Genomic DNA, 60948 nt, shown 5'->3' with positions numbered 1-60948 from the left:
TATTATTGTTTTGATTTTTCAAAATGGGTTGAAAGATGTCAACAACAATGTTTCTAATGAAGGATCTTGAGTTCAATTTGCTAATAAGAATAAACATAAAACATGGTATTTCTGCCTTGTGATACTATAGTAGACCCCAATAAATCTTTTAGCAATCACCAATCATTTAATATTTGCCATGATTTCTGCTATTATAAACAGGGTCACATGCTTGTTATAAACCAGTAAACAATATTTTAGTAAATGCAATATTTAGTAAGTGGTTATTGTTTTATCAGTCAATTTCATGTGTGTTATAAATACAATTATATACAGGGCTTCCATTAAAGGAAGTTTGGAAGTATATTGCTCCTCAGAAATGGGTTAAAACTTTCAAAATTGATTTCTATGAAGTACAAAAACTTCCATAATTTTGAAGAAAACCACCAGAGTATAAAGCATGAAAGTTCAAAATATTCAAACCTTGTGTCAATATTACTTTTATGGTCACAAATTCAATAAGTCTTAAGATAAAATGATTTATTATAATATAAGTCTTTGAATTTGGCAAGTTAAAGTTACAAATTACTTGATTTTTAACATTCTAATTGAAAAATAGTGGAAAAAGATATTGTATTCGGGAGATTTTAACGTCCACATTTCAGTGTAAGCCCTGTTATATGTATTGATTTCAAATAAGAGTTTCACTTTAAAGATGCTCATTTAAAGATAATGAAAGACACAAAAACTAGACACATTTGATACTAATTGTATGAATTATTATTGTTTAGGTGACCTCTGATTTGTTTTGGAGATATTCATAAATGGTTGTTATTCTTTGTTGTCTTCAGTTTCTCATACATTTAAGGATTTTAATAGTTGCTTTTCTGGTATATATTAATTTAATGCAAATGAAAACACACTTTAACGGATCAGACATATTTGATACTAATTATAAATATAAATGATTATTGTTTACATGTACTTTGATTTTTTATGAAGATATTCATAAAGGGGTGTTCTTCATGTTATTATACATTTTGGACTTGATTTGGTATATATTCATTTAATGCACAAAGAAATTATTTTAAGTGTTCAGTATCACTTTCACACATTGTTTACTATTATTTTGTGCATATTTGTCCTATTTATGTTGTATTTCAAAACCATTGCGAAAAATAGAAACAGTATTATTTCTTTCATGCATAGTCTGATACATATTCAGTTTGTATGCATTATTTTTTATCATATTTGAAAAAATTGCCATTGTACTATAAGACACATGTATTTTTGTGTTAATATCACTATTAACTAATTTCAACTCTTCTTTACCATGTAAATGGAGGAGTTAACATTATAACTCCATTGACTAGTTTTTTATGCAATTTGTCCAAGTTCATACATTTTAGTATTATTAAACAGCTAAAAACAAGGCATGTTATGTTATATACATTTCATCTAGTAAACAATGTTCTCTTTTTATATAACAGTTCAATAATTATGTTCTATTTATGTTTGAAACTTATAAACTATACGAAATGATAATGTTTATTAAAGTACTACAAATTTTTTTTATTTCATGTCACTTCTTCATGATGAATTCCCCTTATAATCAGGAAACTTATTCTTCCCTTCATGTTGTCATTGCAGCATGGTGACTTTGCCCCCTCCCCCTAAATGATTAGAACTGCAGTGTACAAGAACAATAACTCTATTTCAGCGAAATGCAAGAGTTCTTCCCTTTGTTCCTTTTCCTGTCCGTAGCATAACAAGAAAATTACTTTTTGGAATTTCATTAAACATCATTCAATGGTAAAGCACAACAAGAGGAAGTGCAGTGCACATTGACTATATCTGTATTTTAGCTAATTACAGAATTATTGCCCTTTGCCTCTTTTTCTTGACCAGAGCATTACTTTCAAAATACTCACGGTATTGAAATAAAACTTGGTATATGGATAGGTGGCAATGACAAAATGTAAAGTGCACAAGCACCCTAATTCTGTCGTGTTCATTAATGTACCACACCCCTAATGAAATGTTCAACTTGAAACTCTTCAATTTCAATGCTTCAGCCTATGTTGTTAAGCAGAAATACAAATATTTTGAGAATTTCATGGATGCGGTTCGATGCATTGTAATATGCTTGTTGGCCTTGACATTCCTTGTTTTTCAACATATAACAAATGCATAAACTATTAAACGGCGCCCTTTGATGCTTTGCATCAATGGTCTTTCTTGCTTCTTTTGACACGCACATTTTTAGCTGACTATTCGAATTATAAGGAGGGCTATACTACTCGTCCCAGCTTCGGCGTCTGCGTCCGGTTAAAGTTTATGGCAAGTTTGGATTTTCACTTAGAAGTCCAATACCCTTCATTCAATTGACTTAACACTTCACGTAGTTGTTCAGGGCCATCACATAATGAGGTTAGATAACTACATATCCTTTATGCAAATTATGGCCCCTGATTGACTATAGAACTTAGGTTAAAGTTTTAAAGCAGGTTTGATATTTATTAATAATTTCTATACCATTCATGCAATTAAATTAATATTTCACACAGTTGTTCAGGACCGTCACACAATGAGGTTACATAACTCTATATTATCCTTAATGCAAGTTATGGCCCCTGATTGACTAAGATTAAAGTTTTAGGGCATGTTAAAGTTTCAGGGCAAGTAGGGATTTTAATAAAAAAAACTTATATACCCTTCATTCAATGCACTTTATACTTCGCAGAATTATTAACGACCATCTTAATTCAAGGAATTTAACTCAATTTTAGCCCTAAATACAAATTGCCCTTGATTTCTTTTTTAATATTTCTTTTAATTTCTTTCGAAAGGCACAATTTAAAAGTCCTAACCACATTTTCATAAGGGAAAGCAAGTTATTTGAATGACTTGCGTCATTGTTCGGTCAGGCTGGTGTTAGGGCAGCGTCAAAGTTGCCTTATGTTTCGAATAATTTATGCTAGGTTAGACATAAAGAGACCAAACTTGGTATATGCAAAGAGTTTATGGAGACTTTTTATGGGAATGCGTTTGAGGATCAAGGTCAAGGTTACTAATAATAGTAAAGGTTTGGTATTGAATAACTTAAGTAAGGGTCTTCATATCGGTACCAACTTTGTTATGTAGGAAGAGTTTATACTTTATAGAGACCTTTCCTCAGATCGTGTTTTGGGCCCCGAGAGTTTTGGTCTAGGTCAAGGTTAAAATAGAAATATGTTTTTACTGAATAACTCAAGGGTTGACATCGTGTGACCAAACTTGGTATATAGGACAAGTTTATGCAGAGCTTTTATCGATTGTTTTTGGGCCTCTAGGGTCAAGGTCACTGTTACTAAAAATTCTGTTTCAGTTATGGTTGACATACTGTGAGCAAACTTGTTATGTAGGAAGAGTTTATGGAGGTCTTCCATGGGATTTTGTTTGGGGCCCTTAGGATCAAGGTCACTGTTACAAAAATTAAAAGAAACAGTTACAACTGAATCTCTTCTGCCATCATTAAAAGCCTGGTTTTGTCACATTGCGATTCTTGTTACTTTTCAATTTGATTGTTTTATTGCTTTTGACAGACACATATAACATCGTTATTGTATTGACTTCAAATCAAATCGGCGTAGTGTCAAAAGTGTTCGGACGGGGTGGTGGGAAGCAGCATCAAAACCGTATATATCAAATTACTTTCCTAGTTTTGACATAAAGGTCGACATACTACGTGCAGACTTATAATATACAAATAATTTATAGAGATCTTTCATGAGATTTTGTTTTTGGCCTGAGCGTTATGGTAACTGTTTGCTATTACTTTAAATTATTTTTATTGTTTACAAGCATTTACATCATTATTGTATTCACTTCTAAGTCAAAGCGGCGTAGTTGAGCGCGCTGTCTTTTTTGCAATTAATAACGTTATTACTATTTCAAAATAATTGTCATTATTTCATATACAATAATAAAACATATTTTCAGAAAATCGTAAAGTTTGTTATATTCCCTAATAACACAGGCTGTTACTGTACCACAACATATATACATAAATGTTTTAATTCAATGTTTCATTATATGTGTGCGCTGCATAATATTCGTTTTATTTTATCATCATGACTTTCAATTGACGCATTATATAGAGGTGTAGACGTAATTACGTGAGGGGTTATCCACACAACCGTAACAAAATCGTATGTTATACACAGTGATTTAACATCGCATTTTATCAAATGTATGTAAGATATTTGTAAACAATAAAAATGTGTATTCTTTTTGAAAGGACTGAATGTCAATTGCAAAGAATAGTCAATTTCCTACCCAGTCGCCCCCCTTTGTTAACCAGGTTTTCACATAGTGAATCCTGGTTATTTGAATGACGAACGTCGTTGTTCGTCGGGGCGGGCGGGCGGACGGCGTCAAACTCGCCTATGAAAATTAATAATTTCAGTAAGGGTTGACATATCTTGACCAAAATTGGTCGATAGGAATAGTTTATGTATATCTTATGGGGTTGCGTTTGCGGTCCCTAGAGTGCAGGTCAAGGTCTCTGTTACTAAAAATAGAAAAAAACGGTTGAAACTGAATAATATTAGTAAGGGTTAACATATCTTGACCAAACTTTGTAGAGTTGCGTTTTGGGTCCTTAGAGGCAAGTTCAAGGTCACTGTTACTAAAAGAAGAAAAACGGTTGAAACTAAATAATTTTAGTTAGGGTTGACATATCTTGACCCAACTTGGTATATAGAAAGAGTTTATGGATGCCTTTCATTGGATTGCGTTTGGGGTCCCTAGGGTCAAGGTCACTGTTACTAAAAATGGAGAAAAAAACAGTTGAAACTGAAGAACTATAGGCTAAAGTCCTTTGTCGGTCATTGAGCACCTGGTTTTGGTCCATTGCGGCGTTTCTTGTTTAAATTAACAAAATGAATAATTGTATCGTTAGTAACTTTAGACGTGAACAAGTTGATTATTTGCTCACGTTTGTATTCTTAAACATGCGCAAGAAAAACGGTTTTCTGATTACATTGTTAAAAATACAGCATATCACAAGCGTTTTCATTACCCTTCTAGAAAAATACTGATTTTAACGTTACCAATGATAAAGTTTACAATGAGTTTACATTTACAGACACTTCAACAATCTATCCAATGTGTTATATAGAGAATATTCTTAGTCACGTTGAACCAACATGGTCACAATTACATGTCCCCACAAAGGAAACGGTCTTTTAGGATCTGATGTTGTCTTACAAAGACTGAGTTCGGTGGTTAACATTACTATACTTTATTCCAGCCATTTTTTAGACATGTTCCCTTAATACAATTTTATAACCTCATAGAATAGGAGAAAACATCAATACTTTTAATGGTAGCTTTTGGATGTCTCAGTCAAGCGATTTGGGAAACCGATTAACACATACATTATAAACTTGCAATATGAGCAAAGTATGTATATGATGTTCGTCCATCGCTGAGCGAAGATGACCATGACTTGTCTATGTAGTTGAGTTGTTTCTATGAGTCCGCAGATGACTTGTCAGGCCAATCCGGGCACGGAAGTACCTTCCGCAGGTTGGACATCTGTGGTCGGTACAATCCGGCTCGGTGGTGGAGGTGCTAGCTGCTTTCGCTTTACGGAATGCACGTTTCCTTTCCATCTCTTTGGTACGTGAGTGTTCTGACAGTTTTGCTCCATTGGTGATGTGACAACGCCACTCAGATCGGTTGTCAGCTAATTCTTCCCACTTATCTGTTGGTATGTGGAATGCTTTCAGTGAGACTTTCAAGTTGTCTTTGAATCTCTTCTTTTGGCCCCCAGTTGACATTGAGCCGTCCTGCAGTTCGCCATACAGAAGTTGCTTTGGAATGCGGTTGTCTGACATTCGATGAACATGGCCAGTCCATCGCAATTGTGTCTTCTGTAAGATGACATGTATAGAGGTCAGCTTTGAACGGGCCAAGACTTCAGTGTCCGGTATTCTGTCTTGCCACCTAATGTGGAGAAGTCTGCGGAGACAGGTCATGTGGAAGTGGTTAAGTTTCCTTGCGTGTCTTGCATAGACCGTCCATGTTTCACAGGCGTACAAGAGGGTGGTCAGGACAACAGCTCTGTAGACGCTGATCTTTGTGTCCAGTTTTATGCCTCTGCGTTCCCAGACGTTTGTGCGTAGACTGCCGAAAGCTGCACTGGCCTTTGCAATTCTGCAGTTGATCTCATCATCAATGTGGACAGCTCTGGATAAAGTGCTTCCCAGGTAGGTGAATCTATCTACAACATTTAGTTTTGTGTCTTTCACAAGTAGTGATGGTTCTACATAGGGCTTCTCTGGGGCAGGTTGGTAGAGCACCTCTGTTTTCTTGATGCTGATTGTAAGACCAAAGTTGTCAAAGTTCTCTCTGTGTTCTCGCACCAACACTATTCAGTATGATGTTCTCTGCAATGCTGTCTGATGCCTTCCAAGTGGACGATCCGGGAGTGCACATCAAATACCGGACAGATGGAAAGCTCTTCAATCTTCGTAGACTGAAAGCTATCACAAAAGTCAAGAACACCATCATCCGTGATCTGCTCTTTGCTGATGACTGTGCACTTCATGCCATTACAGAGTCCGAGATGCAACAAAGCCTAAAACAATTCTCAAGTGCTATAGATAACAACATGTCTGACAAATGTGTTCGACTGGCCGAGGAAAAACTCTTCTTTTGGTGAGAACTCAGAAACCTCTGTCCGTTTGGCATCCAGATTCACAGTATTGTAAAGAAGCTATATAATTCATAGGCGCTTTTCTAAAGAGGTAATACGAAACTTGTTTTTATATTCTGTATTGTTAGAACTAGGCCAAATTCAGAAATCGTACATAGTAAATGGCGTATTTCCGATTTCTGAATTTGGCCTAAAGTACAACTATTTATTACTAAACTAAAATGGGAGTATTTATTCGCATTTGGTGCTCCTCCTTATTGTAATTATTACCTATTCACATTGTAAACTGCAAAACCATTCACCACTATCTTAATAGAAAATGTTGATAGACATTAAATAGATAGCCTACCAGAATAACAAGTTACTTTTGATGGTATACGCAATGTTTGTCTAAATTCTATAACAGATTGTCTGAACTACGGTCATCAATGTCAACAGTGTATCATATCACTCCATGAACACATGTCTTTCTCATAAATAAGGATCATTTAATCATTTTCCATTCCAATATGCCAGAATTCAAATGGATTCAATTCGTGAATTCAGTGAAATTTGTTAAAGACGTAGTACGTTAGATGTAGTTAAAGCGAGTCCATTTGCAACACCTCGGTCATTTTCCATCAAAAACAACCTCGGATGTATGCCGACATATCTGAAGAAAAAGTTCTGAAACAATAAAATAATAGTGTTAATCAACTGAAGGTTTTTAACGTATATGCTGTTTAACTAATTTTAAATTCATTACCAGTGAAGAGTGTCATTGCATAAGTAATTAAGATTCCCAAGAGAAGAGTCATTACTTTTAGTTAAAATGATTTGTGTTCAAAGGTATTATAATATGCAAGGTATCTTTATGACAATCTATTGTGAAGCTTGTTAGTAATGTTTTTTAGTGGGCAGCACATCGGATGGCGATGCTAAGTACAATATAACTCATATAGCAAAATATTTGTAACTATGCATTCAGAACCTTATTTAGTTAAAACGTGCAAGTGGATGTTTGTAAAATGTTTTTTACCAAGTTTGAGCATTATAAATACGTTTCATAGCGAAGTTGTTTCTGAATTTCGTTTTGGTAACATTTATAAGAGGTATTTGTTGGTAACAAAAAAACGTCTTTTTCATTTCCTGTAATTTGGTGCGCCTTGATAATGTTGCCAGGATTAAAATAGAGACATTTGGATATGATATTCAAGATATTCCCCCATATGCATAGTGACAGACACACCATATATTTGAAAAGTAACACTAAATTATTGCTCATTTGGAACACATTATTCTAACAAAAATCACGGCTTGTAAATAATTATCGGCAAATATAATAGTTTATTCATTTCACCCTGACGTTCACCACTTTGATAGCTATAATTGTTTTTTTTTTCAACTGCTTTTAAAATCTGACATTTTTTTTCAATTGGGAAAATATAAGTTAATGTTTATTCTTTGAAGCGTTGAATATCACTGTGATATCATGTGGGTACTAATGTACAACATATGAAAGAGAAATAATCATCAACCTCTGATTGATAACATGGTTATGTAGGTATAATCCTAATATCGTATGCCTTGGGCCTCCCTAGCGTTACATAGCTTTCTGGAATGTCTATCTTGCACCAACTCAGTGTGAAATTAGCAGTTGGCTTATTATCAGTCATAAAGTACATGTCGGTGTCAAATATGTATATAAAAATAAAGAAGCCATTTACATATGTGTGGTTGTTGTTTGGGACATATGTTGATATTAGGAAATACCTAATAATTCTGAGAATTGGGGGGGGGATATTAAAAAGTTAAAATTAAGCTTATTTTTGTTTTTGTTTTTTAAATCCGGAAATCATACACATTTTTTTTCAAGCTGCTCATGGTTTGAAATGATGGCCATCAGGGTATTACAACCTTAATTAACTGTCACTTTCAAGTCACTTTAACCTAAATTAAAGGTGTTATGAGGCACCTTAATCCTGAGGAATTTATGGCCTTGTGACACATCTTGCACATTAAAGGATGTGTGATCTTTATTCCATTCTGTAATTGCATAAAACAATAACGCTTATAGCATTTTACATACATATAGATATATATTGAAACTGTTTGCTACTGAAATTGTTTGTGGAGTTTTGTGCTGTTGTTCCATGTTTCTGGTTTGTGATTGTTTGTTTCTCTAATGTATGTCTTTGGCGTTCACCCTGTACCATTTAGGGGGGGGGGTTATGTTTTAAAATTTCGACTACTGAGCTCGTTTCTGTAGTTTTACATATAAATATACGGTTTAAGTATCACCAGGACATGTATCTGAATGTAATCATAATAATTTATATTCATATAAATTATCTTAGTGAAGTACATGTAAAACATGAGATTATCTCGACCTCGCTAAGCAGCTCTTACTCATTTTTATTGTTGTTCCTGTAATGTGTGAGGACGACAGTCTATACCGAGGGTTGCGTTTCCAAATATGACGACGGCATATCTGGGGACATATGCACATGCGTGACTGAGTTATGTAACACAACTTCACGTGTATCCATGACAACAGTGATGTTAATCCTACTTTCGTCGACTGCTTCGTTTTTTCTGAACAAATTTGAGGTGTAGACTGGTGTTTTGATTATAACAAGAGCGTTTGAAAGTAATATGAACATTGAGCTTTCAACGGTCTGACGACATAGTACCGTGCAAGAATTGAAGAAAAAAGTGCGTTATGTTGTACCTTGACTTTAAAAATTAAATCTGAATTGAGCTAGCAAACAAAGCTGAAAGTCTTTGAACATATATCATACAAACTTAGACATGTTGATATGAAAAAGCATTTTGACGATACGGGTTAATAAGGTGGTCATTGTATGTAAGATTGTATACATTTTATCGTGTATGAGTTTAGAAGAGATTTGTCATTGTTAGCTAGATCTTTAAATCCCAACTCATTATATTGATGAAAAATCATATCACTATGAATACATGTTTAAAACTGAAGACATGTTATATCTCTCAAGAGCCGTTAGTGTTGAGCAATTGTGTAGTCGTAGTGACTTTGTCATTCCCGATCTGAGTTATCTCATGTACAAAAGTATACATATAATGCCACAACAAACTGATCATTTGTTCGTCGGATTTGCCGCACCTAAAATTCGGGAAAAAAACTATTTGGCCTCGCATATTTTTGTTTTTGTTTACTTCTGGATAAATTTGGTAAGAAATAAACTTTTTTAATTTAATTTTTTTTGCTTTGCGCTGGCCTCTGATTTGCCTTAAAGCTGCACTCGATTTTTTTTTAACGTTTTGACAACTTTTTATTTTTTGTCATGGAACGAGCCAATCATTGCAAAAATGCATGGAAATCATTTTGTTTTGCTCGCTCGCTCTTACTTTTTTGGCAAAGTCCGTAAAACAAATGATCAAGTTGTTGTGGCCTAATCGTGTTGTCTGTGATACTTTTCGATCCTGTAGCTTGATGATCCAAAATAAATTATTTAAACGAATATTGTTAATCATTAAATGTTACATCAACTAGGAATATATCACAGACAATCGTCTAGTAATGTGCATGCTTCCACTTTGTTTTTTAATTACTTAAAGAAGTTAAACACCAAAACACATATATGGCAACGTTATAATGTCAGAAATGCTTGCTTATCATACATTTTTTTTTTCCTCTCATCAAATATTTTCCACGGAAATTCAGAATGACATTGTATTACAGACATCCGACATTCACAACCGTATTTATCATATCTCTATGTGGAAAGGGCATGTATTCCCCACACGAGTGATTTCACTGACAATGGGGATTTATAAGACAATGAATTTAGGTTGAAAGCTAATTTTGTCATTGACCAGTAGGTTACCGCAATCGTTTTGCAGGGGTCGTTAGGTCAAGAGTCACAAGACCAATACAAATCAACGCAATAGCTTAATAACGGTTTTGAGTAGGAAAATAACAGTTTATTGTAGGTGAACCTTGAACCTTGGTTGTCCGGTTAGCACAGTGGTTAGTGCACTCGCTTCTCACCAATGCGGCATTGGTTCGATTCCCGGCCTGGGCGCATGTGAGTTTGGTTAGTGATCACCAAGCAGGACAAGTGGGTTTTCTCCGGTAACTCTGGTTTCCACAACACATGACCACACTCTCGCGCAACGAAGTGCGAACGAGAGCGACTAAGTATAAATTATCATAAATTCCTTCACAATCGCTGTAAAATGTATAATTTTTAAACTAAACCTTGAACAAAAGTGACACCATATAATACTTTTTTAGGTTATGTCAATGCCCAGATTTACCATCAACAAGTATAGGTAACTTTCTATACAAAAACTAAATAATGGTTTGACCGTTAATCACAAAACGTCAAAGCCATAGTTATTTTTTTTACTTAAAATGTCTAAAACTGTTCGATCTAGGCTGAAACTACACTGGTACCAGTAGATAACCAATCAGTTTAGTCAAAATATCAAATGATTTGTTGGGATAGTTATGTTTGCACTAAAACAAAGTTTTACCTAGGAACATGCTACACAACAAGTCGATTGTCCTTAGGTGATGCTGATGAACCCTATTGTTTTGATCGTGATGGAAATACATAGGGAAGTTATTTCTTTTATTATTTCAACGATTCTGATCGTACATACTCAAACTTAGTAGGCTATTGATCAAACAATTCCAAACATTCAGAACTTTTAAACATACACTTCTTATAGGAATATTTACCATTGCCATTTGGCGTGTTAAAATCGGTATTCATGGGCATTTTAAGGACCCCGGACTCAAAAGGATTGATTCCCGCTGTGCACATTTATAAAACAACAACTGGCCGTATTCGGTACATGGTCGTTTATTCTAGGTTACAGAGACAAGCATTCATACATGTATGCCATCATGCCTTTGTTAAAGGAAACCACAATTATGACAGTGTCTTTGTAAAGAAGCCTTTTAAATGGCATGATTTTTTAAATAAAAATCTAAACAAGTTACAGCATACAACAAAACACTGACGTAGTTACAATCAATTAAGCTTGAAAAGACACCCACAGTTTATCGCACACACACACGCACGCACGCACGCACGCACGTACGCACGCACGCACGCACACACACTCACGCAAACACGCACACGCACACGCACACGCACACACACACACACACACACACACACATATATATATATATATATATATATATATATATATATATATATATATATATATATATATATATATGACATTTAGGTTGTCTTTAAATGAAATTCATTAATCGCAATATATATCATAAATTAGCAAATGTGGTTTTTGCTTGGTTTTCTCCCATAACCCCCCCCCCCCCTTAATTTATGTCGAAATCCATAACCATGTGATAATAAATATCATAACAATAATATAATGACTCAGAAGTAGGCGTATTTATGGACTGTGCATGATCGGTAAAAGCTGGTTATTTTATCCCGCAGGAGAAAAACTCGGTACTGAACAACTGTTGTTTTTTGTTTCGCGTTATTTCACATCCGGTGTCGAATCGAAATGCTCTTTTTGATATAAACTATTGGGCTATGTTAATCAAACTTTCATCTTTAATTAGCTCGTATGATTGAAACTCAGCGGGATTTTCCCCAAACCTTTCAAATGCTGGGGGAAAAGTACGTGAAAGAGTGAAAAACCCAGGGGTTTTCTGCAAAAAAACACCTTTGGTCCGAAATGCTCGTTTCAATATGACAAACTTCTAAAAACATTTTGCAAACAGAATACACCAAATTTCTACCTAAATGAAGCCTTCTTATTAAATTGTAGGTCAGTATTCGATTGCATCGTAACTAAAGGGTAATTGAGTTCGCAAAATCCGAAATTTGCAAACACTAAGTGGGGATCGTTTCAGGAGGTTATGATGGAAATCGAGATGAACGTGTATTAACAAATCTAATGAATATAGATCAATCAAGTTTGCAATACTTGAAATCTAGTGAAACTATTGTGTTGTAAGTGTATGTAACATTTTCAGATGGACATATCCGTCGGTATTGACAACAAAATCTGTTTTTGTTTTGAACCAAAACATTTGAGAAAAATGTTGAAAAACAAGTTATTATGGTAATACCCATAGCCAGCGAATTGTGGGACAATGGTTTTAGCTGGTTCACATAGCAAAGGCCTTGTGATGATTTTGGCTATATCTGCATACATTACAGTAGATGCAAAGGTTACAAGTAATTATAAAGTGACTGTACAAATGTATTTGGGAAATAAATCATTATGTTATTTGTTATAATTTCCGTCAGATTATAACTTAAACTTGATCATTGTTAAACATCATATTGTTTAGACAAGGCTACGCATATGAATTGTGTGTTAGGTAGATATATGTATTGCCCTTTATTAATTTAGTTAGAAATTCTTGGTGTGGTATTGCTTGTGACCACATTAAAGTCAATATCTCAGTAAAGGTTTTATTATGATTTACATTTAATATTTAGACATGTTCTTTCAACTAAAACACTGGTTATGTTTTTTACATGAAGGCTGACATAAGTTAATATATGCGACATTGCTTGGTGTATTGCATTGAAACTTTATACAAGACATCCCAACAATCCAACGTAGTAAACTAATGAAGTCAGATAGCATTCATCCAATACAAATGATGGCGCTTTATTATATCCACTGAGGAATTTTGGTGAACAGCTGTGAAAAAAAGAGCGTGCTGTTTAAGTGGCAGCTTTTGTTGGTATGTATTTCAATTGATATTATGACAGTTCTGTCTTCACACGTCGGGCAAGTTGCTCGTATATATCCTTTCCTTCGTATTCGCGCCAATTTGGCCAAACCATATCACGGATTTCATCATTAACACTATGAAGACTAGCGTCTTTCATCAGTTCACGTGTAGCTTCTTTCTCTTTTCTGTATGGAATGTCTTTTCTCCAAATATTGTCGCTATTCATAAACATTTCCTCGAGATCGTCTCTCCAGCGACCTTTTTCGGCTAACTTCCTCCGAGTAAATCTCAAAGCTGACTGCAGTTTAGGACAATCGAATATTTGCAAAGGGTGCTTTTTTAGTTCATCTAGCTTTCGAATCAATGATTGTTGTTTTTCTGGATCTTTTATCCTATGTTGCAACAGGTTTCGCTCTTTAATAAAATAATATGGTAGGCGTTTTTGGAGTATTGCCTCTTTCAATAATGTCAAACAGGCACACACATTTGTCAGTAGATTTTGCTTTGAAAATGTGTCAGTTGAGTTGTTTTCAATGTACCAAAATGTAACATTTTTCATAACAAATGAAGACATTTCATCGCAAATAGGGGCAAGCATAACAGTTTTGATATGTTTTAATAAAATATAAATCTGATACTGGAACTCATTCAAACTGTCCGTTAGTGTTTGCTCTCCCTGAACAAAGCTCACGCGCCACTCCATGTCTCTTTCCCCACTTCCTATAAACCCAACTGGAACCATTTGAGCTTCCTGATCAATTATCATTTGAATCACACTTTGTGAAGGCCATCCATGTGGTCGGTCCCTCGAGGTCCATTCTAAAAGAATACTTTGTTGACTGGTACAGCGGAGTGCGTTGACATAATCCCAGCTCAGATATTCGTCGCCCTCCGTTGCCGCTGGCCCTGACAAAATACTTTTTGCATCTGATATCAATTCTCTAGTATAGTGGTTACTTGATATATATGATACCCCATTAATATCAACAATCGATTTTCGGAATCGATGCCTAGGGCGTTCATCTATCAAGACTGTTTTCAGTTTCAGTTTGAAATAACCTGCATGGCAAATCCCTTGTTCCATGACAATCTCTGCTAAGTGTTTCGTATTGTTTTCAATATCCTCTGCAAGTCTACAAATGGCATAATTGTAAATGTATAATCTGTCTGTATCACTTTCATATGGAGCTGATAAGCCTTCGCCTTTACTTCCTGTGGTAATCCTATTGTCCCTTTCAGACTCTTTTCTCCTTTTATTGTCCATTTCTCTCCAGAATTCTCGACGGAGATTGATAATATTATTGCTGTAGCCCACGCAGTTTAAAATATCGCTGACATATTCAGATAATTCTTCGATGTTTTCAAAAATATTTTTTTCATCACCGATTTTCATTTCATAAGCCATCAGCTTTTGTTAAAGAATTTCCTGTGACAAAGTTCTCAATATAGTGTTATATTTTTAACTTAACGTGCTTATGCTGAAATGTTTTTGGCATATTTACCCAACCTTGGTTTAAAGCATGATTTGCTTTATGGAGTCTAATTTGCGTATATCAAAACATGAGCCATAATAATAGATCAATAGCCCGACTTATCACATTCTTTACATCACTGCTAGCGCTTTGATTGTTCCGAGCTGACTTGTATGGATTTCCTCGTACAACTATTTGTGCTGAAAAAGATAAAATAAGTAAAATTAGACTCTTTAAAATAAACAAGAATAATATATGTATAAATGGAAATAAGAGTATATAATTAAAACCATAATTATTAATATGACGTTAAATGGATCATTACAGCTACATATTAAAGAATATGATACATATAAATATATATATATATATGTGTGTGTGTGTGTGTGTGTGTGTGTGCGTGCGTGCGTGCGTGCGTGCGTGTGCAAATAATATTATAGATATCTATAAACATATGTCATTATATGTTATTTTATGTAGTTTTAAGAATAACAGGGTTTTCATTGTGAACAGATACATGAAGTGGACCGCTATGCCACGACAATGGCATCCATTGATAATGAAAAATTGTGGGAGGGACAATATTGTTGAATGGGGAGGTTACTGTCCCCGATTTTATCCGTTAAAGGTTATTTTACGGCATATGTATCTGAGCCAATATAAACGTTCTCAATTTTTAGACATATTCCTCACGGTTGTACGATAAATAAATAACTAAATTAGGTATCTATTAAATTAATTAATTAACAATGCCACTTCTCTGACTGGCATATACATGAGAGTATGTGAATATATATGGGTCGGTCAGCGCAGTTGTTATATATAAAATATAGCCTTGGGTTAGCTCAGCTGTTATATATAACATATAGCCTAGGGTCAGCTCAGCTGTTATATATAACATATAGCCTGGGGTCAGCTCAGCTGTTATATAAAACATATAGCCTGGGGTCAGCTCAGCTGTTATATATAACATATAGCCTAGAACATATAGCCTGGGGTCAGCTCAGTTGTTATATATAACATAAAGCCTGGGGTCAGCTCAGCTGTTATATATAACATATAGCCTGGGGTCAGCTCAGCTGTTATATATAACATATAGCCAGGGGTCAGCTCAGCTGTTATATATAACATATAGCCTGGGGTCAGCTCAGCTGTTATATATAACATATAGCCTGGGGTCAGCTCAGCTATTATATATAACATATAGCCAGGGGTTAGCTCAGCTGTTATATATAACATATAGCCTGGCGCCCGTTTCAATAAAGGATTTTAGTCGTCAATTTCAAAATCTTCAATCTGTAGAACAGTCAAAGTTGGCAACATCTAAACGGTTTTTATTTCGTTATGATTGTTTTCAATTTAGATACAAGTTTGAAAATAAACACAAATATGACAAAGATATGATACTTTCAAGATAATTTCAAGATACGACTAAAATAGCATACATTAAATCCCGGTTTCGATTCCGAGATTGGCCAGATTCATTTGGATTTTACTGGGTTCTGCACCAAGCGTGGGACCGCTGTTAGTACCACAGTGTTCTGAGAAGTGTGGTGAGTAGAGATGCACAATATTTTGTTATATATACAATGGTCAATTCTAGGTTATCAGAAACAAATGCCTACCAGCACAGATCGGCTAAATGCCAGGGTAATGACGTCATAGTCTCCAGCTATCCATACATTATGAATTTCAAATTCCTCAATATTATAGACCTTATGTGATTGTAAATGTTGTCAAATGCCCACAGTAAGATAATATTTTGAAAGTCCATCTATTTTGCATTTTTTTAATACTTTCCCTTTTAGAATGGATGTTTGCTTTATTTCTCTTTATCTGTCTGTCTGCCTGAAGCCTGTCCGTCCGTCCGTCCGTCTGTCTGTCCGTCTGACCGTCCGTCCGTCCGTCTGTCTGTCCGTCTGACCGTCTGTCTGTTAGATAGATACACATTTGTTATTATTCAATATACAATCATTTAATTATTAGAGATTTTTTATAGCTGGCACATGCATGACTTAAGTTTGGCAAACATATGATTGTAAAACACTACCTGTAGCTTCCTCTACTCAATCCTATCACTTAACCTTGTTGCTGTCAATCCTTCCTCATTATTTAAAATATATATAGAAACAACAATTACAACAGTAATTTATTTATAAGCACCAATACACTTTTATTCATAAACAGAAATAATTACATTCACATTGTGTACATCATCAAATATATTTGCACTTCCATAACGATAGACGAGTTTCCGTCATACACTTTAAACCTGTCTTAACTACAAGCTGATGCAACTTAAGCATACATTGCATTTTTAAGTGTGTGATTCTTAAACATGAACAATTACAAACAAACCAATTCGAATTATATTAGTTCATTTCCCAGAATATTTTTTAAGTTCAGTGAATTGTTGAAAATTAAAAAATCATTATTTGCGCTACAATAGTATCGGCTTTAAAAACGTGGTTAATTTTTGATATAGCTAAGTATCTTAATGATATGTCAATCGAAAAATAAACTACGACGGTACCTACTTTTTAATTAAACAAATGCAGTGACATCTACGCCATGAATCAACATTAACTTTGTTTTGTATCAACTTTACATGATCGTCGAGATATTATACAAATGGTATGAGCATTTGATTATAAAAGCCATTGCTGATGGAAAAATAGAAGTCGGTGGAATTGTCCATACCACTGTTTAACCATACTTTTGTTTTTGTGTTCCCGGAGGGTATGGTTAGTATTATCTGAGTCTGGTGTCCTATATAAAAATCTTACTCACATCATAAAGTTGTTTTCGGAAAAAACGTGTGAAATACCAAAATAAAATCATAAAGCGACCAATTTGAAAAATGTTCAAGCAAGACCTCACGGTTGACAATAGCAGTTATGATATCATAGTGGATGCTTGAAGTTAGTCGGATAGCAGGACTGCAGGAAAAGTATTTCGGCCTGAACAAATATTATCTGGTCGGACCTCCTTTCTGGATGGAAGTAAATACTTTTATTCTTGCGAGTTTCATTGGTTCTGGATACGACAGGCCCATCTGGTTTTCCGGTTCGAACTTATTCTCACTGGAGTTAAATAGGCGGAGTACCACTTATGGCCCCACATATGACAACACTCTGACAAAACTAAATATCTTGTTTAAAGCAGTTGCAAAATTGGCCAAAATGTGCGCAAAACCATTTGTCCGGTTGGATCGGGTACTCACTAGAATGAAGTAGGTAAAGTACATAAGCTGATAGAATTGTATTACATGTAATGCTCAAACGTTCTTATATAATTTCGACAAGAAAGCTTAAATAACTTATTTTGTCATTTTGGCGGGAAACTATCGACTCTTATCGTATGCTTTAAGCTTAACGGTTTCATGTGTATATCGTTATCAAAACCTATAAGATAAACAGAACAGAGTTTTCATAATTAGTGTTCCCATAAATACGCAAATATATTCATGGAACATTTCATTTCCTGAAATTGTTATTTCATTACATAGTGATTCTGAGGTATGTCTTCATGTTTTAAGTAGCTTTAAGTATTTTATAGAAGCCCTTAGTAGCTCTGAGTGGATTTTAAAAGGACCAGTTTGAATGGTACGATTAAGCGTTATATATTAGATCACTGTTTGCACCCCCGTTTTTTATAAATGTAGATGAATCTATTAAGCATATATTAGCGATGTTTATGAGTAAGCTTCTGTGAAATTAAGTACTTCAGACGTACTTATTACAAGAAATCTTTATTCAGATCAACCTCTGTAATTGCGTGAGATACAAAGTTGTTTCTACACTTGAAGTGTTTGTAGTGGTTAAAGTTATTGACCGGACAAGACCGATTGGAGGTAATTGCTATAATTAAAAGTTCGAATACTACAGTGATATAGCTAGTATAATTTTTTTTTCGAGATTATATGCAAATACACATTGACTTAATTCGGTGATGATTTTAAAACGGCTGATACAAGTAATGCCAATATACATTCTGATCAAATTTGTTGATGATTGGACAAAGGCTTCTAAAGTTATTGGTCGGACAAGGTCAATTTGAGGTAATTTGTATAATTAATGGGAAATAACTAATAAGTGACTTAAGAATATGACTTGTTATCGAACTTATCCAAGATATTATGCCCACGCACATAAAGACAAAATGTGTTGATGATTGTACAAAGGCTTCTAAAGTTATTGATCTGAAAAGATCGATTTGAGGTTATTTCCATGTTTGAATGACGATAACTCTTGAGTGACTATAGTGATATGACTGGTTATCAAACTTGACCGAGAGTATATGCAATTACACATACTGGCCTCATTTGATGGTGATGGTTCAAAAGCTTCCAAGGTTTTGATCGGAAAGACCAAGTTTAGGTTATTTCTATAAGGCCTGTTATTTGTTTGTTTAACGAACCGCCATGATTGAATATGTTTGTTGGAGGATAAATTTTTGAAATTAAAATAAAAAATGAAACTTCAAAGTCTTGTTTTATTTTTGATAGGAAATGAAACATAATTTAATAAATTACTTAGCTACAAATACTTAAAACACCAAACAGGGTTGAATCTTACAACCAATGCTAAATTCAAACTATTGGTTTCTTCAAAGCACTGAACAATTACTGCTACTCATTAAATCTTAACATAAGTTCGATATTGATCACTTTTATTAAGTTGATTTTATTTAAACGATCACATGATAGTTAATACTGATTAGGTAGTGTACACAATTTTAACATAAGTTTTGTATCAAACATTTACAGAAAACGAATTTGCATTATGAGTGCTGGCGACATAGATATATTATTTTTTACGCTACAGCGAACGTTTTGACCATTTTGATAGTGTTTGAACATCAACAAGTACCTTTTGGTCAAGAAAAAATGTAGATATAGTACAACAACCACACTATCCGGTTATTCGTCATTTTCAAAGGGACTGTCAAAATATCTCGCCGAGAAAATAATTATATGTTTCACACTAATATATTATGCAGTAGCCGAATGAATAATACAATATCAGTTTTCAATTTCCGTTTAAAGGCCAAATTCAAGCCTTCCTATAGAGAGCCCCCCCCCCCCACTCCATTAATTTTTAATGAATAAAAAATGACACTTTTCTATTATTAAAAACATTATATACATATGAAAATATAATAAATCAGAGCAGGTACGCTTTTTTATATCTAATGGTTTTATACATTTGTATTTCATTTACATTCAAAATATATTATTATGTAAATATAGGATCTGACACGAGTTGTCATTTAATACAAGATTTTATGAAACGAGTTCGTGAAATTTGTTAGTAAGCGAGCCTCTGGCGAGCTTACTAACAACTTTCATGGACGAGTTTAATAAAAATCTTGTATAAAATGACAACGAGTGTCAGATCTTTTTATCACATGCTTAAACCGATGTTTTTATTACCAATTTAGTTCCACGTTCCACTTTCTAAACCCATTGTTTGACAGCCAAAGTACACTGAGTGGAATGTCAACGATGCGCCATATAAATAGTTCCAAATGAAAATGACAAAAACAGCTAGCAGTTATCAAGTTTTTATTCTGATAAAGCGCTGAACAAGTCACAAGTATAAACATGTGTAGTAAAATATCGAACAACACGAATAACGAACAATTTTAACCATTAAAACACATTAAGTACACAACTTGATGACGTCACACTGAGAGTACATGCTTTTACGCGGTTTATGTGACCTACATCGTCTGTCAAGTTTTACTGTGTGCACGGATTTAAAAGTTATTCGCTGTCGCTTTCTACGATGACTTTAAAGCGTTTTCTTAGTGGACATGGATTTTCACAACATGCAGATGATTACGACGAAGCCTTACTCTGCACTGCATGGATGTTGATGTTGAAAAAGTTCCATCAAGAATGTTTCCAGAGAACAAGCTGTTCTTACCGTCTTGGGACGTACGTGTGATGAGAAACCTGTGCTGCGGAATTCGTATTTGTGTTTTGGTAACCGACAGCTGATTAAACTGGCAAGCAAATTTTATGGCATTTGTCGCATATTGCCTGTTAAAATGGAGATGTTTGAAATGTTCTCGTGTTGTTTGTCAATAATGTGGCTGTATTTGTTGACTGACTGGATATTTCTGTGACTAGTAATCTGCATTATCTGGTTGGCGGAACATTGATATCAGAAAGTTTTCGAACAAGATGCTTTCTGGCACTATGATTCGTAAGCCATTTGTCTCCCGGAAGTCCTTCCGCTTCATTATTGAGGTTAGTATTTGTTGGCGTTTAAACCATTTTGTTTACAAACAATGCGGAGGGATATCTAGGTCGCGTGTGATTAGTCTAGCCAATAGAAATGTCTGATATGTTATCTTACACATGTGTAAGATAAAAATATTCGTAATGGGTATATTACACGGAAAACAAGGGTAAGCATGTGATAATTATATTTCTTGTGCGATTCTCAGTTCAGATCTATTATAGATCTATTACGGAAGTAACACAAACATCATTAATGACATGTTTTGGGATGAGTCGACCAAATCATAACTAAAAGTATGTGTATTTTTTTCGCAAAAACCTGTCAAAATATTTTTTGTGTCAAAATGCCCCATCCTATTTAACAAACATTTTCATAAGAGTTCTTGATGATATATTTCCAAATAAGAACGATATTCAATTATTTATTGAAAACTAGTGGATTAAGTCCTTTAAACGACTTTGCACTGTGGATGGCCATTAACAAGGATACGCCTGGTCAGATTAAAAAATAAACAACATTATATCATATACATGTCGAACTATAAGTCTAGCAACACAGGGCTTGTTAAGTTTTGAAATATTTGTGTAAAATAGGTTCATAATAGAATTGTGAGCAGATAAAAACACTACGCACTTTAAACAATTAATAGTTGTGCGGCCACGAATTCCACACTCAAAAGCGCCACAATACAACTTATGTGTTTTCATCTGTACACCATCAATGTCATTTCATTAAAGTCAGATGGGTCAAACATACTCATTTTTTGATTTGGCATCAACCTATATTGTTCTCCGTTATCTTCACGTCATTTATTACATCAATACAAACATCATTCGTAGATACTAGGTTTATCATTAAAGCTATTTTTACATTGATTCTTTAGTGTGTAAAAGCGCAAGCGTGCTGCTAGTTGTTTTTCGCATAATCCATGTATTTCTGGAATTTCAAGAAAAAAATTGCTGTTCGAAACGACTCATATGACAAGAGGGAAAAGGAAAGATAGAAATGTGTTAGATTTTTTCACTTGTCAACATTTCCGTGCCCATGCAGCATGCTATCTGTATGGGCAAGCTTTCAGTTTATGTCCCCCTAAATGCCAGGTTTCCATCAAAGGACGTTTTTTAAGTGTTTATAGTTTGTCAGCGCCCATTGACTTAATATTGCGACTCGACACCGCCGTGACGCAATCAACACTGAAATTGTGTTTTACTTTCTTAACCGACATGAGATAAGATATGACACACAAGCACTTTACTCCTTATTATTGTAGCATACTCGGTAGAAGATAGATCTTCTGCCTTGAATACCTCACACACAACTAATACAGTGTCGTTTGCTTGAAGTATCCATTCAATTGAACCAATTGAAACACTCATGGTGACCGGAGCATAATATATTATTTATTTACCCTCAAAAGTTGTTTAAGCTTTTTATCATTTATAGGAACTGTAATATGCAAGTATTATTTTAATATGAATTAGCTTGGAAAGTGCCTCAGTCAGATCCAGAGAAGAATATTTCTGTATGTAGTCGATCTTAAATTGGATACTATAGACAATCTTCCATGTAAGCGCCATCCTACTGTTAGTCATTACCATTTTTGGCTTTTACTATGTATTCAATTACCAAACCTAAATATTACCTGTATTGGTGTACACGAATGTTGTCACCGTGTCTTAAATAAGTACAACTATTGTTGATTATGACCAATTCTGGTGTTGTCGACTGACCCGACTAAGTATCCGATAATTATTCATGGCCATTGTCTAAAATGGTACACATGATTGCTGTGTCTAATATAAGGACAACCTACCTATGCTCGACATTTAAGCTTCTGGGGCAGTCAACCAACGCAACTCAGTGATCACTGTTAAACATTGCGAATCCTGATGTGGATAACCAGCGCACGTTATTGACCGCGGTTATGGCTCCGACTCACAAATACGTTACCATTGAACGCCGATCCATTATCTCGCTACCTATATCGATTTGATCTACCAACACAGCATATATGTCGACTGTAAAGCTTAGAGCAGTCTAAATACTTTGGATGATAACATGAACAGTAAGTGTGACGGAACTTATCTCTAATCTCTTGAATGAGCGGAGAACATGAAATACAGTTGAAGTCGCTTGTATATTACAGTTAAATAAATAAGATACACACTATTTGTTACCCAGTCTGTATAAGAATCCTAATAGGTGTCAAAAGCTAGGTTGTCTATAAATTTTTCTACATTTTACACGTACTTCACGTTGACAAGTAGTTTTATGAGACTTTAAAGGCAAATAACTATTTCACCGAATGGCATTTGGCTGAATCTGATGAAAATATTATCAAAGAGGTTATTAAAAGAGTCGCGGCTTACTTGATAAACGCGCATTATTCCGTACCATACTGTTGCACAATGGATATTTTGATTGAAGAATGGCAAAAACATTAATACAAAAAATCAATAGTTGAGCACGGTGCCCCACAGGAAGAGAAAGGAAATATATCAGAAATAAATTTGGCTGTGTATTTTTGTTTGTTGATCAAAGAACAGAAGCTCGTGGTGAAAAGGCGTCGGCATTTCTCTCATAGTTCAAGGATACTTGAAAGTTAATAGAGATTGTCACTGGTGATAAAAATGAAATACCAAAACGTTTGTTCATTACAATAATGTGCGTAACGTGGTAACTAGGGGCAGCAGAAGTGCCAGGCAGGCCATGTACTTGTTTTACAGCGAAAAGACTGTAACCGTAGTCCCGGTACCTGATCACAGAAGTTTCACAGGAATTCCCGGTTATTGACAACTAAAATACCAACTATCCACGTACCGTGTTGTGCGGTGTCAAGTAATCCCACGATTATACACACGCGCTTAGCTGTGCTCTGGTTTCAGCATTTTTGCAACATCACAATCTCAAAGTTTGGCAACATCCATCATTTAGCCAACATCTTTTTCGTGTGACTTCCGGTAAAAAACAACTTCAAGTGGCGTCCACGTGGACTTCTTTTTTTAAGCACAATTCCGTTGGATAGGTCTTATATCAGTAAAGAAAAAGTATACCAAAAACAAATTAACAAATCCATTGTAGGCGAAATATTATGGCTCAAAATGTGTAAAGATGCGAAGAAAATAGACATCATAGCACAGACGCAATCTATAACGGTCACGCGCCACTGTTTCCACTACTTTCTAAAGATTCCTCGTAGAAAAGTGTTGAGCAACACAATTATTCTACAAAGCACGTAAGAGTTATAACTTGTGATCGTCAATTAACGTTCTATAAGGTGTCCCGAGTTGCAATCGCAAAATCATATGATATCCTACTGTTTATAACCATTTATCAAACATGGATCGATTACCGAGCTGAGAAATCGTATTCCTAGAACAATATATACGTAACTCATCATTATTGTCATACATCATTAATCTATTAGCATGAATGGTCTGTTTCATTACACCACGCAATCCGATTGGCTACATTGTTCTTAGATCCAGGTAGGACCAATATTGAATACCACCAACGTTAAAAACATTAATTGAACTGAAAGGTTAAAAATGGCCTTTACCTTTAATCTTAGATGTGCATTACTTCGGATTGTATCATGTAAACAATGGTGAACCTTTCACTTCTTTTACTTTGATAATAATCAACAACTTACAACAAAGTAAATAAAGTAAAGTAAATACAAATATATTTCAGATAAATACCAACAATAAATCATCATCAATAATAAAGCAAGAAAGAACTAAAAATTAAATCAATTAACCGAAATATCTTTGGTAATGTTTATGCTTACATCCGGGTACAATATTTCATTAGGTATGTCACAGTACTTGTACTGGCTATTTACTTCTTATTCTTTGTTTGGTGTTGTTAAATTGATTGACTACAGTAAAACATGTATGAATGTAGTAATAAACTTGAAGAAGTACATTGAAGTGTTTCAAATAAAAAAGTTTGAGGATATTGTTTCAATTCATTGTAAGTTAGCTTTATATTTAAGTGGGCTCAAAAACTTATATTTTACGAGTTCAGTATTTGCTTTTGATTGTCGCGAGGTGAAATATATTGCGACCTTACATTGAAACTATTTATTCTTTATATTCACAGGATTTACAATGACGAAAAACAAATTGGAAATCAAGTCATTAAAATTGTGTGTCAGCTTTGATATGTGACCTTTGATTTCCACGTGTGAGTGAGCTACAATTTCCAAACAGTTAACAATTAACAATTTCAAATAATAAATTCACTGCTTAAATATCATTTTTATTTCTCTGATGAAATTCTATAAACCAAAGTAAAGCATAAACTTATTAAAACTTATACTTGTCATATATAAATAAGTTGGAAAACAAATCATATCAAAATATAATAAGGATATATAAAAGATCAAAAAAGACATACAACAATAACAGAGTATATGTATAATAACGGTTATTACATAATTGTATTAATAGCAGATAATACATACGTGAATCAATAACGGTTATTACAATCAAGATCCCGAATAATACATGTTTAAATTAAAAAAAAAAACCTTTATAAGTAATTCAAGAAAATATCAAACTAAAATCATACTTAACAGTTAAGCAAGTTTGCGTTTACACTGAAACTACAATTCTATTGATCATAATCAAATAATTGCATCTATGCCGAAACCGTTTTCTTATGTGTTTTTTTTCTTTCAATTAAGAGTAAATTATATCAGACACATAATTGTAGAATAATTAGTTATAAAATTGAAATTATTTTAGTGAAGTAGTGAATTGCTATTGTATTAGCAAAATAAATACTTATTTGCAACAATGCAACAATGCAACATGTTTCAATACTCTGATTATATAATGCAAATATTAAAAAACAAAACAGCATACACATAATCTCAAATAATCAATGGTATACAATCAGAATAAATCCTACCATCAATGATTACCCTCCAATCAATAGCCAACAATCAATGGTCTCTTATCCGTCAATATCAAAGCATCAATGGTATTCCACCAATTATTGTCAAACCATTAATGATATCCCATCAGCCAATATTAAAGCATCAAATCTAGAAATTCATCATCAAATAAGTTCTCGATGTCTCTGGTTTGACAACGTTCGGTGTCCGGTTCGGTGAAACTAAAGCATGATGATCTTCCATAAGCAGAATCTGTGAAATAAAATAAACCATACAACTGTGAATAGCTGTAAATTCGCAAGGTCGTCTTTCACGAGACTCATTTCATATACAGATACCTTGTGCACGAACATCTCGTTGTCCGGCAAATCAATATGAACATCGCCTTATAAAAATACTACTATATAAACATCGCTTAAATGATATGAAGTATTTGTTTAACAATTTTTGAATGAAATAATGAACTATTGGTGTAAATATAAGTAATGAATTGCGGGATTGATGTCATTATCCGGGATATGAACGCAATTTGGCTGGTCAACTACGGACTCACATTAATCAACCCAACTGCGTTCATAATCCGATAATGATATCAATCCCGCAATTCATTCCTCAACAGAACATCACGTAATCGCGCATTTCCTTATAAGAGCATCGCGTTAACGCGCTTATCATAACAAGAACATTGTGTTATCGCCCTTAACATTATAAGAACATCGCGTTATCGCGCACATTATTATAATAAAATCGCGTTATAGCGCACATCAATATGAGAACATCGCATTATCGCGCTTATCAGTATAAGAACATTGTGTTATCGCGCATATCATTTTTAGCACATTGCGTAATCGTGCATATCATTCTAAGAATATCGCGATATCGCGCACATCATTATAAAACGTCACATTATCGCGCACATCATTATAAGAACATCGCGTTATCGCGCACACCATTTAAAAGCATGACGTTATCGCGCAGATCAGTATAAGAAAATGTTGTAATCGCACATATCATTATAAAAACATCGCGTTATCGCGCACATTATAATAAAAACCATCGCGTTATCGCGAACATTATTATAAAACATTGTGTTATCGCGCACATCATTATAAAAACATCGCGTTATCGCGCACATCATTATAAGAACGTCACGTTATCGCGCACATAAAATTAGGACATCGCGTTATCGCACACATCATTATAAAAACATCGCATTATTGCGCACATCATTTTAAGAACGTCACGTTATCGCGCACATAAAATTAGGACATCGCGTTATCGCACACATCATTATAAAAACATCGCATTATTGCGCACATCATTTTAAGAACGTCACGTTATCGCGCACATAAAATTAGGACATCGCGTTATCGCACACATCATTATAAAAACATCGCATTATTGCGCACATCATTTTAAGAACGTCACGTTATCGCGCACATAAAATTAGGACATCGCGTTATCGCACACATCATTATAAAAACATCGCATTATTGCGCACATCATTTTAAGAACGTCACGTTATCGCGCACATAAAATTAGGACATCGCGTTATCGCACACATCATTATAAAAACATCGCATTATTGCGCACATCATTTTAAGAACGTCACGTTATCGCGCACATAAAATTAGGACATCGCGTTATCGCACACATCATTATAAAAACATCGCATTATTGCGCACATCATTTTAAGAACGTCACGTTATCGCGCACATAAAATTAGGACATCGCGTTATCGCACACATCATTATAAAAACATCGCATTATTGCGCACATCATTTTAAGAACGTCACGTTATCGCGAACATAATATTATGACATAGCGTTATCCCAGAGAATTAAATTTTGTGAAGTGAATAAAACCATATTAATTTTATTGAAATTTACATTACAGACCCCTTTGGTAGATAAGGCAAGTTAAATAGTGTAGATACAAGTTAAGCCATCACATTAAAACAAAAGTAAATTATATAATGGAAAGAGTATATATACGTAGTATGACTCAGTGGTTTACCCGATAGTTCACTTACTGGCTTTGGAATATTTGATGTTATAGCGAATATTGGATCAAAAGTTGCATCAAAAGTTGCATCAAGTGGTGTTAAAAAGGCTACAGCAAACTAGAAACAGTCGGAAAATAAAGCATTGGAAATTTGGGCAGAACGGGCAAGGGATTAAATGGGAAAATATGTTGTAAAAAAGGCGGTGGAGAAACTGTAGAATACAAAAAAACAATGCATCAAGCAAATCCAACAGGAAATATAATAATGAAAGATTTATCTTACAAAAAGAAACATTACACTTACCTACTTTAACAAACAGGAATTTAACAATAAATCAAATTATTTCTGGTTCAGTGCCACGGAGGTTAAAAGCAAATAAATATTGTAAACGAATAAATAGATTATTAAATATATGTATATATATATATATATATATATATATATATATATATATATATATATATATATATATATATATATATATATATATATATATATATATATATATATATATATATATGTTTTAAATATGTGTTAAATACTGCAATCGTTATGAACATATACCAGTTCAACTAGATATGCCACGTTCACAACCAGTAGATAGAGCAAGACAAACAAAGAGAGGTTATGCTTTTACTTTGAATGATAAAAGCTCATCGTTTGATTGGTAAAATGGCTACTTTAAAGTAAACTTTCAAATAAATAAAATAGAAGATGGCGCAAATTATGGTGATACGGTAAAAAATAAACATAACTGCGGGTGTTAGAAACCAAAAACATGTCTTTATTTATTTACAAAGAGTTTATAATAAAAGTTCAAATCAAACACAAAACCCACGCACACATGATTAATTTAAAGTAAATTCTTCTAATACCAATTGTTCTTTACAGTCAGCTAAACTTGAGATTGGAAATGGTGTATTTTATCCTGAAATTGAGGATTTAAATAATGAAATGCCTGAATATTTAGAGATGCAACTAATTACGACCCTAAACAAAATGACAAACAACACAAGAAAATTACTTAATATATCAATTTTTCAGAGTTTTATTTACTTTAACCTGCAATAAAAAAGATCCTCCATTAATCCAGATCCAAAGCAAATTGCTGTACGATACAGACTAGTAAACCAGGGGCAAATCACAAGGTATTTGCAGTAATTTTATATAAAGAAAAAGTTAATATTGATACATTTGCTAGTACCGGAGTAGTTAAACTATTTGGTTCAGGTATTGTTTCTTTTGATAACAACAAAAACCAATACATTTTTAAAAAAATGCTGCTCCATATTTCACTAAGGGAACGGTAACATTCCACTAAGATTAACAAAATTTCAACAGCAAAATGTGGGATTTCTATTTCTCCCACCTCAGATAAGTAGATCCAATAATTTAACCATGCTAGAAATTCTTATCTTGCCCACAGGCGAAGATAAAATGCCCGTATGGAACTCCTTTTTAATGGTCACCACAGTGTAATTACCTCCCTTGTTGAAGACTGTCGTCTGTAGCATCATGGAAACCTTGTCTTGTGGCAATATTTGAAACGCTAATAAATTATTTATCGCTTCAAATGTCACTATATAACAGTTTTAACGCACTTTTCCAGAAATAATGTTTCATACTACGTAGAACTTTTTAACGAACGGTTTGGCTATTGACATAATAGAATCACTGCGCGCATATCCATGACAACCACAAATTATCGCATATACATACGCAAATATTTTCACTAAGCACAAAATAGCCCTAGCAAAAAATACAGTTTTACTTTATAGTGTGAAACTGAGGTGGGAGAAAAAGCATCTATCATAGCCGCTCGTGTAAGATAAGTTCATCCCAACCATCGCCCCAGGTGTTCTGCGGAAACTCGGTAAACCTCGTTTACGCAAAACACCCTACGCTCCGGTCGGAATGACCTATCCTACACTCTCGGCAATAGAAGATGCTTATACTCTACTTTTGAGATAATTAGTGGCACCATTATTAAGAAGTATATTTAGTAAAGGAATCCAATTTGATCGTGGTAGAGGACTAAAAGTTAATTCGCAAATAAGACCATTCAGAAGAATTTTCCGGATGAAAAAGGTTTATTTGAAAATATTCACATCCCTAACGTAATTTTATAATTTTATATGTAATGCAAATAGGAATTAAGAGTTTTAAAGGTGTCAACAGTAAATATAATTATATAAATACTACAAAGATGAATGTTCGTTTTTAAATCTTGACGATAATACTGGCAATGGAACACACTTGTGCTGCATAATTACTTTACTATATTTCGATCTATTTGGCTTACCCCCACCTAATGAAGTGCATTTGCTACCTTTACGCATCAAATACAACAATAAGTTAGTTCACTTTGTTGTTACTATTGCCCATTTTTTATTAAGTCTTTTGGTGCGGGAAAGGTGTATGCCAAATGACACGAGCGAAAACATTCACTGCCTTTTTCATTCTTAATATTAATTAATCCTGGTCTGTTTTAAATGACTGCTGGTAATGGTAGATATGAGGAATCTCTTAAAGGCTTATACTCAACAATGGTTATGATATGTTTATCAACCCTTTTAATTATCCAGGCAGATTCCTATGAAATCCAATCTGCCATTTTGCTGTTTAGCAGCTCATTTTTATATCATTTAATGTTTCAACTGTATTGTTTCCATCAATAAGCCTTTTAGCCTTTGATTGGAAGTAACAAACTAGTTCTATATCTTCATTTGGTTTAATAAAAAATTGATTTTTAGTGCTTTATTTAATTTCATACAATGCATTAATTTCGCTATTAAAAACAATAGAAAGCGGTTTCCTCCAGCTGTATTTTAGGATCGTGTTTACTCAATATATTAGCTTATTTTTCAGCAATATTATTATCCTTAGATACTTATATCGGTGTTAATACCATCTTGTCTACCATTAAAATTGTTTTTTGTAATCTCATCCTTGTATACTTCAAAAAGAAATATTTACACATTTAGGTACACAAATTTCCATTTGTTCTTTGAGTTTTAGAAAAGGCGTTTTTTACTCTCTTTGTACCGTCGCAACACTTTCTTATTAATCCTGTCTCTATATTCAAATCTTAGCTAGCAGCTTCTATACCCTGTTCTGTTCTGTTCTGTTGGCTTTATTGTTTCTTTCAATTTAAACAACTGGAATCGGACTTCATCTCCTTTTCCTAAGAAATGAATTTATAAAATCTACGGATTTAAGAACATCACTATCTGGTGTTGCAATACTTTTTATTCTCTTCATGACCCTTTTAATATTCTGCATTTTCTCTTATATCTCTTATTTCTTCATTTTTCTCATTGTCGCCCAAATTGTTGTAAGTTTTAATATGTTTTAGTGGAAGCTACAGTCATAACTAAAGTAACGTGGTTTGCTTTCTCTCCCATTTCTATTAATGCTTATATATATTTTAAGCATATTCTTTATGTTCTTCATACTGGTTGAGTTTGTAAATCCGAACAGTCTATAAATACCGAACACCTGTTAAATCACGCGTTTGTTTACCTCGATCTATAATTCGATGATCTAGATCGATACAAACGTTTGGCTTAGCAACGAATGCGAATTTTCGTCAAGTTTAGGTAAGTATTTTTCTTATAAATCCCTGTCAAACTCCTAATCAGGTTAAATGTAAATAAGCAGCACGCGGGGAATGACGTCACAGATTTTAAATCGCACTGTTATCAATATCATGGGTAAGGAATGTTCTTATATTTTTGAAGCAAGGGACACAACTCAAATTTTCTAAGAATATATTCTGTTCGAGTTGATTCCCATTCCCATTGTGTGTTTGATTAGAAATGAAAACAAACTATGACGGAATAGCAATCTATTTTTAGATAAAATATAATTTTAAAAGCGATCGGGATTTACATACTCCATTTCACCGATTGAATGGTGATTTACTGTGCTTGAAATGAACGTTCTGTGTTTATGAATCAAACTATTTTGTGAATGTGTACTTCAGCAGAGGGTGAGATTTGAACTAAACATTATTCATGCCAAGTTTGAAGTTACTAGAACCAAAACTCGCAAAGATATTGTTAACAAACTGTCAAAACTGTTCGGATTTACAAACTCAACCAGTACCCATTTATTAAAAAATATATATCTTTCAAGTGGCACAAGGTAATTAGCTTGTTTTTCAAATTTAAAACTGAATACAAAACTGATTTAATTAGTTCTTTTTCGCGAACATCCTGTTGATTTGACATTTTTGTGTGTATGAATCATCTTGTTTAAAATTTCTATGTTTGGATTTTATTTTTTCTGCAATATGAGTTTTATTTAGGAAAATGGTAATTCCTGCCGGAATAGCACCAGCAACGGCTACAACAACTGGTATGGCCGGTACTGAAGCTAAAACAGCAGTGCATACAATTAAACCACTTACTACTTTTAACGCTGCGCTTATATTTTCACATAGCTCATAGTTATTTCAATATGCAAAGTTCATGCACCATACATTTAAAGTTTAAAGATGTCATATATTTTCTGTTTCAAAATCTGTCATTATATTATTTATATTTTAAATTGTCGTATGTATTTGGGACCCCAAATAGTTTGTCCCAAATAGGCAACTGTGAAAGGGTTAGCACCGTACATAGGCATCTATAAAAGGGTTAGCACAAAACATAAAACGTGGTAGCATGTAATGTATTCGTCGTTGGGAGGGGTGACCAATTTTGAGTTTGCTTGTGTTAAGCATTGCGAGATTTACAAAAGCATTACATGGTTAAGTACAAACCATCTCGCAGCGCTCAATTCTAGTAAGCTCAAAATAGATCAACTGCGCCTCGACGAACACATAACATACTACTCGCACATGTACCGTAACATTCGAGTTTCACCATGCGACATCGTTAGCAACGACAAACAATTTCAAACAGAGACTTGTAATAAAACAGGGCTGTTTAGCAAGTCCTAGAAGGTAATTATGTCCATGGAATACAGTTGCATCCAGACACTGTTAGTCTTTTTGTACTTATGTTTGCCTATGATATAGCGTTATTGTCAAATACTGTATACCGTTTGCCAAAAAAAAACCCAGCTAAATTTACTTTCAGATTTTTGTGTAACATACAAGTTTAAAGTCAACGAAACTAAAACCGATACTGTTGCCTTTAAAAAGGGTGGAAGACTTTCAAAAACTGGGAAATGTGTCTACAACACTGCTACTCTAGAATTGGTCATTAAATTTTGGTATGTATCACTAACGTTTACACAACAACTATCATTTGAATGGATGGTGCATGAACTTTGCATAAAGGGTAAAGGTGTGCTGTTATCATCTTTATATGAATGTGGTCAACTGTCCAATGGAGTATTTTTCAAACTATTTGATGCAAAGATATTCTCACAATTCATATATGGAGCAGAACTTTGGGGCTCGGAAAATATGATGACCTCGGAAGAGTTCATATTTATGCATGTAAAAGGTTTTATGTGTGCTTAGTTACATACAACAAATGACACTATTTCAGTGGATTGTGGCAGATACCCTTTGGATATAGAATCTTATAAACGTCGTGTTAAAGATTGCCTTAAAATACTTACAATGCCTGATCATAGATTTGTTAAGAAATGCTATATTATGATGTGAAATGATGACTTACATGGTAGAAATAATTAGGTAACGAAATAATATGTCCTATAATCCATAGGTTTTGGTTACATTTGGGATAACAAAAACGTTGGTTAGCAAATAATTTTTATAAAGTCGTTTACACATAGATTATATGACATGTATACACAGGATTGGCATAGTTATTGTTAGTAATAGTTAGTAATAGTAGAAAAGTTTGCTCATATTTCGAGTTCAAGTCATCTTTCGGATACGAAAAATATTTAGATGATTAAATATCCGAAGATTCAGATTTATATATGTATCTTTTAGAGCTAGTTCTCACGATTTAGAAATTCAAAAGGGTCGTTATACTGATATCCCAAGGGAATGAAGATTATGCAAAGTTTGTTATTCTGACTGTATAGAAGATAAATATCGCTTTCTACTTTCTACGAGGATCTGCGATCCCGATATATCCCACAGACATAGTATATATATTCTAAAATTAACAAGTTTAGAATACTCATGTCATCATCTAATGTTGCTGTTAAAGGTGTCCCTACATATTTTTACCATGCATTTAATAAATGAAAAGTGTGACTTGAAGAATGAAATTCTAAAACAACACTTTTCATATAAAAGCATATTATTGTATGGCTGTCGTTTCATTGTGTTTCATTGTACTGCTGCACAAAATTGTAAATTAATACTTTATATCCGGTGGCCTTAAAGCAAATAAACTGTGTCACACATCAATATTATGCGCATGTTCGCCTTTCTTTGTATCAACTTAATTACAATAAAAATCCCTTATAAACGCGTAAATTCTGACACATAAAATAGTTCAAAGAATGATTCAAAGCATATACAAACCTGTTGAAGAAGATCGCGTTTCCTGGTCTTCATTGCTACTGAAACCACTCCTATAATGTACAGAATAGTTACCATTTGTTTAAGGGTTAAGACCGTCAATCGATTTTTTACTCTTACTATCATGTTTAGGATAATGAACTTAAGTTAACAACAATTTGCCACCGCAAGAAAAGAGTCTAATACATAGAAAATACACGTAAAGGTATTGAAAAGCATACGCAACATGCATTTGTTGGACTTAATCCATATAGTTCGGACAACCATCTTCATGCCTGTTCATTTGAACTTTTTTTTTATTTTCGCTATAGCAATAACTTCCTTGTTCAAATGTCTAACACAACCTGAGTATCTAGTTGGTACAACTAACTATCAAATTCAAAGGAATATGGCTATCCTTTACCGCATGGAATCCAAATAAGATTTTAAGGCTGCACTCTCACAGATCCCGTTTTGACAACTTTTTTTTTCTTGGAACGAGCCAATATTTGCAAAAATCCATGGAAACCAGTTATATAAGACTGCTGACAAAAATTAGATAGCAGATTTTTTTATTTAAGTTAAAAGAATGATGATTTATGCATTTTTCTTAAACCGTTAGTAGTGGTATAAGCCATAAAACATTGATTTTCGAACGGAAATGTGAAAATCTACGGTCTGATTTTTTGTCAGCAATCTTAAATCATTGGTTTGCAGAAATGTATGCAAATGTTCTCTCTTTCCAAGACAAAAAAAGTTGTAAAAATGATATATGTGTGAGAGTGCAGCTTTAAATGGCATTGTGCATTTTAAGTTTTTAAAAAGGTCAAAACATCTATACTAATAGGGTTTTGTTTAACCATGTTAACTAATGGAATGGTTAGATCTAGTTGCCTTCGGTTCGGAAGTTAAGATATTAACAATATGTTGTTTATTAAAATACAAGTCGTTCAAAATGAAATAAACATCAAAACCACAACAATAACACGACATATAATCAATTTAATCAAACATTATGTGTTAATTGTGTAAAAATGTACTTTAAATCAAATATATTAATAAATAGATTTACAAAAGCGTATGTGATCTCACCGTGATAGGTCGGGCATTTTCTTCGATGCTGATTCGTTATGCTGTGGTGCCTCGAATTTTCGGACGGCTTATAAATATAAAACAAAGTAATTGAAATATTTAAAATACACGAACTAAAACTAAACGTAGATAGCCAATGAACGGTCAATATAAAATTAAACATATATGAAACCACTGGCATATCTCCTAGCCCAGTCAGACCACACCCATTCAGTAAGATAGTGTTCGTGGGTTCATGCTTTGATCATTTTATCAAATTCGATTTTTAGGCAGTAAAATGTCGCAAATGCGAAACTTTTAACAATAACTGTTTACTATGAAATCGCGGCAATACTGTCTTGATTTTTCCAGTTTTATACCAGTTTGACAATGATTCATAATCGACACACGTACATATGTGCCAAAACTCCATAATGAGACTTCCGGTAAACCTACACATGTAACAGGTTAAGATGAGTTTCACCATGCGACATAGTAAGCTACGACACAAAATTGTAAATAGAGGCTATCAATATTCAATGCTAATATTTATGCTCAGTTTTCCTTTGTTTCAACGTTGTAACAAGAACTAAGTCGTTGAAGTAAAAGAAATCCCTCATAAGTGCGTTAACCATGACACATATCAAATAGTCAAAAATGATTCAAAAACTATACAAACCCTTTGAAGAAGATCGAACGCTTTCTGTAGATCGCTTGTTCTTGGCCATCTTGAACCATCTAGGTATCCTTTAAAATACATTATACGTTAAGGATGCTTAGTGATTTAGACCTTCAATCGCTTACTTACGCTTTGTTTGATGTGATGGATAATGCGGCGAATCAAAAAGGCAAACACACGTATAAGTATGAAAAATGGCGTAATTCATGTAATTCGAATGACCACCTTACCTTCGTTGTAATGACTGAGTTATTCGTTTGAATTCATTTTTTTTTGCTATAACAGCCTACATACTCGGAGAATATCTAGCACAATATAAGTATCAAGTTGCTACGACTTTTGAATATGGTTTTGTTAAAAAAAAGGTAAATAACATTGTTTACCAATGCCAGGGTTAACTCAAGTGGCCTTATACAAGTCAATACACATGTGTGTCACCACAACGTTACTTGCTCAGTCGCTTCAACAGATAATGTAGTAATAATAAAACCATAGTATGTTGTTTATTGAAATACTTATTGTTCAAAGGAAAACACGCTTCTGTTTGTTTTAAACCAAACATCATGTATTTACTGTTTAAAAATGTACTCTTTTTTTAGTCAGAAACGTGCATTAAAATAAGCGTAAAGGATCTCACCCTGGAGGTAAAGACTTGTCCGGCAGTTGTTTCAATGCCAATTCTTCATACAGTGGTTCCTCGAATGATTTGAAGGCTAAGAATCATAAAACAAGTTTTTTTTAAAAATATTTATGATTTCAATACACGTACTAATAATGTGTGAAAAAGGAATATACGGTCTATATTCATAACGATTTAATTGATGTGACGTTTGGGAAAATATACTCATGTTTAATTTATGGTAGTATTAATTCTTGATTAAAATACGTGACGGAATATAGCCCGACGAGTTTAGCTATCATTTGTGATTGTTGGGACAACTTTGATGTTGTGTAAGAATAAACTAGTTAAAACAACATTAATAATTCTGCTATATTTGAATGAAAATAATGTATATTTTCATAGCATATGGATGTTGTGTCCGTGTGTCTCTACAAAGGGTTGTATTTCGTTTAAAAAGCTACTGTTCTTCGACACAGTAATTTTCATGATTTAAATTAAGGTGAATTGATTTAAAAATAATTTGATGAATGAAAGCTATTTATTGAATAAATACATTTACGAGTTTTGTATATTGGTGGAGATGTCGTGCAATCAATCTTTTTTTCTTTCTTGTTCATAAGTTTATTCAGACATATTACAAATGAACTGAGGGCTGTAAAGTGGCCCTCTACCTGCCTATGTACAAGACTATTAAATGAAAATAACACAAATAAATATAAATGAACAAAAAAAGTCACAAGCTTTAATGAAATAAAACTTTTTACACTGAATGTTTCTTATTAACACAGTCATCATAAACACACTTTTAACAATTGAATATAAAACACAGGGACTTAAACTTAAATGAAAGGCAGGTTTGCAATTTTAGTTAGTAGATTTAACTGTGAACAATATTGCAGGCACTAAAACGTACCCACACTAAAGTTTCTCAGTATATAAACGGAAGTTGTTAACTGCTCTTACAAAGAATGTTTGAAATGGGAGGATGATTCCTTTCGAGGATAACATGGAAATGAAGGATGCTTGAAATAAGGATGGTATACATGAAATGAGTACACAAACTGGGTGTACAGATATACATATGAGAACATGGACTAATGACTGACAATGCAATTATTACCCTACTGTGTTGTAATCTAAACATTAATAGAACTTATCCCAAAATTAAGGAGTACATAGTCCATGTGCTGGATTAACCCATAAAGAAAACACCTGTTATTCTTTCCTGTATTGCAGCGGTGATAAGGCCTCTCCTTTTGTATATTTAATACATTATTTTCAGAATAGACTGGGTGGTCGACAATTTTAATTTTTTTTAAACGGAGGAGGTTCTTCACATTAATCACTTTTAATCTTCATTGATCATAGCCAATACATTTAAGTTTGATATGTGCTATTCAAAAGTTAGGCGCAGCATGTACCTGTGGTAGTTAAGCTATAAATTTGAATACTATTGATTTGAAAACCTTTACTTATATTTCTGTTTACCAAATGACATTCTTTTTTAAGTGAATTCCAGTATTTTGCATATGATAAGATATCCATATCATCACTCTTTGAACTGTAGCCGATAAATACGGATATAATCAATGTAAGCGCAGGTGATTATTTATTTGGAATTTCATTGTTGTAAGAAAATAATTGATGATCAATTGAAATTACAAAATAATCCATTGTGTGTTCAATTGGTATTGAAAATGTAATGTACGGATAATAATTTTCTATTTTTTTTATTAAATTGTTGGAAAGCAAGAAAAAAATATTATAAAGTGTCCATTTTTTTAGGGGATATACTATCAATTGCACTGAATAATATGGATAGTGCTTTCATTATTTTTTACACAGTATAATCGAGTAGGATTGAACTGCACAAACAGTTAAATGTTAAATACCCAGGGACACTAGGACATTGCTCCTTAGTAAACAACCACGTTAACCGGGCGGCTAGTTCTTGCATGAAAACAGTACCTGGATATTTCATGTCTTCAAAAATCACGAGAGTTAAACTGAATAAAAAGATGATGGACAAAAATGTGAATAAATATTTTTTATAGTTTAATAATATTATTAATCTTTATAAAATTGACAATACAATGTCTTTGGAATGCATAAACACCTTTAAGGTTTATTATGTAAGGGTTAAAAGTCATGTCATTCTATGAAAAATATCTCATTCGACTGTTTTCATCCTGTTCATAATGTCAGGTTTATATAGACGTCTATTTTTTGTCCCAAAATATGTATGTATATTTGCATGTCATTTGTGTGTAGTCTTTATAGTTAAGGATATTTTTCTTTCAAATTGATCACACTACACTAGTTGTACGTCTGTTCTTGAATCGAATCTGTCCCTTGTGTTTTGCAAACAATAGGAATACACTAACGATATTTACTGGATGTGCCACATTTCTTATTGAAATCCCATCAACATTCAATAACACCTTTCTGAGATTTGGGATTTTTGATTTTGACCCCTACCTCTCTTGATCGGTTATCTCTCGAAAAGCAAGATAGCCAGATGTTATTAATTGGTTTTGATACAGAAATGAATGAACTTGTTTTTCTATTTTGATTCATCAAAGTAACCCTTTTGGTTTTCGATAAATCTTTCCTGAAATATGGAGGGACGTTTCTATTTTTGCTGAGTATATATTGTGCAAGCCCTGATATTGAAGAGAATGTAAGCATATCAACAGTATCACCTGCCTTCTCCTGTTGAACATCAAATCAAGAGGACTTAAATATCCAGAATGTACATCTCTGTAACTAAACATATACATGTACTTTTATCATAACGCATGAACTGCTTAATAGTTGCAGATTTTACCCATCATACATAAATGGCAATATATATTTACTATTTTTAAGACCAACTTCAAAAAACCTACACTCTTAAAAATAATTCATAACAATCAAAATGTATTCTTTTTTTTTGAAAATTGCTTATAAACTTAGTTTTACATTATTTGTTTTTTTTTATATCCCCACCCACTTAAAGGGTGTACTGAAGTTGAGTATGAACATAGAAAACTTCATTGACATTTACAAAAAAGGGAAAATGTATAGAAAAATGTATTAAATGATGTTCCTACCATGTTTTACTCACCAATCAATCTATTTTAGTGAATACCTGTAATACGTTGCCCTTCATTAGAAAATGAATGCGGAAATAAACCAAAAGTCACCGCCATGTTGCTGATGTTATATGAATGCTAAAAGCCTTTTCACTGTTGTCAATAAGCTTTCACCGACTAATAAATGACGTCGAACCGAAACTGATCTTGTTCGTACTCAAATTCTTCCTTTTTCGTCACTCTTTCGGTACGGTCGAAATCAAAATAAGATATATATATATATATATATTCAAATATGAGATTTATTTCTGTTTTACCGAAGAAGACGGTCGCCGGTTTTGTTATCAAAAACATATAAAAGGAGTGGCCTTAGGCGGTGATATTCATAGACAAATACTAAAATATAAAGACGATACACTCATTTGTTCAATTAAGTGATGCTAATTATTTTCCATTTATCTTTGAAAACTGATATTTGATGCGAGCTTTTAGATTAAAAGTAATATAAACACGACTGACATACAAATGGCAAAACTAGATAATGTGAATATAAAAATTTGCTTGCAATATGAATTGAAAATTAATCGATTGCTGCACATGCTTAATGGCCACCAGTATCTTGAATGCAATTGAAAAGAAGGAAAACATTTCATTGACGCAATTGTATTATTTATTCCAAATAGCTGTTCAGAAGCTGCGCCAATGCAGAAAGAAAACAATTATATGTTATATTGGAAACATATGGATAATATGTATGTGCATTATAATTATGTAAAAGATACTTGTCAGCGACAAATGCTGATCTAATTGTAAATCTTGTTATGGTACTTGTCATTCCTATGATGTTTCATAAAATTTCAGGAGTTTCTGATGGCCTTAATTCTGTGCGAAACATTGCAATATATTTTTGTTTGTAAATAAATTGAGATCATCTACCGATCATGACTTACGTACACACCAATCCTTGAAGCAATTTATGACGACGCCGACACAGAGAACGCATGTAATCTGTATTTGTGTTTCATGCTAAACACAAACATTAGCAAGAAGATTTGAGAATAAATAATTCAAGATGTCAACTAACACTGCCATTAAGGCATGATTTAAAAATACCGAATTTAGTTACTGTCTGCAAAAGGACTTGCTGACGCCACCGACACTGCCTTTAGTAATAGATTTTCTTGCATTATAGATTCAGTGTATATATATATATATACATTCAATCTATAATGCATGAAAATATATGTATATATATAAACAACAATCGATCAAATGTAAACTTTGAATTTAACAATAATTGTAGAGAAAACGTCAACATTTTAGGTAAAATCTCCGTATACATTTATATTATGATGCATGGAGTTACGTGTGTATGTAAACACACAATGTTCTCTATATTACTCATCAGAAAAAAGTAGAAAATAATATACAAACCTTCCAGCCTCGCTTTGACTTTGTGAGGCCATTTTATATCCTCAAGAGATATGGAAATTGTACGCGATTTGTTAACCAATTCGGAAGCACTGTTGATCACACACACGTATAATCGTTCCATGTAATCTATGTCATCAAAGTGAATACCGGCTTCGATATTTTTGTCCTGGACCGTTTGTAGCCATACGCAACTGTCATGTGGGAAATGTATTTCCTGAAGCGCAATTGGGGCGTATATACATCGAATCCCAATGCTTTCCAGTCCTTTGTACACAATATGTGCGTATTTCGCAAATGTAATGTCAAAACCAATGCAAACTTCGTAAGCCTTGCCGTCTTCAGTTTTCTCAATACCTGACAGTAAAGAATGTAGCGCCAATACAGTGTCTTTCTATGAGTTGTTTAATTTGGATGACAAAAATATGTAATTATGCACTTTAATATATTTTATTTGTTCATTAACGAAATTAAGCAACAGCAACCTACCACTGAAATAACATTTTCTAAAGTTAAACCAATATCTAGTTACTGTATGCAGAACTTGTTAATATCAACCACAGTAGCGGTTGAACAAGAACAAATGAAATACCACATGGCCAGATGTGGTTGGTCACATTTTATATCATACCGAAAACTTCTATGATTTAGACTTAAATAATAATTAATTATAATACTATTCACATCATTTTTATATGAGGTATTGATTGTCATGGAACATCGAGTTTATATGAACATTATTTAGTTATTCAAAGCAACAACCGGCTATTTGTAAGTTTTTGCAGTCTTTGTGTTCTCGGTTATCTTACATAAGTGCTGCATATATAACTGTTTGCAAAATTATTTGGTTTAAGCATTCAACCAAGGCAAATCGAAGAATATTATTAAGAGTATTTGTTTTCCTATTCATTTGGCCCCCTGTTTTCCAAGCAATAAAATACTTTTTAGACTATGTTTAAACCTATGTTTAAACCTTAGTTACTGAGGATGGTATTTTCGTTGGAATCATTTGGGCTCCGTATCTGCCCGTTTACTTCTTGTAATAACTATATTGTATTTTAATATTTGTTTTACTTAATATTGTTTTGCCATAAACCTAATGCTGCTAAGGTAAGACGTATGCGTTTACGTATACAATTATGAATAAATGGTGTGGCATGTGTGAGGTAGAGCACTCATACACTTGTTTAAGTCCCCAGTGGACGTTGTTGCAAAGGCCGTTGCATTTGCTTATGATAAATGTTAATGCATGTCTGTTTTGTCAGTGGTATGTTTGTGTTGTACTGTTGTTTGAGTGTCTCACGTTTAGTGTCTCGGATTTTTTTTTCAACAGTGTCATCGGTCCTTTCTTGGCTATTTGGGATAACCTTGTAGTTTTTTGATGTATTATCAAAATTATTATCAAAGTCATGAATGATTACGCACAAAATGAACAACTTATACAGTTGCAGTGTTGCAACATATAAGATATATTTTCGTTTATGAATCATAATGGTCATACTGATTTCGAGCATATACTGGCTTTATTCTAAATAATCATTTGCATCTAAATATAGTGCTAAATATTGAGGCTACAATGAAAATTCAAATCTACGCGCAAAGCTGCAACCAACAGATAAACGGACGTGGAAGCTTTTATATGACATATGAGACTGGTTCAATGTTATAAAGTGTCTGCTCTATATTTAAACATGATATAATTATCTGAATAAGTCTGATTGTTGTTTTCTATATGTGTATAAGGGACGTATTTTGGTCAATAATACTTTAATGTTATATATTTAACAGCAAATACATTGAAACATAATAAGCCTTAAACAATAATGCAATTTACTCCACCATACTATTAAGTGTTATATAATATGTAGTTATGCGCAGAACATCAGTAGTTGAAAATTCCAATTGATATATTCAAATGGAAAATGAAATAACGACAGGTAGTCAGGTTCCTTTCGGCATATTAATATTCAATAGCAAAAAAATACCACAATTTGTCAACTCTACCCGATTTAAGAAACAACATTTTCGACGATTATGATGTCGGTGGAATTAGATAATACGTACCTGTCAGCTGCTGCAGTAAGTTTTGAGACCACCTGATATTCTCAAGATTGACAGTATGCATTCTGTACCGCAAACCTATCATCATTGTATGCACTTGCTCCGCAGCTTTACTGTCAATTAACAATACTTGCCATACCGTCTTGATATGATGCTCTAGCCTTTCATTGTTTAATTTGACGCCTTTATGGATAACAACACAAGGTACCGTATTTGGGTTTGCAAATTGCCACTCTGAGAACATATCCGAAACAATTCTGCATCCGAGGCCGTGGTTTACTACTTCTGTGTAGATTTTGTTTTCATATTCATAACCTCCTTTTAGATGTCGAATAATTATCGTTTTGGGTAGCTCTTCAAATGTCTCGGAACTTTTATGTTCTAAACAAACAATAGACATGGGACTTTATTGTTTTACCCAACATGTTTATTTGTCCAATACATTTTCCCAGTAGTTTGCACTGTACTTTTTAGGCAGGACACCAAACATCCGCCCATAAAGACCAACTGAAACTCCGGGTTATTTTCTTTTAAAATATTTCGACATGTTTAGAACTTTAATTGTCATTATAAGTTTAAGTTAGTTTAAGAACTTGTCGTTTTGTTATAGATAAGCGTTATGTTAAACACTTAATTTAGTCTATTTAATGCCTACTTTTCATGTACAAAAGATACACCATTTTAAACATTAACAATACCAAATATCAATTAAGTTCAGATGTCCTATTTGCGTATATTATTTCGATTGTTCCACCAATTGAGGCGAATGTTCATGATTTGAAATGAATTATGGAAACAAACAAGGAAATATACTATATACATGTGTAAAATATATAAAATATACCGAAATATACATTGTGATCTTCACAATTGATAAACTGTTCTTAAATTCAGTATGTGCTTGTCATACAGAATACCAATGAAGTACCCTGTCCATTTTTCACGTTAAAATGATGTTGAAATAGTGGTTTGACTTTAAACATATCATACAAACTGGAGAAATTTACCAGGCAATAGCAAGGAAGCCATGAAAGTAAGAAACCTATTTCTTTTGCTTAATTTATGTCATTACTACGTTTACAGATTCTCTGATCGTGCTTTGGACATTTTACTAAGTGATCTCTTAACCATATAATATTTTGATCATTTTGTTAAAGTCTTTCAGGAAATATAGCTTTCCTTGATACGAATTATCATATTGACCAAGGTTTTGCTTGTCATTTTTGACAAAGATAAAATAGCATACACACCCACAATAAACGAATATCGGTTCAGGATTATGATATAGAAACTAAGTTAGAAAAAAAGGTAATACATTGTTAATGTAAACTATTTTATAAGTTCATAACACGAAAAAGACAAATGCATGTTCAAGTTACTATATACTATATAATAGCAGAAATATTTTTACGAAAACACTCTATTTTTCACACGTTTTTAAAATGGAATATATAAATATATTGAATTTGACTGTATATGCAACCATACCATTATGCAAAACATTAACGTCCATTTTTACCATATAAATAATTTTTAAGAAGTTTCTGGTTGTGCATGTCGGTGAGGTTGACATGATGAACTTTGTATGGCATTCCAATAGTTTTGCTTAGCCAATCATCGACCGTGTCATCCTTTAATTTATCATCGAGAATAACTGCGATTTTGAAAGGGTAATGTACATTGAACAAACCGATATCATGCCAATGATCATGATTTGAGCTACAAGGTATCACAATGACTGTCGAGTCATACATAAATTCCATTCGAAAACCTGTCATTTCAGTAGCGTGGCACTGAAATCCGGACATGGAAATTTCTTTTAAAAAATATCGTGTCATTGAAATGTCGTTTTTACAGTAGACTAAATGTACAGCTCCTGGTATTGTTTCATTATGAACTCTTTATATGTAAAGCTTCTTTAGCATCCAATATTTTGAAACAAGACTACAACAGTGTCATTTAATGCATTGCTTAATTCGTTTGTGAACATTTAAACCTACTTTAGATCAAAAGGTAGTTTAAAAGGTTTAATGCTACCAGATAAGGAGAAGTTTCAGGTTCCAAAATGCTTGAGGAAATCAATAATTCTATATGGCTTTGTTGTGAACGTTTGTATTTTAAGAAGTATATTTGTAACCGCTAGGTGAATTTAAGAAAACTGTAAATTAATGGAAACTGCAGGCACAGTTAACCAATACTCTGTTTAGAGAATCAAAGGATAAGGCCAAATAAGAACTAAACCAGATACACAAAATGTTACCAGATTAGGCATACACCATAATTATTGAACGTCACTTCTTTCAGTATCTGGATTTTATCTTTTTAGTTTGTAAATGTAATTGTTCTGTAATATTTTAACAAAAAATCGTAAACATAATGCCAAATTACTTTTTCGTGTGTATACAAATGATTTTACCATATATCTTTGATACTATTTGATAGCCTCGTTTGAATGCTAACGGACTTTCAATAGATCTTTTATTCAAACAGATGGGTATTTTGACAATATGAAGAGTTTTTTAGATGAAATATTCAAGACTATTCAAGAACGTGTTGTGGGTCTGAAGTCATCTTTGGAGAAATTGATTTGAATTTAATAGGAAATACATCATTCTTATTAAAGGAAGTAATCACCATGAGGTCTCAATATACAGTGTTTTGTTTGTTTCAAACATGCCAAACATGTTTGCACCTAAACTTATTTATATTTTATAGAACCTTTGCGTTTGAAGACTAACGATAGCTTTACCTTCTGATTTGCCAGCAACAGTAGACGTAGCCCAGGTAACAATAAGTTCTGTGTGAACTATTCTGAAGCAGCTTCCATCTGAAATAGTGTTTACGATATATATATTTCAATTATTCATGCGTATGTTTGTTTCAAAAAACAAATTGCGTTATAATTCATATTGTCAATAAGTATATGTGAGAAATCTCAACTGATTTAAACATTAGAGAGGTTGAACACTTCTTATACGGGTACGCGTTGATGTGAACCTAAATGTTTGCAGTATGCCATCAACTTTTTACCAGGAGATATAATTAAATGTAAAACATAAGCTACATATCAAGCACATTGTAGGAAATTATTTTAACAAAATCAATTGCATCAGAATTGAATCACTAATATTGTTCTTTTGTGAATATTCGGTTTACATATAAACATGCAAATTACATATATATGTTATCAATTTGTCGATATACTGTTTGAATAACTTTGTATGTGGGACGTTCCTTAATACTAAATTCACTCTTAAAGTATTAACAATATGTTACACGCCCATGTATATAACTAAGGTTTTCCTAAAAGGAAGCAATAATAGGTTGTGTTCTTGACGTTTTCGTTTATTTGTGTTGAAATGTATTCACTCCTTATGTTTATGTCTAAGTGGTGATTTAGTTGGATCGATACATTATACTTCTTAGTATATTATTTTGTGCGCGCGTATGCGTTCTTGTGATATGCGTGCATAGGTTCGTATTTCTAATTTATGACTGGTTTGTATTACATAGATTAACGTGTGAATGATTTTTCAAGAATGCTACATTGGAAATAAGAAGTGTGTTATGTTTGTATGTCTTCTGGTGCCTTTGTCTCAATGTGTTGCCGTTTTCAAAAACAAAGTTATCATTATAATTAAGTAATGTGTATTTATGCCGCCAACGAATTTTTAACACAAATGCAACGTTCACCCATACATGTAGGTTTCAAGCTTTAGTACTTTCAGTTTTTGTCTAATTACGAAGAGACATTTATTGTTGAGTGAGGAATAAATGATGTATATGTATAATTCATTAGCAAAGACATAATTCATTCCAAGAAATGTGAAGTCTACAATGAAACTTAAAAGCCTCATGTTTTAATGTTTGAATACACTTGTGTTTGTAAATAAAAGGACGTACACTTAATTTGTTCCAAATATATGTTATACTGATACGTTAACTTTAATATTCTTCCACATTGAAACAGATCAATGCCAAAATGTTCGTTGTAAAAGCGATATATTTTTCTTTCTAAAACAAAAAACAAATGTTGACATCACACGGTGGACAACCGTCACAGATTGATCAAATTAGCTAATTTTGAACAAGAATATCGGAAAAAGGGTGCTCGCACTTGTAGTTATATTATTTACTTACCATATTTTGTGACAAAGTTTCCTTCAAACAGTTTAAGTGGATATGCCTTCTTTCCTCTTAACTCGCGTACCGTTTTTATATATTCAGAAAGCGTGCTGAATCTGAAAAAAAGAAGTATTTATTAGAATGAAATCAAATTCAGTTTCAAAATTGGATACGGGCTGCAACAGATAACTTCTATGTCTTTTTTAGGATGGAAACATCCTTTGATACCAGCTAAATAGGTCATGCAAATTGTGGAAGGGAGTCTGTGATAGTGACTGCTTGACGATCGAACACAATCCTTGTCAACATCATTAATTAACGTTATGCTCTAAATTTTAATTCAATCAAGTGTTTATACGGGCTTGAAGTCGATTCGGCTATTAAAAAAACAAGACGGATATTTATTGTTAAGGTGAAATGAAAAAAGATGCCCTAATTTTATTTTTAACCAGGTTTTCAACGAAAACTGGGTTATTAGAATGAGGTTGTCGTTGGGCGGGCGGGCGGTCGGACGTCACACATTGGTTTCTGTTCAATAACTTTAGTTAGCATTGATATATATTGATGTAACTTGGTGTGTAGGTAGCTTATGTAAAGAGCTAGCTTGGGATTGCTTTTGAGGGGGGTGAGGCTACGGTCAAGGTCACTCTTACTAAAAATTTAAAAATGGTGTCCGCCCAATAACTTTAGTTAGCATTGATAGATATTGATAATACTTGGTGTGTAGATAGCTTATGTACAGAGCTAGCTTGAGGGGGGTGGAGCTAAGGTCAAGGTCACTGTTACTAAAAATAGAAAAATAGTTTCTGCCCAATAACTTTAGTTAGGATTGATAGATATTGACGAAATTTTTTGTGTAGGTACTAGTAGCTTATGTGAAGAGCAAGCTTGGAATTTCTTTTGAGGGGGTTGGGGTCAAGGTCACTGTTACTAAAAATTGAAAAATGGTTTCTGCCCAATAACCTTAGTTAGCATTGATAGATATTGATGAAACTTAGAGCGAAGGTAGCTTATGTGAAGAGCTAGCTTGGGAGGTGGGGTCAAGGTCACTGTTCCTAAAAATAGAAAAATGTTTCTCTGCCCAAACAACTTAGTTAGAATTGATGGATAGTGATGTATCTTAGTGTGAATATAGCTTATTTGAAGCTGCAGATTAAACTTGCTCATACACCAAATTAATTGGCTATAATTTCTGATTGCCCATAACAAAAACCTGGTTTCGTCGCAATGCGGCGCTTCTAGTTAATTAATAAATTCGTATTTTAACACTTGCGAGTTTATGTTTTATCGATCCCCGCGTTCCAACCGCGAATCCGATAGCGTGGTAGGCTACGGCTTTTGACACAGTGTAAATATGTGTAATCTAAAAACCTAATATTCACAAACTTCAACATTGAGGACATACACAATATACTCTATTAGATTGATTATTTGATGTTTGATATCATCAGATAAAAGGCAAATGAATCAAAACTGTAGTATTGTGTGTAAGTTTGGTTCTTAAATTTAATTTATGCTGTTGGTTTAATTCATAAATGATTTTGTTTCATGCCGTTTGTGGCCGAGGATTTAAAATAATATCATTTTTATCTGATATCTTTCATCAGTCGGTATTGTGAGCCTATTCTGTCCTTTACTCGAATTAACGTTTTTTTTGCAAGCATTTCATTGAATGCAAATTCTATAACAAGTTAAACAAAACTTACTATATATATATATAATTTAGAATGATGATTCATGTAATTGTTCATCTTATTGTCAGCTTATGGACAAAAAATACATCTTCTTCAACAATCACATTAAGTCATTTTGTGTATTAAATGTAAGCTCATCATTGTAATTATTAAAATTTGAAAATTGCATGTACAAATTTATAATAGTGTTTACTAAGCTTAGCTGCAAGATGTGATATTTAATTGATTCTTATTTGATAGGAAATAACGTTCATAATTTAACGGCGTAGCATGTTTAAGGGATTTAATAATTGAGAAAAAAAATAAAAGTTCGTATAAAACGATGCCAGAGTCTCAGATAATGTCTAAAAAACCTGTTGTCCACACAATGTTTTATAAACCAGAAATGTATGGAATTTTGTGGGGATATTTTGAGAACCATTTAAGAGAAGTCATTTCTCTATATGTACTCATTTATAAGTCTACACTGTCTACTAGTATACACTGGACCTTTAAGAAAGTCACGTGATATGCAAATTTGTTTTTGACTTTTCCTTGCTAAAATGCAATAAACTCTCAGCCGTGTTGCATGTTTGTTATAAGGATAAATGCATATTTATCATACTAGGGGTTAAACAATGTCAATACGGTTAAGAAAAGTCATTTGGATATATTTACACCTCAACTTCCATTCCTTCAATAAAGTGCCTTTCGACAATTGCGTTTATCAATCGATGAACGCAATATCTTTCATTGGATATGTTCGGAACCCAATTCATCGCATAGCAATATGCATGAAAACTATTGATCTTGTTATTGTTTGTATTGTGTCGACAGGTCTCGTAAAATATAAACCAACATATTAGAAAGCGTATTTTTTTATTATATTTTAACTGTATTGTTGCCATAAATGTTTCAATTTTACGTTTAACAGTGATTTCAAGTGGTTGATCTTTTCCCGCGTTATTGTGACGGCATTTGAAAACATGTTTCCGGTTACAGTTGGGTTGTTCTATTTACAGAATAGGTAAGAAAATATTGCTGAAAGATTTTCTTAAATGGAATGAAGTATTTTTTAAACAATTCTTGAATGAAATAATGAACTATTGGTGTAAATATAAGTACAGTGTTTCCTTCGGACTCCACACTTTGACCAGCCCAATTGCGTTCATACCCCGATAATGACATCAACCCCGCAATTCATTCCTTAAATACATGTACTTAGTTAAGTTTACGTTACTAGAACATACTATGCCTTTAAAAGTCTTAATTTTCTTCATTTTTTAGGGTTAGGTGTCCCTTTTTTCATTATTATATGTAATTGAGTAAATGTTTAGCCATGATTTACCGTCATATTTAGATAAATTTGGTTAATTCGAATATATGTTCAATCACTCTTGTTTGTTATATTATTCTGTGCAATCATTATAGTTATGTGGTGAAGTGTATTTATTTTATGTTTGTTACATACTCTCTTAATACATTTGTGTACTTTATCAAATGCATAATTGCATTGTTTAAGTTTAAACCACTTCAAGCCCGTAGAGACAGCGCCATAGTTCTTATCACTTATGTTATCTGTTATTCAATATGTTGGGAAGATTGACATATCAATTGTTGAAATAAATATAATTGATCTTTTCAAACCAGTACTGAGAATGGAAGCACATCTTTTTTAATATCCGATTCGACAATTAGTTATAAAATATCTCCGAATATCCAACACTAGTGCTTATGTGATTGCTATCGAGAAAAAAAATATTGTTTAGTATTGAATAAAATGCAATGTGTCGATACCTATACATAAACCGTCGGTTATAAGTCATGTCTCGTTGTATATGATTCGGTAAGCTCAACGACACTCGAAATATATTTCTCGAGGTTTTGTAAAGGTCACAATTCTTCAAAACGACCCACCATACATGTAAAAGATAGATAGCGCATGTGTTAGATTATCAAGTGCGCAATTGGATTACATATAACACAAAAAGAAGTTTACGTGCATGTTAATCCCAAATCATCCCAAATTTCCTTATCATAAAATAAATATATATATTAAGTGACTTCTGAAAACGGTAGACTTTGAGTAGAATTATGTTTTCTAAAACGTGTCTTTAAATTTTAATTAATTCATTTCTAAAAATAAACTCATTATTCTTACCAATGAAACACTGCCGACTATGTTTGACTTGTTCGTCACAATTAAATTATTTCTCGTCAAGTATGTATTCTGTATTAACACTTCATAACAATGTTCTTGTGTATACATTAAACTTTTAATTTATTTGTATTTGCATACATTCTGAATTGGGCGACATTAAACGACAAGGGAAAACTATTGTTTTCTAATGTATTTTGTTTCATTATGTCTCCCCCTCTCTGGGGGAGACATATTGTTTTTGCCCTGTCCGTCAGTCCGGTAGTCCGGTAGTCCGTCAGTCCGTCAGTCCGTCAGTCCGTCCGTACGTCACACTTCGTTTCCGATCGATAACTGGAAAACCGCATGACCTAGGATCACCAAACTTGGTAGGGAGGTTGGTCATGAGGTGTAGAAGATCCCTATTGTTTTTGGGGTCACTAGGTCAAAGGTCAAGGTCGCGGCGACCCCCAATGTAAAAAACATTTCCGCTCAATATCTTGACAATGGTTTGACCTAGGTTCACCAAACTTGGTAGGGAGGTTGGTCATGAGGTGTAGAAGATCCCTATTGTTTTTGGGGTCACTAGGTCAAAGGTCAAGGTCGCGGCGACCCCCAATGTAAAAAACATTTCCGCTCAATATCTTGAAAATGGTTTGACCTAGGTTCACCAAACTTGGTAGGGAGGTTGGTCGTGAAGTGTAGAGGATCCCTATTGTTTTTGGGGTCACTAGGTCAAAGGTCAAGGTCGCGGCGACCCCCAATGTAATAAACATTTCCGCTCAATATCTTGAGAATGGTTTGACCTAGGTTCACCAAACTTGGTAGGGAGGTTGGTCGTGAGGTGTAGAGGATCCCTATTGTTTTTGGGGTCACTAGGTCAAAGGTCAAGGTCGCGGCGACCCCCAATGTAAAAAACATTTCCGCTCAATATCTTGAGAATGGTTTGACCTAGGTTCACCAAACTTGGTAGGGAGGTTGGTCGTGAGGTGTAGAGGATCCCTATTGTTTTTGGGGTCACTAGGTCAAAGGTCAAGGTCGCGGCGACCCCCAATATAAAAAACATTTCTGCTCAAAATCTTGAGAACGGTTTGACCTAGGTTCACCAAACTTGGTAGGGAGGTTGGTCATGAGGTGTAGAAGATCCCTATTGTTTTTGGGGTCACTAGGTCAAAGGTCAAGGTCGCGGCGACCCCCAATGTAAAAAACATTTCCGCTCAATATCTTGAGAATGGTTTGACCTAGGTTCACCAAACTTGGTAGGGAGGTTGATCATGAGGTTTAGAAAACTCCTATATTTTGGGGGGTCACAAGGTCAAAGGTCAACGTCGCTGTGACCTCTAATGTAAAAAAATATTTCCGTGCAATATCAGGAGAATGCTTTGATCTAGGTTCACCAAACTTTGAAGTGAGGTTGGTCATGATGTCTAGTTGATTTTGCAATCAGTTGGTCAAAGGTCAAGGTCACTGACCTTGAGGTGAAGAACCGGTTTCTGCTCAATAACTCAAGAACGTTTACACCCAGGAACTTCATACTTGGTATGCCAGTTAGTCATGACTAGTTGATGGCCCCTATTGATTTTGGGATCCATCATTGATTATTTCTCACCTACGACCACACAATGGGGGAGACATGCGCTTTTTCATTAGATCTTAATTTTGTAAGATGTTTAAATGCCTAACGAATGAATGAATATTGTTATATAAGGAATTTTACTCTAAGCTTGTAGAAATTGATAAGGTAAAGTATTTAACACTGATAATATATTTGATGAGGGTATGGTTTGATTGTGGTATTTGTATTTGTTTATATGGTGCAAGTTTGATTTTGGTGTTTGTAGTTGTATAAATAATATGCTTGTGTCATCATTGTCATATATTTACACCTCAACTTCCATTCCCTAAATGAACTGCATTTCGGTTATTGCGTTCATCAATCGATGAACGCAACATCTTCGGATTTGTTCAGATCGCAATTCAACGCATAACAATATACATGAAAACTATTGATCTTATTATTGTTTGTATTGTGTCAGCAGGTCCCATAAAATATAAATCAACATTTTAAAAAGTGCTAAGTTATTATATTTTAAACATTTTGTTGCCAAAAGTGTTTCAATTTTACGTTTGAAAGTGATTTCAAGTGGTTGATCTTTTCCAACGTTATTGTGACGTCATTTGAAAAAAAATGTTTCCAGTAACAGTCGGGTCGTCCTATTTACAGAATGGGTAAGAAAGGATTACTGAAAGGTAATCCGAAATAAAATGAAGTCTTTTTAACGTTTCTTAAATCAAATAATGAACTATTGGTTGAAATATTAGGAATGAATTGCGGGTTTGATGTCATTATTGGGGATATGAACGCAATTGGGCTGGTCAAAGTACGCGTAGTCCTTCCTACGGACTCCACACACATTAATCATCCCAATTGCGTTCATACCCCGATAATGATATCAAACCGCAATTCATTCCTTAATTAGGTCCTTGCCTTGTGCGCCTATACAGGGTTAAGTTTTGAATAAATGACCACTGGGATTGTGACTGTATTATATGTATTGCATTATTTAAACATGTAAACATATGAATGGGTAATAGTTGAGATTATATCTTTAATATATTGGGAATATTAAAATTTGACATTTAAGTCCAAGCTCATGTATTGATACTGCTAAGTGTAGCTTCACGTACAAGTGGTGTACGTAAACACGCAAACTTTAGTACCGCTACATTTTGACCCTGCATGGCACAAGGTTTCAACATTTTAAAGTACAATTCTAAATACATACCCTTCATCCTTGCTTATGTCATAATGGCGAAGCAACTCATGTATTTTATCTCTTCTGTTCACTTTTACTCTAAGTTTGCGTGTAATGTCCCTTGGAACAAGATTTCTCTTTTCTAAGATATTCAACAAATGATCAGAAATTTCAAGCTCTTCGCAAATGTAACGTGGGTGCCCTTGAAATCGATGGTCGGAAGATAATTCGTTAGAGTCATCCTCGGTTCGATATATGCACATCCGCTCTAGAAAGTAAACCAAAAATGCAGTGAAATAATACAACCATACTAATAGATTTGTAATCAAACCAGGAACAAGATGTATATCAACTATTATAACCCCTGAGTGTCCCCTGTTAAGAAGTATTTTGAAAATGACTGAAACGAGGAGTTTTAAGACAAAAACGTATTGATTTTTTTACCTTTGACTTACTATGCAATCTTGTCATTGGGTTAAAAGCTGGTAAAGGGTAATCTATCACTAAAATAGTATGGTCCTAGGTAAAACGATTCTCGAGTTATTTTACGGACAATGATCTCATGAAACGCTAGCCTTGACATTAACCATAAACACATTGACCACACTAGAAAGGTATCATGTTGGTCAAGCGCAACCTACCGCTGACGTTTTTTTTGTCTTAGATCAAACCGTTCTTAAGTTTTCATAGGTTTATTAACTTTGACCTTGACTACTGATCTATCGAACTCTGTAGGGATCATCTGTTGCAAATAGCAACCTATCAGTATTTAACCGAATATCTCTTTCTCTATTCATGCATTGCAGAAATGTGTAATATAAATTCTTATAAATTCGTTTATAAGTAGAATGCTTATTTAGATGGTATTCAGTAGCAGTCACAACCTTAACAGTGTATTTTAAACAAAAATTCGCTTTTTGATTACGTCTGCATAATTTCCTAAATATTCCTGCCATCTTTTCAACTTTAAACTGACACGCTAAAAGTGATTAACTATTGTCTCATTAGGTAGAAATATCCTGTTTTCTGCACATCAAATTCATTACGGTATCCTTCATAATAAGCATTGTTTTTGACATTTATTCATCCTTTTTGTTAATTTTTAAACAATTGTATTTAGTGTGGTACATCTTATTTAGGAGTAGGGGTGCATCTTTAAACATATTATTTATGATCAAACATCTTTCTAAATGTTTCTGTTTAAATAAGAACATTCTAATTTAAACAAAGTCAGAAATAAATGCATGAACTGCTGTAATATTACCAATTAAGTTACATTTATTTTCAAATATAATTGCTTAATTCATGCGTAGTGATATATTTTCTGGAGAATGGTATATTACGCATGCATAAAAGCACAAAGTACGTGATCGTTATCATAAACTGAAAACAATGTAAAGCATGACACACGCTCTTCAAAATGTTTAACAAGAAAGTGATCGCCTTATCATTGGAACATTGTCCAAGATTTACTTTTTAAAATCATTATTCAATATTCACGTGCGTTGATGTATGAGGTTTCCTCTTCCTCAGATTGACGGCATGAGCTTTCATTAAATAGGCAGCATTTCTTAAAAAATGATTTGATGAAATTATTAAAAATACCTTTTTTGGCGAAAATGGTTCCGTCAATCTTCATTTCAACAAAGTGAGCATCTGAAGACAACATGCGGATTATATTTAATTTAACAAGTTATATAATGTAAATGTTGTACAATGTTTTTTATCGTTTTAATTGTATTATTTGTATTATTATTTTGAAAAGGGTTTAATCAAGGGTTAGTAGCATATGATGATCTAACAACTTTATGATGATCTAACAACTTTATGATGATCTAACAACTTTATGATGATCTAACAACTTTATGATGATCTAACAACTTTATGATGATCTAACAACTTTATGATGATCTAACAACTATATGATGATCTAACAACTTTATGATGATCGAACAACTTTATGATGATCTAACAACTTTATGATGATCTAACAACTTTATGATGATCTAACAACTTTATGATGATCTAACAACTATATGATGATCTAACAACTTTATGATGATCTAACAACTATATGATGATCTAACAACTTTATGATGATCCAACAACTTTATGATGATCTAACAACTTTATGATGATCGAACAACTTTATGATGATCTAACAACTTTATGATGATCTAACAACTTTATGATGATCTAACAACTTTATGATGATCTAACAACTATATGATGATCTAACAACTTTATGATGATCTAACAACTATATGATGATCTAACAACTTTATGATGATCTAACAACTTTATGATGATCTAACAACTTTATGATGATCTAACAACTTTATGATGATCTAACAACTATATGATGATCTAACAACTTTATGATGATCTAACAACTTTATGATGATCTAACAACTTTATGATGATCTAACAACTTTATGATGATCTAACAACTTTATGATGATCTAACAACTTTATGATGATCTAACAACTATATGATGATCTAACAACTTTATGATGATCTAACAACTTTATGATGATCTAACAACTTTATGATGATCTAACAACTTTATGATGATCTAACAACTTTATGATGATCTAACAACTTTATGATGATCTAACAACTATATGATGATCTAACAACTTTATGATGATCTAACAACTATATGATGATCTAACAACTATATGATGATCTAACAACTTTATGATGATCTAACAACTTTATGATGATCTAACAACTATATGATGATCTAACAACTTTATGATGATCTAACAACTTTATGATGATCTAACAACTTTATGATGATCTAACAACTATATGATGATCTAACAACTTTATGATGATCTAACAACTATATGATGATCTAACAACCATATGATGATCTAACAACTTTATGATGATCTAACAACTATATGATGATCTAACAACTTTATGATGATCTAACAACTTTATGATGATCTAACAACTTTATGATGATCTAACAACTTTATGATGATCTAACAACTTTATGATGATCTAACAACTTTATGATGATCTAACAACTATATGATGATCTAACAACTTTATGATGATCTAACAACTTTATGATGATCGAACAACTTTATGATGATCTAACAACTTTATGATGATCTAACAACTTTATGATGATCTGACAACTTTATGATGATCTAACAACTATATGATGATCTAACAACTATATGATGATCTAACAACTTTATGATGATCTAACAACTATATGATGATCTAACAACTTTATGATGATCTAACAACTTTATGATGATCTAACAACATTATGATGATCTAACAACTATATGATGATCTAACAACTATATGATGATCTAACAACTTTATGATGATCGAACAACTATATGATGATCTAACAACTTTATGATGATCTAACAACTTTATGATGATCTAACAACTTTATGATGATCTAACAACTTTATGATGATCTAACAACTTTATGATGATCTAACAACTTTATGATGATCTAACAACTATATGATGATCTAACAACTTTATGATGATCTAACAACTTTATGATGATCTAACAACTTTATGATGATCTAACAACTTTATGATGATCTAACAACTTTATGATGATCTAACAACTTTATGATGATCTAACAACTTTATGATGATCTAACAACTTTATGATGATCTAACAACTTTATGATGATCTAACAACTTTATGATGATCGAACAACTTTATGATGATCTAACAACTTTATGATGATCGAACAACTTGATGATGATCTAACAACTTTATGATGATCTAACAACTTTATGATGATCTAACAACTTTATGATGATCTAACAACTTTATGATGATCCAACAACTATATGATGATCTAACAACTTTATGATGATCTAACAACTTTATGATGATCCAACAACTATATGATGATCTAACAACTTTATGATGATCTAACAACTTTATGATGATCCAACAACTATATGATGATCTAACAACTTTATGATGATCTAACAACTTTATGATGATCCAACAACTTTATGATGATCTAACAACTTTATGATGATCTAACAACTTTATGATGATCCAACAACTATATGATGATCTAACAACTTTATGATGATCTAACAACTTTATGATGATCCAACAACTATATGATGATCTAACAACTTTATGATGATCTAACAACTTTATGATGATCCAACAACTATATGATGATCTAACAACTTTATGATGATCGAACAACTTTATGATGATCTAACAACTTTATGATGATCTAACAACTTTATGATGATCTAACAACTTTATGATGATCTAACAACTTTATGATGATCTAACAACTTTATGATGATCTAACAACTTTATGATGATCTAACAACTTTATGATGATCTAACAACTATATGATGATCTAACAACTATATGATGATCTAACAACTTTATGATGATCTAACAACTTTATGATGATCTAACAACTATATGATGATCTAACAACTTTATGATGATCTAACAACTTTATGATGATCTAACAACATTATGATGATCTAACAACTTTATGATGATCTAACAACTTTATGATGATCTAACAACTTTATGATGATCTGACAACATTATGATGATCTAACAACTTTATGATGATCTAACAACTATATGATGATCTAACAACTTTATGATGATCTAACAACTTTATGATGATCTAACAACTATATGATGATCTAACAACTTTATGATGATCTAACAACTTTATGATGATCTGACAACATTATGATGATCTAACAACTATATGATGATCTAACAACTTTATGATGATCTAACAACTATATGATGATCCAACAACTTTATGATGATCTAACAACTATATGATGATCCAACAACTATATGATGATCTAACAACTATATGATGATCTAACAACTTTATGATGATCTAACAACTTTATGATGATCTAACAACTTTATGATGATCTAACAACTTTATGATGATCTAACAACTTTATGATGATCTAACAACTTTATGATGATCTAACAACTTTATGATGATCTAACAACTTTATGATGATCTAACAACTATATGATGATCTAACAACTTTACTTTATGATGATCTAACAACTTTATGATGATCTAACAACTTTATGATGATCTAACAACTTTATGATGATCTAACAACTTTATGATGATCTAACAACCATATGATGATCTAACAACTATATGATGATCTAACAACTATATGATGATCCAACAACTTTATGATGATCTAACAACTTTATGATGATCTAACAACTTTATGATGATCTAACAACATTATGATGATCTAACAACTTTATGATGATCCAACAACTTTATGATGATCTAACAACATTATGATGATCTAACAACTTTATGATGATCTAACAACTATATGATGATCTAACAACTTTATGATGATCTAACAACTTTATGATGATCTAACAACTTTATGATGATCTAACAACTTTATGATGATCTAACAACTTTATGATGATCTAACAACTTTATGATGATCCAACAACTTTATGATGATCGAACAACTTTATGATGATCTAACAACATTATGATGATCTGACAACTTTATGATGATCTAACAACTTTATGATGATCTAACAACTATATGATGATCTAACAACTTTATGATGATCCAACAACTTTATGATGATCGAACAACTTTATGATGATCTAACAACATTATGATGATCTGACAACTTTATGATGATCTAACAACATTATGATGATCTGACAACTTTATGATGATCTAACAACTTTATGATGATCTAACAACTTTATGATGATCTAACAACTTTATGATGATCTAACAACTTATGATGATCTAACAACTTTATGATGATCTAACAACTATATGATGATCTAACAACTTTATGATGATCCAACAACTTTATGATGATCGAACAACTTTATGATGATCTAACAACATTATGATGATCTAACAACTTTATGATGATCTAACAACTTTATGATGATCTAACAACTTTATGATGAATCTAACAACTTTATGATGATCTAACAACTTTATGATGATCTAACAACTTTATGATGATCTAACAACTTTATGATGATCTAACAACTATATGATGATCTAACAACTTTATGATGATCCAACAACTTTATGATGATCGAACAACTTTATGATGATCTAACAACATTATGATGATCTGACAACTTTATGATGATCTAACAACTTTATGATGATCTAACAACTTTATGATGATCTAACAACTTTATGATGATCTAACAACTTTATGATGATCTAACAACTTTATGATGATCTAACAACTTTATGATGATCTAACAACTATATGATGATCTAACAACTTTATGATGATCTAACAACTTTATGATGATCTAACAACTTTATGATGATCCAACAACTTTATGATGATCTAACAACTATATGATGATCTAACAACTTTATGATGATCTAACAACTATATGATGATCGAACAACTTTATGATGATCTAACAACTTTATGATTCTAACAACTTTATGATGATCTAACAACTTTATGATGATCTAACAACTTTATGATGATCTAACAACTTTATGATGATCTAACAACTTTATGATGATCTAACAACTTTATGATGATCTAACAACTTTATGATGATCTAACAACTTTATGATGATCTAACAACTTTATGATGATCTAACAACTTTATGATGATCTAACAACATTATGATGATCTAACAACTTTATGATGATCTAGCAACTTTATGATGATCTAACAACTTTATGATGATCTAAAACTATATGATGATCTAACAACTTTATGATGATCTAAAAATTTATGATGATCTAACAACCATATGATGATCTAACAACTATATGATGATCTAACAACTTTATGATGATCTAACAACTTTATGATGATCT

At 33.0% G+C, this 60948-nt stretch overlaps 2 protein-coding genes across 2 annotated transcripts; both read right to left on the bottom strand.

Moving 5' to 3' along the window:
* Positions 1–13099: 13099 nt before the first annotated feature.
* Positions 13100–17028, bottom strand: LOC128221973 (uncharacterized). The gene is made up of 2 exons (XM_052930701.1): positions 16905–17028; positions 13100–15054 (listed from the first exon to the last, which is right to left on the bottom strand). Exon 2 carries the CDS (start codon positions 14785–14787, stop codon positions 13411–13413), a length of 1377 nt encoding a protein of 458 aa, XP_052786661.1. The 5' UTR covers positions 14788–15054; positions 16905–17028; the 3' UTR covers positions 13100–13410.
* An 18506-nt stretch (positions 17029–35534) lies between these two features.
* On the bottom strand, positions 35535–41486 carry LOC128221438 (uncharacterized). The gene is made up of 4 exons (XM_052930046.1): positions 41327–41486; positions 36834–36909; positions 36197–36264; positions 35535–35605 (listed from the first exon to the last, which is right to left on the bottom strand). The coding sequence occupies exons 1-4, from the start codon at positions 41445–41447 to the stop codon at positions 35535–35537; spliced, it is 336 nt and encodes a 111-aa protein (XP_052786006.1). The 5' UTR covers positions 41448–41486.
* Positions 41487–60948: the final 19462 nt, after the last annotated feature.

The sequence above is a fragment of the Mya arenaria genome, chromosome 16, assembly GCF_026914265.1.
Source record: "Mya arenaria isolate MELC-2E11 chromosome 16, ASM2691426v1".
In the NCBI taxonomy this organism is placed as follows: Eukaryota; Metazoa; Mollusca; class Bivalvia; order Myida; family Myidae; genus Mya; species Mya arenaria.
The sequence above is the reverse complement of the archived record's forward strand: the minus strand, read 5'-3'. Positions and strand labels throughout refer to the sequence as shown.

Coding starts and splice junctions, on each gene's coding strand:
- LOC128221973 (XM_052930701.1), bottom strand. CDS start 14,787: ATGGCTTATGAAATGAAAATCGGTGATGAAAAAAATATTTTTGAAAAC.
- LOC128221438 (XM_052930046.1), bottom strand. CDS start 41,447: ATGGAACGATTATACGTGTGTGTGATCAACAGTGCTTCCGAATTGGTT. Junction 36,265..36,833: donor GACAAGTCTTTACCTCCAGG/GTGAGATCCTTT, acceptor TGTATTTTAAAG/GATACCTAGATGGTTCAAGA. Junction 35,606..36,196: donor CGTTCGATCTTCTTCAAAGG/GTTTGTATAGTT, acceptor TATATTTATAAG/CCGTCCGAAAATTCGAGGCA.